The sequence below is a fragment of the Monodon monoceros genome, unplaced genomic scaffold (genome assembly GCF_005190385.1).
Source record: "Monodon monoceros isolate NGI ecotype Baffin Bay Population unplaced genomic scaffold, NGI_Narwhal_1 Super_Scaffold_1, whole genome shotgun sequence".
In the NCBI taxonomy this organism is placed as follows: domain Eukaryota; kingdom Metazoa; phylum Chordata; class Mammalia; order Artiodactyla; family Monodontidae; genus Monodon; species Monodon monoceros.
The window spans coordinates 86,982,034-87,053,487 of NW_021703765.1; the positions used below are offsets into that span (position 1 = coordinate 86,982,034).

At 40.9% G+C, this 71,454-nt stretch overlaps 3 protein-coding genes across 10 annotated transcripts in view; 2 read left to right on the forward strand and 1 right to left on the reverse strand.

Moving 5' to 3' along the window:
* The first annotated feature begins 3,021 nt into the window (after positions 1-3,021).
* On the forward strand, positions 3,022-24,727 carry ZNF84 (zinc finger protein 84). Of its 4 annotated transcripts, none has more exons than XM_029225761.1 (7): positions 3,123-3,147; positions 3,561-3,796; positions 4,567-4,624; positions 7,742-7,928; positions 18,845-18,971; positions 19,785-19,880; positions 21,680-24,562. In XM_029225761.1, the coding sequence occupies exons 4-7, from the start codon at positions 7,914-7,916 to the stop codon at positions 23,662-23,664; spliced, it is 2,223 nt and encodes a 740-aa protein (XP_029081594.1). In that variant the 5' UTR covers positions 3,123-3,147; positions 3,561-3,796; positions 4,567-4,624; positions 7,742-7,913; the 3' UTR covers positions 23,665-24,562. The 4 variants fall into 4 exon arrangements, 3 of the variants coding, with proteins under 3 accessions (XP_029081602.1, XP_029081594.1, XP_029081586.1); XR_003794001.1 differs by lacking the exon at positions 3,123-3,147 and adding an exon at positions 24,714-24,727 and having other exon boundaries at positions 3,423-3,796; positions 21,680-23,744; XM_029225769.1 differs by lacking the exon at positions 3,561-3,796 and having other exon boundaries at positions 3,022-3,147.
* A 14,820-nt stretch (positions 24,728-39,547) lies between these two features.
* On the forward strand, positions 39,548-53,285 carry ZNF140 (zinc finger protein 140). Of its 5 annotated transcripts, none has more exons than XM_029225926.1 (5): positions 39,548-39,699; positions 39,998-40,050; positions 41,635-41,761; positions 42,148-42,243; positions 51,382-53,285. In XM_029225926.1, exons 2-5 carry the CDS (start codon positions 40,042-40,044, stop codon positions 52,566-52,568), a joined length of 1,419 nt encoding a protein of 472 aa, XP_029081759.1. In that variant the 5' UTR covers positions 39,548-39,699; positions 39,998-40,041; the 3' UTR covers positions 52,569-53,285. The 5 variants fall into 5 exon arrangements, with proteins under 5 accessions (XP_029081759.1, XP_029081767.1, XP_029081742.1 ...); XM_029225934.1 differs by having other exon boundaries at positions 42,151-42,243; XM_029225909.1 differs by lacking the exons at positions 39,548-39,699; positions 39,998-40,050 and having other exon boundaries at positions 40,063-41,761.
* An 8,596-nt stretch (positions 53,286-61,881) lies between these two features.
* The window catches only part of ZNF891 (zinc finger protein 891), a 17,638-nt gene continuing 8,065 nt past the window's right edge, over positions 61,882-71,454 (reverse strand). Inside the window, 2 exon segments of the mRNA XM_029225892.1 lie at positions 61,882-64,445; positions 64,447-65,565. Coding sequence (XP_029081725.1) covers positions 63,818-64,445; positions 64,447-65,450 — 1,632 coding nt within the window. The 5' untranslated portion in view covers positions 65,451-65,565 and the 3' untranslated portion in view covers positions 61,882-63,817.

Here is a 71,454-nt window from a genome sequence, read left to right on the forward strand (position 1 = left end):
TTCGTTAAATTTGTATCTATATGAGATGATGGATATTCACTGAATTTATTGTGGTCATCATTCCATGGGTTAAGTAAGTCAAATCATTATGCTGTACACCTTAAATTTATACTGTGCTGTATGTCCATTATACCTCAATAAAACTGGAGGAGAAAAAGAAGAGGAGATTAAGACGCAGACACGCACAGAGGGAGGACCATGTGAAGACACAGGGAGAAGACGGCCACCTGCAAGCCAAGGAGAGAGACCTTCGAAGAAATCAAACCTGCCAACACCATGAAATCAGACTTCTAGTCTCCAGAATTGTGACAAAATACGTTTCTGGTGTTTACCCCACCCAGTCTGTGATATTTTGTTATGGCAGCTCTAGAAATTGAATGCACTTGGGATGAGGAAATTGGCTTCCCATGTGGAAAGAAAATGAAATTACAGGGACTTCCCTGGTGGTCCAGTGGCTAAGACTCTGAGCTCCCAATGCAGCGGGCCCGGGTTCAATCCCTGGTCAGGGAACTAGATCCCAGATGCTGCAACTAAGGGTTTGTATGCTGCAACTAAAGATCCTGCATGCTGCAATGAAGATCCCACACGCGGCAGTGAAGATCCCATGAGCCACAACTAAGACCTGGTGCAACCAAATAAATAAATATATAAATATTTTTTAAAAAATGAAATTATATCAATATCTGCACTACATGCACACAGAAAACTTCAGACAGATTCCAACTTAAATATGAAAGCAAAATGCTGAAACTATTAGAAGAAAATACGTGGAAATCTTTTGTGATACCAGGATGTAGAAAGATTTCTTAACAAGACACATAAGTAAACCACAAATGAAACCATAAAGGAAAAGCTAGATAAAATTTATGTCAAAAATAAAGCCCATGGGATAAACAATTTTATAAACAAAGTTCAAAGACCAGGAATAGACAGAAAAAAATTAAAATATATATTGCATACTGAGGATTAGTAAACAATATACATTCATCTCCATGAATAGATAACACAATAGAAAAATGGCAAAGATAATTGACAATTTATGGAATAAAACCCCCAAATGGTGTAAAAATGTGTTTACTTCAGCAGTGATCATTGACACACATCCTTGTATCATAGGGAAGAACAAATCTGACTCCATATTTGATCTGTTTCTTTTACTTTAAGCTTTGTATTCTATTGCTTTTGCCATAATACAAGTTAAGAATGCAGCCTATAGCCTGAAATTTACAGGATAACCTATTCTCAAGGTTCTGAGAATTAAGAGTATAACATTGCTATACTTTTTAAGAGTGTAACACTGTTCCATTCATATAGAGATAAGAAGTTGCAGAACAGAGAATAACATTTGTCTTGTTGGGCGTTTAAAGGAACATTGTGACTGGACCTAGGTGGACAGCTGCAAGAACAAAGGATTCGGGCACCAAGAAGTTCGCAGCAACCAACCACACTCCTCCCCTTTTAGTATAAAAGAAGCCTGAATTCTAACTCGGGGAAGATGTTTCTTTGGGACACTAGTCCACCATCTTCTCCATGTGCTGACCTTCCAAATAAAGTTGCTATTCATTGCCCCAGCAAATCACCTCTGGATTTACTGGCCTGTCGTGTGGTGACTGGCATGAGCTTGGACTCGGTAACACTTGTGTTCTGCATTTTAAGTATTAGTCCATTTTATTTGTGTGTTTTTGTTTTTATTTTGGCTGTGCTGCATGGCCCTGGGATCTTAGTACCCCGACCAGAATCGAACATGTGCCCCTGCAGTGGGAGTGTGGAGTCCTAACCGCTGGACCGCCAGGGAAGTCCCAGCGTTAGTCCAGTTTTAAAAATCTTAATCCTTGGTATTAGTACCTTGTTCCTAACTCCTCCTTATATTCCACACTTAAGCAGCATACTGCCTTCATGGCTGAAGTCTGTATCTTTCATAAGGCTAAATTAGGAAACAACCTTTTCTGATTTATTTTTTAAAGTCTAGAATGTATTTTTTCAGTTAAAATTTTTTTTCATTTTATTGAGGTAATTCTATTTCCCCTTATTTATTTATATTAACGTATATCCTGATCACCCTCATATTTCTAGAATAGAATCCACTTGGTTTCTATTCTACAAAAATATTTCTATTTCTACAAAATATTGCCAAATAGTCGACAAAAATTATCTGTTGATAATTTCTCAGTATTTTTGCATGACCAGCAATAATCAAGTTTTTTCTGCGCTTCCTTTTCAAATTATACATCTGTCCATTTTGGTGCCTTTATGCTATTACATAAATAGAAAATTTCCCTTCTAATTCTTCTGTAAGTATTTAAATACGAGTTCTCTGATCACTGGATGTTTGAAAGAATTCACTGGAAACTCAGCGAACGATGATTTTCGGCGGAGAATCTCTGACATTGTCTTCATTTCCATTCACGTTTGGGTTTTTGTTTCTTGGGTCGAATTTGACACATCTACACTTTAAGAATCATTTGTGTCACAGAGAATTTCGAATTTATTAACACAAAGCGGATTCTCATTCAATCTCCTATGTATTTGTGATTGTTCCTCTTTTTTCATCCTACCCTTCACTCTCTTTTTAAAAAAATTAGAGTGACTTATAATAACGCCCCCCACAGCCCTTGAATTATAAATTAACGTCCCTTTTTTTCTGCTTTACTATCTGCTTTTTTTTGTTTTCTTCAATTGAATTCTTAAGCCAATTCTCTATCACATCTGTCTACATACCTACCTATCTCTTATCAATCTACCTGATTTGGATTCCCGGTCTTTTAGAAATCCTAATTCTTTACGTTTCCCCCGAACGCACGTTCCCACAGCTCGCTCTGGCGGCGGCCGCCCGGGTCTCTAGGCGACCAGCGCTCCTACGACGCCGCACGCCGCGTGCCGCGGAGCCTCCTGGGAAGTGTAGTTCGGAGGCTCTTCTCCGTCGCGCACGCGCAGCGCACGCAGCAGGTTTGGCCCTTCTCTTTGTCCACCGCCACGTGAGAGGCCAGTGGGCGCGTGTCCGCGTGCTCGTGCGCGCGCGCGGTCCCCCAGTCCAGCTCCGAGCCGTTGGGATCCCGCGGGTCCGCCCGGGTCGCGCAAAAGCTGGGGGCGGGGCGGTCACGTGGGTCCCGGTCCCGCGCGTCCGTGGTTCCGAGGCCTTTTTTGCAGGTTCCGGGGCTGGATTCCTGTGGGGCGGGCGGCTGGGGCTGAGGGAGCCCGCGGGGGAGGGGCTGGGGGTCGTGCCAGGGTCGCCAGTGGGCGTCAGCGCTTGGGCCGGGGTCTCCGCGGCTGGGTTGCGGTGGGCACCGGTGGCCCCCGGGGTCGGGGGGAGGCCCTTCGTCCGCCGCGGCTGGTGCTCGTCGCGCCGGGGCCTCTCCTGCCAGGCCGGCTTGGAAAGGCGGTGCCTCCCCACGCGCGTCCCTGCGCGTCCCCGGCCGCGAGCCCTGGGCGGGCGCGGTCGGAGCATCGGGACCCACGGCGGGTCGGGGAGCGTCCGGAGAGTGTCCGCGGCGTGACCCGGTTGCAGGGCCTGTGTCGCCCCTGCACCCTGGCTCGATCCAGCTCGCCTCTGCCTTTATCAGGAGGGTTTTTCCGAGGCTCCTCCACTAACAAGAACCCCCAAACAACTTCGACAGTAGCTGGCGGGGTGGGCACCGCGTTGGCTCAAGGCCTTGTCTCTGACCTGGACCCACGTCTGCCCCTTGGAACAACAGCCCACTCACGATTTCTGGGTCTCAGGCTTTTCATCTGAAAATGAGGGAATGGAAAGAAGTGACCTTTTCTGCCCTAGTCCGGTGGATTTTGCTGTCATCAAAACGTACATTAGTTTATTTTATTTATTATTTACTGTTTACTTTGTTTCAACCACGTGGTGCTGGACTGAAACTGCTCTGTTTGCCTGTTTTCTTGGGTTAAGGACTTTAAAATATATTCACTGTAGTTAATTTAGAGTATCTTGATAAACAGATTCAAATGAAAGTCATTCATGATCCCATCAACAGGAAACAGTCACTGCTAACATTTTGTGCATTTATTTTAGTCAAGAAACGTGTGTATGTTTTGAATACACCTTACGTGTTCCCTTTAAAAAAAAAAACCAAAATTGGGAATATACTGCAAATCCTGCTTAAAGCCCTTAGAGTATATCACAGATATGTTAAGTTGAAATATTTTGTCCCAAGTGGGGAGTTTAAACTTACCAGGGGAGTTTTTTTCACCTTGCCCCTGAGAACTTATATTTCTCTTGTTATTCTCCTTAGTCTGCCCTGGTGCCGTCATACAGGGGACTGTGTCATGCATGTACTGGGACTATAAACAGGGACTCCCAAGGCCTTTGCCCACCCCTCCCAATACAGTTGTTGAGGGCCTGTGATCACAGGCTCTGGAGTGGGCTGCATGGGACCACTTCCTGTGTATGTCATCTGTTTTTGGCATGTTATTGAACTTCTGTGCCTTATTGCTTCTTCTGTGATGAGAACTGAATGCATCAAAAAAGACAGTACGGTGTGTAGAACATCTGGCACATAGTAGGTGTAAGTTAACGTTATTTTTTTCATTATTCTTTCCCTTTCCTTTGCAATTCCACAGAATTTGATGCTGAGTGGGAGCTACAGGATGATGATGAAGGTGCCCCTTCCTCCTGCAGGTAAATGTGAGTGCGTGGCAGGAAACTGCCGAGGTAAAGTCACACCCGTGAAGTTAAAAGGGGCCAAACTGTACAACGAAGGGCGGGCATAGGCTTCCATTTGCTGAAGGGACACATAAGAGTCAAGTGTAAGAGCATTCAGGGAGAACTTCTCCCTCCAGGGCCAACTTGCAAAAACATTTGTTTAAATTAAAGGAAAATAAGGTCCAATCTGTACTGTGCTGAGCAAGTAACATATCAGAAATATTTTAAAACTACCACACTGATGGCGTGTCACACTCCGGCCACCTCACATTCTCCTCAACTCTGTTCTCCGCAAAATCTGCCTCATTTTGACATAAGTGTCTCTACTCTTGATAAGTTTTTGCTGAAATCCAGCTAAACTTTACCAAATAGTTTTTGACAAAGCTATAAAGGAAATTTAAAAATCACACTTTGAATTTGGCTGTCTGCTTAAGGAAATAGTTTGAATGTAAATGTAGTTTTATTTGTCAGAATGCCGGAGTTTTTATTACGTGAGATGACGTGAAAGCATAATGCAAAAGAAATGACATATTCACTGTAGGTATATTTTCCTTGTCTGGGGTGTGTGTGTGTGTTTGTGTGTGTGTGTGTGTTTATGTTATGATTGATTTTTCTTGAACCACTCAGAGTTTATTATGTTTTTTAATGGTTAAATTTATTGACTTTTTAAATAAAATTGTATGGCTTTTGCCTTTGTATCATGTGTTGGGGAGACATTTCCCCCAAAATTATACAAATATTCACTTGTGTTTTCTTTAGGTACTATCATGGTTTCCATTATTTTAAATTCTGATCCATCTGGAAGTACAGTTGACCCTTGAACAATACGGGTTTGAACTGCATGGGTCCACTTATATGCAGATTTTTTTCAATAAATACTACAGTACTATACGATCAGAGGTTGGTTGAATCTGCAGATATGGAACCTCTGATACAGAGGGCCAGCTATAAAATTAATTATATGAGGATTTTCGAATGAGCTGGTGGGTCGGTGCCCCTAACCCCCAAGTTGTTAAGGGTCAACTGTAGTTTGTTGTAATGTATGAGATAGATAACTAGCTTTATTTTCTCTCATGTGTTAATCACTTCTGTTCATTAAGTAATCCAGTTTTACTTTGCGCGTGAAATGCCACATTTATTGCATGTAAATCCTGACATATTTGGACCATTATGCTTTATTTATCTATATATCTTTTCTGGAGGCAGTGTGAAATACTTTTTTGATAATATAATTTTATAGTATACGTTAATATTACATGGGCCTGTTTACACTCATTATTTTGTATTTCCAAAAGTGTCCAAAGCTGCTCCTGAACCTTTTTTTTTCCAGGTGAACTTTAGAATTGCTTGTTAAAGAAAAGCTTTTTGAAATTGTGATTGGAGTTGACTAAAGATATAAATCATTCGGGGCTGACTTCTTTTTACTGTATGAAATCTTTCTGTCCCAGGACAGGACCAAATTGTGCGTGTACGAAGTCTCTTCTTACAGTCCTCATTGGTGTTCTTAGTTTGTTTCCTATGAACCTTACATATTTCTTGTCAAGTATATTTCTGCATGTTTTATGTATTTTTTTCTGTTATGCGTAGATTTGACTTTCTACCTTTTTATTTGTTTAAATAAGAAAGTTGTTGATATTAACAGAACTATGTCTGTTGATCTAGAAAGATGCTTTGCATAGCGGGAAGAAAACAAAAACAGTTTTTAAATGTGACCATATACCTCTTAAGAGTGGTTATGTGTGGTCATAGGTTATAGTTGTTTCTTATTTAGCTTACATACATTTCTAAGTTTTGCCATCATGTTTTACTTTTGTAATAATAATTATGGCTTATATTTGTTTAGTGCTGATGTGCACCAGCTCCAGTTCTAAGATGAGTATATTTTCACAATTTAAGATATATAAAGGAATCATTTCTTATGTAACCGGGAGGAACTTCAATATATGTTTCTGAGTTGGCACCGAAGGTTGAATCACAGGAAGACATGAAAGGGAAGAGCTTGGTGTTTTAAGTGCTGCTTTTTAGTCGTAGGGATGAGCAGGCTGTTCTTCATTTGTATTTCTGTGGAACTAAGGGGACCGAATGTCTGCATGGAAATAAGAGCTAATTCCAGGATATATGGGGTGTGTGTGTGTGTGTGTATACATATGTGTACATGAATACACACAAATGACATTATGATTTTGGTACTAAATACCTTGAAAAAGAGGTAGCAAGAAAGAGAAATAACATTCCATTTCTGATATTTAATAATTGTGCAATTATGGGCACATTCTAAGTCTCAGTTTTCTTTCTATAAGATGGAGATTTTGTTAAATGCCTTTTGGGTTGTCTGTGAGGGTTAAATTGTAAAGTGCTTAGTATTTTGTCTTATATATAGAAAGCACTCAGATGTTAGCTATTATTATTACAAGGAACTAGTCACTTTGCTTTTAATATCTTATTTATTCCTCAGAATCCCTGTGGCATTACATAATGATTAAAGAATAATCCTCCAGAAGTATGTAACCTCTGTGCATCAAACAACATAGCTTTATCATACAATCAACAGAATTGCACGGAAAAACTGACCAATCTGTAATCATATTAGGAGAGTTTAACACACTTCCTTCAGAAAATGATAGGATTGGCAGACATAAATTAGGAAAGTTATAGAAAATTTTAATAGGAAGCTAAGGCTCAGAAAAATGAGCCTTAGTTTCCTATTCGTTTTTCCCCAAAGTCACAAAGCCAGCAAAGGGAAAGGGTTGATTGAAACTCAGATCTGTTATAATACAAATCACATAAGCTTTCCAAAATTCCATCTGCCTAACACAGAGCTGTCATGTCCTTCACAGCACCTGTTCCGCACTGTCCTCAGTGCACACTGACTGGATCTCAGAATTACTTACTGCTGGTCCTTCTTTATTTGTGTGCAGAGACTTCTGCTGTTCTTTTACGTTACATTCTGTTTCTGTCCCTGGTAGTCCTGTTTCAGTTATATAGGAAACACACTCTGGCCTTAGATGATCATGAATTCCTAGTTCCTAGCAAGAGAGGAAAGGATTTTTGGTGCAGCGTGAATATACCAGTTGAAGTTCTTTTGTCCCCAAGTCCACAGATCCTGGTTCCACACAAATAAGCCTGCTCGTGTGAGATAAGAAACGCGTTCCCAGAAGCAGAAAGTCATTCCTAGTGTAAAAGACCTCACACCAGAGCTTCGGGGCAGAAGCAGAGGCTGCAGGACAGAACAAATCTCAGACTTGCTACTCATCTTGCAGCAGAAATGACCATGTTACAGGTGAGTTCATGTTTATTCCTCATTATTTTTCCAGGGAATTAGAAGAGGTGTGTAAGACTACTAGTGAAAAAGGAAAGAATAAATGGTTGAGAAATCAGGGGAAAATACCCTCAGAATGGAAGATCCAAGTTGGGACAAAATTGAAGCAGCGATATGTTAACTATAGGGCCTCGAGAAATTCTTTTTTTTTTTTTTTTTGCGGTACGCGGGCCTCTCACTGTTGTGGCCTCTCCTGTTGCGGAGCACAGGCTCCGGATGCGCAGGCTCAGCGGCCATGGCTCACGGGCCCAGCCGCTCCACAGCATATGGGATCTTCCCGGACCGGGGCACGAACCCGTGTCCCCTGCATCGGCAGGCAGACTCTCAACCACTGTGCCACCAGGAAAGCCCGAGAAATTCTTAAAGTTTCAATTTTTATAAGCCTTACTGTCCTACATAATTATTGAATTTGAGCTGTAAACTTGGTTCTCAAATTTTTGACAGGTGTAATGAGTACGTTTATATGAATTGCATTATCCAAAGGAAAAAGCAAACTGATTTTTCATAGAAAGTAAATGTTTCTTGGTCATTCCTTGGTGAAGCCTTTGAATAAATGATATAGTGGGTAATGTCCTTAGGAGAAAGATTGTAATAAATACATGGTATTATAGCCATTTTTCATAGTTTTCCACAGAGTGTGACCCACAGGGAAAATGCCAAAGCAGAATTTAGTCCCTGTAATTATTTAAATTATTTACTTCTTTAGTTGTGAAGCAGAATTCACATGGAGAAAAGTTCATAAAATATAAAAGTACAGCTTAATGTATTATCAAATGAATACCGATGAAGTCACCATTTCACTTCAAGAAATAGAGCATTCCCAGCCTAAATGAGGCCCTTCCTGTGCCCCCTTCCCAATCACAACTTCTCCCTCCTGACAGACGGAGCCAGGACTCCATCCTTTGTAACGATTTCCTTGCTTTTCTGTATAATTTTACTCCTAAGTGTTTATCCTTAAACACTGCCATTTGATTTTGTCTGCTGTTGTGTATACTCGTTTGTGTTTTGCTTCTGTCACTTAGCAATTGCAGCCTTCTCTCCAATTAAGGTAGCTTCTCAATATCACCAAATCCAGCCATTATCAAATATCCAGTTGTCTCATAAATTGTCCTCTGTTTGAATCAGAATCTAAGTAAAGTTCATACAGTGCAGTTGATTGATCTGCCTCTGAATCTTGGCTCTGCCTATTTTTTTCTGTCCAAACTATCTGTTGAGGAAGCCAGGCCGTTTATCTGTAGTTTCCCACGGTCTGAAGGCTTTGACTAAGTGGCGTGGTGGATAATGTCCTCGTTTGACTGATTAAACCCCCCAGTGTTGTTGGTGTGTTCTGCCATCTGTGTTTCCTGTGAACTGGTAGAGTCAGAGCTGCGCTTTCCAGTCCCGAAGCCACCGGCCACATATGACTGTTTGAACTTAAGTTAATTCAATTAAATCCCTTTGTCACAGTTGCCACGTTTCAAGTGCTCCGCAGCCACAGACTGGACAGCCACGAATTAGGTGGCACAGGTAAAGAAAATTTCCATCACCACAGGAAGTTCCACTTTGAGGCTTGATCAGATTTAAGTGTGACTTTTTGGCAAGAGTGCTTCAGAGGTTGTGGTGGTACTTCTTTCAGGAGGTGCATAAAGCCCACTTGTCTCTCTTTGTCTTGCTGATGGCTTTATTCTCCTTATTTTTTTTGGTTGTGTTGGGTCTTAGTTGTGGCACACGGGCTCTTTGTTGAGGCATGTGGGATCTTTTTGTTAGGGCGCTCGGTCTGATCGGGTTTCTGTCTGGTTGTGCTGGGAAGGCTCCAGGGTGCGTGGGCTCTGTAGTCTGCAACATGAGGGCTCTCTCATTGAGGCGCATGAGCTCAGTAGTTGTGGCGCACGGGCTTAGTTGCTCCGTGGCACGTGGGATCTTGGTTCCTCGACCAGGGATCGAACCCGCGTCCACTGCATTGGAAGGCAGTTCTTTACCACTGGACCACCAGGGAAGTCCCTTGTTGATGGCTTTAAATGATCGTTGCCCAGATGGATTATTTCATTAGGGGCTGCAAAATGGTAACACCCTCCTTGTAACATTTCTTTGTTAACTAGAATGCAGCTTTCTAGCATGACAAGATATATCAAGGGTCAGTTTGTACATTTTCTGCCCCAGAATTGCAATTAGTATCTTAAAATGTAGTCATTAGTTTTAAAAGTGTTTGTTGCCAAAACATGGAAATATACTAGATTTTTGCATATTGACTTGGTATTCAGGAACTTTGTAAGCCCATTTACTAATTCTAATAATTTTTCTTTAGATTTGGTTAGATTTTCCATGTTTATAAAAATATCAGCAATACTTTCTTTTAGTAAAAAGAAATTCCACTGACTTCCTAGTTTGATGAGACTTTCTATAACAAATAATTGTTGATTATTTTTCAATTTTTGGTGTGTTCATTTGTTCTTTGTTTCATCTGTTTGTTCTTTTTCAAACTTTTATATTCTTATGAAATCTAGTCCTTCTTTTTGAAAACTGTAAACGTGCTTTTTAATCTAACTGTTGGATTTTTCTGTTATCTGTAGGTCTTGTTATATACATTCTTCCATTTACAGATATGCTTTCTCTGCATCTATCGAGGTGATATTATGTTTTTTCTTAATCTGTTAAAGTAGTAAATATCCGTGACTTTAAAAAAAAATGTTAAATCAACCTTGAATTTTTGGGATAAACTCCAGCTTGGTCTTGATATATTTTCTTCTTTATGTTTTGCTTAATATAGCAGTTTGGTAACATTGTTTAGGATTTTCACATCAGTGTTCATGTGTAAGTAGGCCTTTGCTTTTCCCTTCTTGCAATACCCTTATTGGATTTTGTTATCAAGGTCATGTTAGTATCAAAAGGTTTATCAAAAGTTGCTTCCATATTCTATAAGAGTTTAGTAAAATTGGAATTATTTCTGCATTAAATGTTTTCAGAATTAACTGGTAAAGCCATTTTTTTATGAGAAGATGTAAACTCAGGGAACCAGCGTTTTCCACATGACCAATGCATGAATTATAAAATCATTAGTGGGTAAATGATCCATTTAAGGAGGAAGATAAAACAATATATTTTAATGTAACAGTGTGAGAAGTTCATTGATATAGTTGAAGATTCTACATTGTAGCTTATCTCTGTGAGACCAGTTGATTAGTTTTGATGTTTATGAAAGAAGAATATCCACAATTAACTAATTCTAATTGTTGTAAGGTCTTTTGGATTTTCTTTATGCAGTCATACCATCTATGACAGTTTTACATCTTCCTTTCAATATTTATACTCTTTCCTTGCATTATATTGTACTGACCTCCTGGCCAGTACTGTACCTGCAGTACCTTGTGGACTAGAGGTGGCATTGGGAACACCCTTGCCTCGCCCTAGGCCTGCACTGTCCACTACATAGCACATCACAGCCGCTCACCTCTGACACCAGTCACCTGGAGTTAGTGCAGACTCTGCAGGGTGAGGGCACCATCCCCAACAAGAGTGCTTTCACTTCAGTTGCCAGCTGTAAGTTTTGGGGTCCCCAGGTCACCTGCACTTCTGACCAATAGGCTGCAAATTTGGGGGGTTCCTGTGACCCCCTCAGGTTCACTGGAATTGTTCACAGAACTTAGGAAAGTGCTATACTTAAAACTGCATTTTTTTTTTTTTTGCTGTACACGGGCCTCTCACTGTTGTGGCCTCTCCCGTTGCAGAGCACAGGCTCTGGACGCGCAGTCTCAGTGGCCATGGCTCACGGGCCCAGCCCCTCCGCGGCATGTGGGATCTTCCCGGACCGGGGCACGAGCCCGTGTCCCCTGCATCGGCAGGCGGACTCTCAACCACTGCACCACCAGGGAAGCCCCTGCAGTTTTATTATAAAGGGGATCAGCCAAATGAAGAGACACACAGGGTGAGGTCTGGCAGGGTCCCAAACATGGAGCTTCTGCGCCCTCTCCCCGTGGAATCAGGGCACATCGCCCTCTTGGCCCATGTCTGTTTACCACCTAAGAAGCTAACATGAGGCAGCAGTATCCGGAGTTTTTACTGGGTATTCATTGTGTAGGTGTGATTGATAAAATCACAGCCATGTGACTGAACTCAGCCTCCAGCCTGAGTTCCAATTTGTTTATTTTTGCTTTTATTTGCATTACTTTAGGAGGCAGATCCAAAAAAATATTGCTGCGATTTATGTCAAAGAGTGTTCTGAAAAAAAAAAAGAGTGTTCTGCCTGTGTTTTCCTGTAGGAATGTTATAGTATCTGGTCTCACATTTAGGTCTTTAATAGATTTTGAGTTTATTTTTGTATATGGTTAGAGAACCTAATTTCATTCCTTTACATGTAATTGTCCAGTTTTCTTAGCACCACTTATTGAAGAGACTGTCTTTTCTCCATTGTATATTCTTGCCTCCTTTGTTGTAGATTAATTGACCATAAGTGTGTGGGTATATTTCTGGACTTTCTATCTTGTTCCATTGATCTATATGTCTGTTTCTGTGCCAGTACCATACTTTTTTGATTACTGTGGCTTTGTAGTATAGTCTGAAGTCAGGGAGCATGATTTGTCCAGCTCTGTTAAAGATTCTTTACTGGCTATTTGGGGTCTTTTGTGTTTCCATACAAATTTTAATACTAATTTGTTTTAGTTCTGTGAAAAATGCCACTGTTAATTTGATAGGGGTTGCATTGAAGCTGTAGATTGTCTTGAGTAGTATGGTCATTTTAACAATATTGACTTCTCCAATGCAAGAACACGGTATATATTTCCATCTGTTAATGTCACCTTCAGTTTCTTTCATCAGCATCTTATAGTTTTCAGATTACAGGTCTTTGACCTCCTTAGGTAGGTTTATTTCTAGGTATTTTATTATTTGTGATGCGATGGTAAATGGGATTGTTTCCTTAATTTCTCTTTCTGATATTTTGTTGTTAGCATATAGAAATGCAAGAGATTTCTTTGTACTAATTTTGTATCCTGCAACTTTACTGCATTCACTGATGAGTTCTAGTAGTTTTCTGGAGGCATCTTTAGGACTTTCTATGTATAGTATCATGTCTTCTACAAACAGTGACAGATTTACTTCTTTTCCAGTTTGGATTTCTTTTATTTCTTTTCCTTCTCTGATTGCCGTGGCGAAGACTTCCAAAACTATGTTGACTAAAAGTGGTGAGAGTGGGCATCCTTGTCTTTTTCCTGATCTTAGAGGGGATACTTTCATCTTTTCACCATGGAGTATGATGTTAGCTGTGATTTTGTCATATATGGCCTTTATTATGTTGAGGTATGTTCCCCCTATGCCCACTTTTTGGAGAGTTTTTATCAAAGTGAATGTTGAACTTTATCAAACGTTTTTTCTATGTCTGTTGAGATGATCATGTCGTTTTTATTCTTCCATTTGTCAACGTGGTGCATCACATTGATTTGTGGATATTGAAAAATTCTTGTATCCCTGGGATAAATCCCCCTTGATCATGTTGTATGATCCTTTTACTGTTTTGTTGGATTTGGTTTGCTAGTATTTTGTTGAGGATTTTTGTGTCTATGTTCATCAGTGATATCGGCCTGTAATTCTCTTTTTCTGGTGACATCTTTGTCTGGTTTGGGTATCTGGGTGATCATGGTCTCATAGAATGAGTTTGGAAGTGTTCCTTCCTCTGAAGTTTTTTGGAATAGTTTCAGAAGAATGGGTATTAACTCTTCTCTAATGTTTGATAGAATTCACCTGTGAAGCCGTCTGGTCCTGGACTTCTATTTATTGAGAGTTTTTAAATTACTGATTCAATTTCATTACTGGTAGTTGGTTCATATTTTCTATTTCTTCCTCGTTCAGTCTTGAGAGATTGTACCTTTCTAAGAATTTGTCCATTTCTTCTATGTTGTCCATTTTATTGGTATATAGTGGCATGTAGTATATACCTACATGCCTATGATCCTTTGTATTTCTATGGTGTTGGTTGTAACTTCTTTTTCATTTCTCATTTTATTGATTTGGGCGCTCTCCCGTTTTTTCCTGATGAGTAATTTTATCTTTTCAAAGAACCAATTTTTAGTTTCGTTGATCTTTTCTATTTTTTTTTAGTCTCTGCTTTATTTCTGCTCTAATCTGTATGATTTCTTCCCTTCTACTAACTTTGGGTTTTGTTTTTCTTCCTCTAGTTACTTCAGGTGTAAGATTGGGTTGTTTATTTGAGATTTTTCTTGTTGCCTGAAGTAAGCTTGTATCATTATAAACTTCCCTCTTAGAACTGCTTTTGCTGCATCCCACAGGTTTTGGGTTGTCGTGTTTTTATTTTCATTTGTCTTTACGTATTTTTTCATTTCCTCTTTGAATTGTTCAGTAATCCGTTGATTGTTTAGTGACATGTTGTTTAGCCTCTACGTGCTTGGTTTTTTTGCCGTTTTTTTCTTGTAGTTGATTTCTAGCCTCAACAACATTGTGGTTGGAAAAGATGCTTGATATGACTTCAGTTTTCTTAAATTTACCCAGCTTGTTTTGTGGTCTAGCATGTAGTCTGGAGAATGTTCCATGTGCTTTTGAAAAGATTGTATATTCTGCTGCTTTTGAACGGAATGCTCTGTATATATCAATTAAATCCATTTGGTCTAATGTGTTCTTTAGGGCCAGTGTTTCCTTATTGATTTTTTTAGTCTAGATGATCTGTCCATTGATGTAAGTGGGCTGTTAAAGTCCCCTACTATTGTTGTGCTACTGTCGATTTCTTCTTTTATGTCTGTTAATATTTGCATTATATATTGAGGTGTTCCTACGTTAGGTGCATATGTATTTACAATTGTTATATCTTCTTTTTGGATTGGTCCCTTGATCATGATGTAGTGTCCTTTTTTGTCTCTTGTAACAGTCTTTATTTTAAAGTCTATTTTGTCTGATATAAGTATTACTACTCTGGCTTTCTTTTGATTTCCATTTGTGTGGAATACCTTTTTTCATCCCCTCACTTTAAGTCTGGGTGTGTCCCTAGATCTGAAGTGGGTCTCTTGTAGACAGTATGTATATGGGTCTTGTTTTTTTTTTATCCATGCAGCCACTCTGTGCCTTTTGATTGGAGCATTTAGTCCATTTACACTTAAGGTAGTTATCAATATGTTTGCTCTTATTGCCATTTTGTTAATTGTTTTGGATTTGTTTTTGTAGGTCTTTTTTTCCCCTTCTTTTGTTCTCGTCTCCTGTGATTTGATGACTGTCTTTAGTGTTATGCTTGGATTCCTTTTTCTTTTTTGTGTGTGTATCTATTATAGATTTTTTGGTTTGCAGTTACCATGAGGTTTTTGTATATAAGACTGTATATATGATTGTTTTAAGTTGCTGATCTTTTAATTTCAAATGCATTTAAAAACCCCTGCATTTGGGGGCTTCCCTGGTGGTGCAGTGGTTGAGAGTCTGCCTGCCGATGCAGGGGACACGGGTTCGTGCCCCGGTCTGGGAGGATCCCACATGCCACGGAGCGGCTGGGCCCGTGAGCGATAGCCGCTGAGACTTCGCGTCCGGAGCCTGTGCTCCACAACGGGATAGGCCACAACAGTGAGAGGCCCATGTACCGCAAAAAAAAACCCACCCTGCATTTGTTTTCTCCTCCCCTCATGATTACTGTTGTTGATATCATATTTTACATCTAATTGTTTTATGTATCCCTTAACTGCTTGTTGTGGATATAAATGATTTTACTACTTTTGTATTTTAACCTTCCTACTAGCTTTGTGTGTAGATGATTTCCTCCCTTTACTGTGTGTTTGCCTTTACTGGTGAGCTTTTTTGTTTGACAATTTTCTTGCTTCTAGTTGTAATCACTTCTTTTTCACCTAAAAATGTTCCTTTTACATTTGTTGTAAAGCTGGTTTGGTGGGGCTGAATTCTTTTAGCTTTTGTTTGTGAAGCTTTTGATTTGTCCGTCAAATCTGAACAAGAGTGTTGCTGGGTAGAGTATTCTTGTTTGTAGGTTTTTCCCTTTCATCACTTTAAATATATCATGCCATATATGGCCTGCTGAAAAATCTGGCCTGCTGAAAAATCAGCTCATAGTCTTATGGGAGTTCCCTTGTATGTTATTTTTTGCTTTTCCCTTAATGCTTTTAATATTCTCTCTTCATCTTTATTTTTTGTCAGTTTGATTACAGTGTGTCTTGGTGTGTCCCTTTTTGGGTTTATCCTTTATGGGACTCTCTGCACTTCTTGGCTTAGGTGACTGTTTCTTTTCCCAGGTTAGGGACATTTTCAGCTGTTATCTTTTCAAATATTTTCTCAGGTCCTCTCTCTCTTCTCCTCTGGGATCATGTACAAGTTTTTGTATGAGCATGTATCTATTTGTCTTGGGTACATACCTAAGAGTGTAATTGCTGGGTTGTATGGTAAAATTATATTTAACTTCTAAAGAAGTTGCCACAGTTCCAGTGTCTGAACGTTTTATATTTCTCCCAGTATGAAGTTCCAGTTTCTCCACAACTTTTTGAACACTTGTTATTGTGTCTTTTTGATTATAGTCATTCTAGTGAACATGAAGTCGTGTCTCATTGTGGTTTTAATATGCATTTCCTTAATAAGTAATGATGTTGGTCATCATTTCATGTGCATATTAGCCATTTCTGTATCTTCTGTATTAAAATGTATTCAAATATTCTGCCTGTTTTTTAATTGGGTTACTTATTTTTTATTATTGAGTTTTTAAAATAAGCTCTTGGGTCAAGTTCTTTATCAGAAATAGGATCTACAAATAATTTTTTTCAGTCTGTGGCTTGTCATTTCATTTTTCAATTACATTGGTTGAAGTGCAAAATTTTAAATTTTATTTTGCCACTTCAATAGGAATGTAGAAACCTCACCACTGTCTAGGCCCCTCACCCTCTTTCCTTTATATCGTAACTGTGTTACACAGTTACACCTGTATACACTGAAAACTCCATCAGAAAACATTACGATTTTTGCTGTCAACCATGAAACATTTAAAGAACTGAAAAGGAGAATAGTGTATTTTATTTGCCCATATATTTTCCATTTCTGTTCTTTCTTCTCGATTTTTTTAAGTTGCCTTCTGCTATCATGTCCATCTGAAGATTTTCCATTAGTAAATCTTTTAGAGCAAGTCTGCTACCCTTGAATTCTCTTAGTTTTTCTTCATAAGAAAGTATTATCACACTATTCCTTTTTCTTAATATAAATTTATTTATTTTACTTTATTTATTTTTGGCTGCATTGGGTCTTCGTTGCTGCACACAGGCTTTCTCTAGTTGTGGTAAGTGGGGGCTTCTCTTCATTGCGGAGCGCAGGCTTCTCATTGCGGTGGCTTCTCTTGTGGAACACGGGCTCTAGGTGCTCGGGCTTCAGTAGTTGAGGCACACGGGCTCAGTAGTTGTGGCACACGGGCTCAGTAGTTGTGGCTTGCAGGCTCTAGAGCTCAGGCTCAGTAGTTGTGGCGCATGGGCTTAGTTGCTACGCGGCATGTGGGATCTTCCTGGACCAGGGACTGAACCCACATCCCTTGCATTGGCAGGTGGATTCTTAACCCCTGCACCACCAGGGAAGTCCCTGTCATACTATTCCTGATGAATATTTAAGCTGGCTACAGAATTGTGGCTTAGCAGGTCTTTCCTTTCAGCACTTCCTTCTGGCCTCTTTGCTATTTAATAAGACATTTGCAGTCATTTGAATCACTGTTCCCTATAAGTGATGTGATTTTGTCTTCATCTTGTAGCACTTTGGTTGTGATGTGATTGGTCATGGATTTCTTTTTTTATCCAGTTGGGGGGTTCACTGAGCTTGTTGAATTTGCAGGCTTATATCTTTTGCCAAATTTGGGGGAGGATTTAGCCTCATTTAGCCCATTTCTTGAAACTTTTTTTCCACCATGCTCTTTCTTTTCTCTTTCTGGGACTCCCATGACATGCATTTGCTTTGTCTTGCAGTGACCTGAGCTCTGTCCATTCTCAAGTTTTTCTCTCTTGGTTGCTCAAAATGGATACTTTCTATGGACTATCTTTCAGATTCCCTTGCTACTCTCAAAGTCTGTGGTGTGCTGTTTCTTATTTTCTGATGGTATTCTGGATTTTTAAAAGAGTGTTTGTGCTTTCTTGTCGTCTTAGGAGACTTTGGGACAGAAATCCATCTTGATCTAAAATCCAGATACCTTTCTAAAAGTTAAATTTGGTTGTATCACTTCCATCCTGTAAAAGCTCTAGTGGCTAACAGTCAACAGCAAGAAGGTGGTGTGGTCACCACGTCTGCCCTGCCTCCACTGGGGCCTGCAGTCCAGTTACTACCCCACGCCCTGTGACCTTGTCTGACTGAACTGTTTGTATCACCTCAGCCCCAGCAGTGCGGGGCCCCATATTGGAGTTGCTGTCTCTCAGAATGCTTTTGCATCCCCTCTTCTGTAGAAAGCACTACTAATTTCCTAAAACTCCTTTCAAGCTTCACCTCTTCAATAGAGGCTGATGTGACCACAAGTGGAGTGCCATGCTCCCTGCTCCTGACCCATGTCATGCCCTCCCTGTCTTTCTGTCTCAGCTCTTAAAGCAGTTTCTTTTATTTATAGGTGTACATGTTTGCAGCTGTCTACAAACTGAGCAGTTTCTTAGGATACTATTTTATTATCTGTCTTTCACTGCCATCTCTTCTGGTGTCAGATTTGAGGTTCAGTAAATATTTTGTTGGTGGTTTGGAAGATTTAAAGTCGTGTATTTCAGTTCTCATGTAAGTGGAAGGATGAAAGAATGCATAATGACATTTTATCTCACAAAATAAGAGTGCAAAAGTAGGGACCCAGGAGACATTCTGTAACTTGCCTTGGTGAGAATGATGTGCTCAAGCTCTGGTACTTCTTTCCCACATCACCTAGTGAAAGCTGCTTCTGATTCACTGGGATTGTGCTCTTACAGGGGTCGTTCTCATTTGAAGATTTATCTGTGGACTTCACCCAGAAGGAATGGCAACTACTGGCCCCCTGTCAGAAGGACTTATACAAGGATGTCATGTTGGAGAACTATAGCAGCCTTGTGTCACTAGGTAAGAGAAGCTGCCTAGGAATTCCCTGGCGGTCCAGCAGTTAGGACTCTGTGCTTCGACTGCAGGGGGCAAAAGTTTGATCCCTGTTTGGGGAACTAAGATCCTGCAAGCCATGAGTGTGGCCAAAAAAAGGAAAAAAAAAAAGGAAACTTGCCCAGAGGACCTCATTATTGTGTCTAGTACCTGCTTCTTCTTTTTTAGCTGCTGAGAGCTCTGGGACCTCCAAATTTTTTAATGATTTTGGACCTAAATTTAGGAGATCAAAGTTCTTGGACTGTGACTCCAGGGAAAGTATTTGGATCTCACATTCCAATAATGAAGTCTTAATTTCATTGTGCAGCCTCTGAAGTTAATAGTAACAGTGGTAGTTGTAACTCCTGAAGCGTGTAATTAACTGTATTTCACATATCGTGCATATATTGGCTCACTTAATCATAAGAGCAATCCTATGTGGCAGGTGTGTTACTTTCCTTGTTTTCTTTCTTTAATGAGGAAATTGAGGCAAAGGAGGTTAAGTAACTTTCGCAAGGACTGACAGCTAGTAAATGAAAGAGCCCGGATTTGAACCCAGGCAAACCAGCTACAGAGTTTCTGAATGGTGTATGGTTTTGGACTTGAATTATAGAAGTCAAAGATTCTTAGACCTTATTAGCCACTGGGAAGACCATTACCTTTCCTCTGAGAATTACTTACTCTGTTGGTATTCAGATGGGTGGCTTCACTGGGTCAGCTAATGCCAACCCTTGCTCATTCTTCAGAGGCCCCAGAGGTCAAGCAGTGGGGGCCAAGGCCTTTGTCATTTCCCCTGAACAGGGTATGAAGTTATGAAACCTGGTGTCATCCTCAAGTTGGAGCACGGAGAAGAGCCGTGGACAGGAGATGGAGAAATTCCAGGTTCAGACTCTTCAGGTGAGTGTTTGAGGACCAGACCGAGGGGAGAAGGTGGAAGTTCAGTCTCAGCTGGGTACGGGTCGGTATCTTTGAAACGTGCCTTAGAGAGCTCTTCTCAAAATCTCCAACCTTTGATGGCGATTCAGAACAGTTGATGTGAGCTACTCAGGTAAAGCACATTTACATGTGGCTTCTTTGCTCATAGCTTGAAGTGAAATATTTCCAGCTGGTCTGGGCCATGATGTTATTCCCTGTCTGTCACATCTGGGACTTTGACTTCTCGTTAGGTGTTCTGTCCCCTGATGTGGTTAAGCCTCTTTTGTCCTCCCTCCTTCTGTGATCAGAGACACCTGTGCTTGTCCATCAGGGCTTCATTTTCCCTCACTTTGGGCATCTCTGGCATGAAGCGCTCTCTGTTCAGTCTCATTGTCAGAAAATGGATTTTCGTTCCTCCCAAACCATTGGTCCATTTCTTCCCTTTTTTTTTTTAAAGGAATGTAGCACGATCATTTTTTTTTTAAATTTTTTAACAAATTTATTTATTTGTTTATTTTTGGCTGCGTTGGGTCTTCATTGCTGCACGTGGGCTTTCTCTAGTTGCGGAGAGCGAGGGCTTCTCTTCGTTGCAGTGCACAGGCTTCTCATTGTGGTGGCTTCTCTTGTTACGGAGCATGGGCTCTAGGTGCGCAGGCTTCAGTAGTTGTGACATGTGGGCTCAGTAGTTGTGGCTCGAAGGCTCAGGAGTTCTGGTGCACAGACTTAGTTGCTTAGTTGATCCCATGGCATGTGGGATCTTCCCAGACCAGGGCTCAAACCCGTGTCCCGTGCACTGGCAGACAGATTCTTAACCACTGTGCCACCAGGGAAGTCCCATCTTCCCTTTTTAAATTAGGTTCCGGTGTGCTTTTTCTGGGGCTTAGACACCATGGAGTACCTGGAATTATCTCTTCCTAACATGTTTTCTTATTATTTAAGTTTTTTGCCCTTTGGAAAACATCTTTTTAAAGACTTCTCTATTCCCACTTAAAACTGGGCCTAATCTTGAACTTCCCAAATTGCTAGATAGATCCAGGTTCTCATCTCCTTTTGCAAGTTGTCTTATGTGGCACCACCAAGCATCCAGCAGTGCTCTGATCAGCTGGACCTCCCTCCTCTTTCCCTGCTGTGATATTGACTTACTTCAAGGTCCCTCAAAAACAGACCCTGAGATACTTATCTGAGTGCAAGAACTTAGTGGGGCTGTGACCCCACAGTGTTAGTGGGAGAAGAGGAAGTGAGATGGGGCAGGGGAGGAATGCACAAAGGGTGTGCTGCTGGGAACCCTCTGAAGGACCAGGAAGCTGGTATCACTGTAACCCTCCTGTCTCTCAGTGACTGAGCACTGCTGCAGGGAACATTAGGGCTCCAGAGTGTTTAGCATGCCTGCACACGGCCCAGACATGCACTTGCAGCCCACGGAAGGTCTTGGTGGAGAGATGTGGGCACCTGGGGCGGGCCCCACAGTCAGCCCGAGCTGCATTGTCCTCTGAGTGTAGCTGAGGGAGTAGGTGAGGCTGAGGACCCACGGAGCAAGCCCATGTGGCCTGTTCAGCTGTTTCCTCCTTCCCCCCAAGTTGGTGGTTGACTCTATTCAATCTACTGTCTGCTTTCTGTTCTTGTTTACAGGATTTAAATTTTTTTCAGTACCTAGAGGATAGACATTGTATTCAGACTGGGAAACTAAGCTTTAAAAGGCATTCATTCCCTCAGATAGCATTTCTAGGTTTTATTCAGTAAGCACAACTATAGAAGGGTTCACAGGGTTTTTTTTTTCCTAGAACAAGTCTTGCAAGTAAATGGTCACATCACTTGGCACAAGGATAACGAAGAGAAGCTTAAAAATATGAAACAAGATCAAGAATGTGATGCACTTGGAAAAAATTTCAATCTGAGCATGAACTTTGTTCCTTTAAGGAAATCAAACAGTGAAGGTGATATAGGTGGATTAATTTTAAAACATCATATAGATTTACTTATTCCAAAAGCAGATTATGGAAAAACAGAACCAGCTGACTTAAATGTATTTGATAAATTGTTTCTCCATACCAAGACTGAGGAAACTGATACTTGGTTAAAATATTATGAATGTGATAAGTATGATAAAGCTAGCTGTAAGAAGTCACAGATTATCATATATCACAGAACCCGTTTAGGGGAGAAGCTCTATGAATGCAGTGAATGTAGGAAACGCTTCAGTAAGAAATCAAGTCTCATTAAACATCAGAGCAGACACGTGAGAGAAATAGCCTATGGCTGTGGTAAATGTGGCAGAACCTTTCCCCAGAAGTCACAGTTCATTACACATCACAGAACGCACACAGGAGAGAAACCTTACAGTTGTAGCCAGTGTGGGAAAGCCTTCTCCCAGAAGTCACAGCTGACATCCCATCAGAGGACACATACAGGAGAGAAACCGTATGAATGTGGTGAGTGTGGGAAAGCCTTCTCCCGGAAGTCACACCTCATATCACACTGGAGGACACACACAGGAGAGAAGCCCTATGGATGCACTGAATGTGGGAGAGCCTTTAGTGAAAAGTCAAATCTCATCAATCATCAGAGGACTCACACAGGAGAGAAACCTTTTGAATGCAGAGAATGTGGGAAAGCCTTCAGCAGGAAATCACAGCTCATCACACATCACAGGACCCACACAGGAACAAAACCCTATGGATGTAGCGATTGTAGAAAAGCCTTCTTTGAGAAATCAGAGCTCATTAGACATCAGACAATTCATACTGGAGAGAAACCCTATGAATGCAGTGAGTGTCAGAAAGCCTTCAGAGAGAGGTCCAGTCTCATTAACCATCAGAGAACACATACAGGAGAGAAGCCTCATGGGTGTGTCCAGTGTGGGAAAGCCTTCTCCCAGAAGTCACACCTCTTATCACATCAGATGACACACACCGGAGAGAAACCCTTTGTATGCACTAAATGTGGGAAGGCCTTCAGTAGGAAATCCCAGCTTGTCAGACATCAGAGAACTCACACAGGTGAAAAACCCTATGAATGCAGTGAATGTGGGAAGGCTTTCAGTGAAAAATTAAGCCTCACTAATCATCAGAGAATTCATACAGGAGAGAAACCCTATGTGTGCAGTGAGTGTGGGAAAGCCTTTTGTCAGAAGTCACATCTCATTTCACATCAGAGGACTCACACAGGAGAGAAACCCTATGAATGCAGTGAGTGTGGGAGAGCCTTTGGCGAGAAGTCAAGTCTGGCAACTCATCAGAGAACACACACAGGAGAAAAACCTTATGAATGCAGGGATTGTGAAAAAGCCTTCTCCCAGAAGTCACAGCTCAACACTCACCAGAGAATTCACACGGGAGAGAAACCTTATGGATGCAGTCTTTGTCAGAAAGCTTTCTTTGAGAAATCAGAACTAATTAGACATCAGAGAACTCATACAGGAGAAAAACCTTATGAGTGCAGTGAATGTAGGAAAGCCTTCAGGGAGAAGTCAAGTCTCATCAATCATCAAAGGACACATACAGGAGAGAAGCCCTTTGAGTGCAGCGACTGTGGCAAAGCCTTCTCTCGGAAGTCGCACCTCATACCACATCAGAGAACCCACACAGGAGAGAAGCCCTATGGTTGCAGTGAATGTAGGAAGGCCTTCTCTCAGAAGTCACAGCTTGTTAATCATCAGAGAATTCATACCGGAGAGAAACCTTATCAATGTAGTGAATGTGGGAAAGCCTTCTCCCAAAAGTCACAGCTCATTAATCATCGGAGAACTCATACAGTAAAGAAGTCCTAGGAATGGCATTAACACTAGTCTTTGACAGAGATCTTAACTGCATTGTACTTCAGAGGATGCAGTTATGGTAAATCTTCCAGGTAATAGTCGCATCATGTTACATGTCTGAGTCCCCGTTTAGGGTAAGGACTCTAAGTGAGGTTCAGCAGATTAACGTGTTTATTATTACATGTTAAAATGCATAGAGGAGAATGACCCTATGAAATGCAGTGGATTTTAAAAACCTTTCAAACCATACTCAAACCTTACACAGCAGAGAACTAACAGCAAAGAAGAATGCTGTGAATATCAGGAAGGCTTCCAGAGATCAGATCTCATTAGCTGTCAGAAACATTCCCACTGGGAATGAATCCTAGTCCAGTGAGTTAAGGAAAACTTCATGAACACAGCAAGTGAGGTAATATTTTCATCAAGAAATGAAGCTCATTGTACACAAAAAGATGCCCTCAGGAATGAAAATCGATGAAAATACTAAATATGGGACAATCTTCAGCAAGTAACCCCACCATATTGTATTCTGTGGGTAAACCTAACAATTTAAAAACATTAGGAATATGTGCCCCTAGAAATAATGCTATAATGGAAAGCCATGCATTCTTTATAGACATGGGTACCAAAAATACCCAATTCTAAATGATATTTAGGCAGAAGTATGTTTTTAAAAATATGTGACTAAATTGAGTCACTGGAATATCTAAATGAGAAATTTCTCAGTGGTATGTAATTGTGGCTTATTTTCCTGTGTCACATAACGTGTTTTGTATTTAGGAATTGTGTATGGTAATGTAATTGGGAGCATGAGATGCACATGCCTTGTAGTGCTTCTGATGTCTTTTAAGACACACCACATACCACTGGTTTTTCTATTTTAATGTTACTATAAAAATGGTAACTCATACATGTCTTGTTGTTCAGTAAGTAGCATGGGTAGTATCACCACATTTCCTTTTCCTTATGATTTGTTGGTTTATACAAGGGTCTATTGTTGTTACTGACCTTTCTCTTTAGTAACAAAAGCCAACATTATATAAAGTCTTTTGCATCCCCAGAGCCTGAGAAGCAGTTTATACAAAAACCTGGTTAACAAGTATTCAAGGGCAGAACTGCAGAACAGCACAAGTGACTCGTGAGCAGAGGAGAGGAGGTGTGTGGACTCTGCGCTCACCCTAAACGGTGGGACCCTCTCCTCACAGAGTGCGGTGCCCCCTGGTATTGTAAGTGCCATGTCACCCAAGTACAACTTGTATTTTAACTTACTGTGATGAAATAGCATGGATACTGTGTGCTGCTATTATGTTTTTTGTGTTCTGTAAAATATCTTGTAAAAAAATTAGATGCAGAAACCAGTTATTTGAGAATTTTGTGGTGAGAAGTATATCTTTGACATATTCAAGGAAGCCTATTTTGCCTTCCTGCAGATTTCTGTGATTAGTGGACAAGTATTAGGAAACAGGTTTTTTATTATTTCATCATTTGAAATATTTGTGTTTCACCGGCCTTTCACCTGTTACATCATGCACACGGGAAAGTTACCATTGCTATAAGTGTGGTTCCTTTTGAAAATGCATGAAATATTCCTGAGCTTACTTAGAATTTTGTAGTAATCTCTCTGTAATGTTGCTTGACAAAGTCAACTGTATTTTTTGTGTGATGGTGAAATTCAGAAAAGTCCAGGATTGGCCTTGTTTCCAAACTTGTAAAAATCAGGCCGTCTCTCATGCATAAGTTGTTTTATCAGTGTGGTGTATGGTACCTTTGATTCTAGCGTATTTTTCCCTCTAATTACCAATTTTACATCATGGTTGGAAAATCGGGACTTTTAATAAATGATAATAATTTTGTGAACCATTGTTCCAGAATTTCAACAGCCAGATTATCCTTTTTTTCCACATGGTAATTTTTAAAAGTCCCATTTCCCAAATTTTTATTCATACTCAAATTTATGGACTTCCTACTTTTCTCCCTAATACCTGAAGGTCATTTTACCAGGTGGGGGAACAAGTAGTTACACTGTGGTGTCTTACTTTGTGTTTTTTTCCATTTTTTCCTTTCCATCTATCCTGGGTCTCTTTCCTCAGCCTAGAGGTTGATTCGTTAGGTCTTGGATTGAGCTCAGGAGTCTGTTGTCTAAAAACTTTCTAATTTTGCTCACTCCTATTCTAGATTATTCTGTTAACTACTAAATACTTAAGCTTAGAACTTCCTTTACGAGTTGATGGAACTTCAGCACTAGCCTCTTGATTGAATCCCAAGAGCAAATGTGTTTTCTAAGGGTCTGTTGTTAGTCATCAGGAGGGCTGATGCTGGCAACAGAGGTTTTGTTTATCAAAGTACCTGAGGTGGAGACTCAGGTGTGTTGTGTAGAATTCACTGGGAAGCTCTCTCTTCTGAAGTCACAAGAGGGCTCTGATTCTGAAATTGGAGATTCTTAGTGTCGTGTTTTAAAATTACCTTGGTAAACCACAAAAAAATGTGTCTCCACATTTCCTGTCATTGAGTCCTACCACAAACTCCACATCAAGAGGAAAGCCACTTTTAAAGTTAGACTGGATTTACTTGCAGTTTCATGAAGCACAATAAATTACAGTGAGATTGAATACGTGAGGGGGAGCATCTCCTTTCCTTTCCTCTTTCACCACCCAGTTCCCTCCACTGGCCTGGGGATGATCCTGCAGAGGACAATTTCTGTTGTATCCCTTTTACTAAGTAGTGGATCTTCTGGAGGTCCCGTCTGTGAATTTTGAGACCTGTCTCAGGACTGCCTTGTGTTCAGCCTTTCTTTGTGGGCTTTGATATCTTCTGACAGTTATCTGTATGGGTCCATGTGTTCCTGATATTTTGGTTTCAAGAACAGCATTTGTAGAGCCCCGAAATAAAATGAACCTAAAGAATACCAGATTTATCTACCAATACCTGTATTACATAGCAGAATATACATTCATAGACATTTGGATTCTACACTTGAGACCTCAGTCATTTGGTCATTTATTCCAGCAATGTGTGCCCAGGATGTCAATTTCAATGAGTTTGTTAGTCTACAAACATGGTACCAACAAGCTTTCAGATGTTGAGCACCTAGTCCTGGCCTACATGCTGATAAACTAACTCAACCATGACCCTTGCAGCTGTATGCATATTTTTTGCCCTTTTACTTTCATCCTTTTTTAGTCCGTTTTTCGCAATTATACATAGTAGTTATTTTAAGATGCAATTCTGATTTTATACTCCTGTGCTGAAGTGTCGTGTGGCTAATTGTGGACTGAAGGTGTAATATCCTGTGGTACATGAGGACTTTTACCCATCATTTCTGAATACTTTATCTTTCCTCTTACACAGTAGTTTTTTGGCTTTCTTGAACTACTCGCAGTTCCTTGAGATTTCTACAATCTCATCGTATGCTTTTTGCAAATCTACTGCCAGTGAAATGCCCTTGTTACTTGTTAACGCCTATTCAGCATATGTGAACCTGTACATGTATTTGTCACTGGTCATATTATCATTGCATGTTTTATCTTTTCCATTAGAAAGCTTCTGGAGAGCTGGGACTATCTTGTTTGTCTGTATAATTTTAGCAACTGAAGCTTTAGTACATAAATGTGGGTGGTGTCAGTGGCTGTGTTTTCTACCACATGGGGAAGTGTAGTCTGCAATGAGAGAGAAGAGTGAAGTCACCATGGAAGCAAAGTCATGAGCACCCTGGCTGCGCCCCAGGATCTGGTTCTTGTCTTGATGTCCGGGTTCATCTCTGCCCTTTTTCCTGCCTTGGTTGTTGGATTGTTCTGTGAGATATCCCAAACATCCTTCTAATAAATCCCCATGTTTTCTTCAGCTGGTTCAAGTTGTGTTTGTTACAACCCAACTAACAGCGAGGTCAGGCCGTGTTGTAAGTTGGGGCTTCTGGAAGCAGATACTGAGATGAAGTTTGGGGTGCAAGATGTTTATTGAGGATCAACATGAAGTGATGGGAGAATAAAAAGGAAAGGATTGGTCAGAGAAAGAAGTGACACTGCACTGCAGGTTGTGGAGACCTTGGCCAGGCCAGCGGGGGCGCTGAAGCAAGCATCACTTGTAAGAGCATCTCACATTTGGCCGGGATGCTCAGGCCCTTACAGCCCTGAGTGGTCAGTCAGCAGAGGCAGGCTGCCCTGGGAAGGGAGTGACCTCAGGTGAAGCGGCTCTTTTCCCCCTGGGGCCAACTCTGGATGCACTGGCGAGGGGGGAGGCGTCCCTGCCGCTGGGCAGAAGGTCGTTCCCTGAAGAGGGACCTGGGTGGTGTATCTCCATGACTGCACAGAGCATCCCTTCCCAGTGCTGGGCGTGTCTAAAGAGAGACGAACAAAAGGGAGATCAGGACAAACTACAGCTCTCCTGTTGCAGTTGTTTCCTCTCATCTGTTACCCATTCCAGATTCTCACACAGCTACAACCCATGCTGGCGTCAGCATGAGCCAGGTCCTCGAGAATTTGAGGGGCATCTGAGGCCTGGTCACCGTGCCCTTCTCAGATCCCAGCTGCTGAGTTTCTCCAGGCACCGTCACAAGTGGGCAAGGAAGCCCCAAGAAGCCCTTCGGTGGGTCACCCGAGTCCACTCAGACTCCTCTTGGCACAGCTGTAGCAGCAGCCTGTTCTCCCCATGGTGTGTCAGACACCCCTGCAGAGACCACGGCTTCACTCACCTGATGGTCCCTGGGTACAGGCACACAGTCCCCAGGTTGGTCATGGGCTTCTTATAATTAAGTGGAAGATGCTCTGTCCCTGTGAAAAGTGTGTCCCTTTTGGGGTTCAAGACCTCTAACTCTGCAGAGCCCGGAGTGGACAGTACTGGAAGCACAAAGGCCCCTGGAGGGTCGTTGGTAGCGGTGGTAGGTGAGGCCTACCCTCACTTCAGCACCCAGACCCATGGGTTCTTCTACTTTGAGGACACAGCACCATATAAAGGGCTTTTGTCCAGTTCATAGGCTGCACTTTGAATGGTGGCACCCTGTCCTGACAGAATATTGCTTCTGAGCTGGGGCTTCAGCTGTGCTTTCACTAGGCTGTTCCAAAGCTCTCTTGCACAAGCAGCTACAGGTGCACCCAGTGGGTCCTTTTGTGCTGGGCATAGTCTTGCACACCCTTTGGCTGCAAAGTGGGTCCTCTGGTCTGATGCAGCGTATGTGGGATCCCATACTGGCTGATCAGACATTTCATAAGCCTCTGGATAGTGGTGCTGGCTGAGGCCCTGTGGGCAGGAAAGAAAACACATACCTGGAATATGTGTCTGTCCTATGAGAAACACACCAGCCTTTTGAGGGTCAACATAGTCAAGTGCCAGTTGGTCTCCCCAAGGAATGGTGCTGTACTGGGGCTCAGTCTTGGTCTCTTATTTTAGACACTCTGTAGTGGCCAAATCAGCCATGGTGAGAGAGGCTCTGTGCTGTTGGACGGGGTGGACATTCTTGGCAATTAGAGTAACCCTTGCATTGGATCCCTGGCCTTTGGTTAAGGGCCACCATGGTGGGGAAGGCCAGATGGATGGCTCTGAAACTTACTCCCCAGATAAGATAGTAAATAAAAACAATACTGGGACTTCCCTGGTGGTGCAGTGGTTAAGAATCCTCCTGCCGACACAGGGGATACGGGTTTGAACCCTGGTCCAGGAAGATCCCACATGCCGTAGAGCAACTAAGCCTGTGCTCCACAACTACTGAGCCTGCGCTGTAAAGCCCACAAGCCACAACTACTGAGCCTGTGCTCTAGAGCCCGCAAGCCACAAGTACTGAGCACGCGTGCCACAACTACTGAAGCCCACGTGCCTAGAGCCCGTGCTCCACAACAAGATAAGCCACCACAATGAGAAGCCCGCGTACCGCAACGAAGAGTAGCCCCCACTCACAGCAACTAGAGAAAGCCCACATGCAGCAACGAAGACCTAACTCAGCCAAAATAAATAAATTTATTTAAAAAAACAACAACACTACTGCCTTCCAGGTAGGGGCTGAGAGAGAGGGTGGCAGAGATTAGTGCTGTTCTTAAAGACCTGAAGGGTGCCTGGGGGGTGTCCCTATCATGTCCCTGTTTGGTTCGGTAGCATAGCCCGGGTAGAAGCCCGATGTATCCTAGAGAATGGCTATAGGCTAAACACTAGGCTAGACCATAGCCAAGTCGTGGTCCAACGTGCACACATGGCCTTGTTTCTATAGCAGATTTACGTGCCCTTGGGTACATGGCATGCAGCCTTTGATTTGACAAGAGCACTCTTTTTATCCTGCTCAGGAAAAAGGATCAGAAAATGTTTGCATTACCATGGAGCAGACAGCATTACACATTCACAGTTTTATCCCAGGGCTGTCATAATATAGTCTGAAGAGATCCAGACTATCTGGACATGCATAGAACATCAGCGTGCTCCACTGAGGCAGTGAAATCACTCCAGTCAAGCAGGATGCACATGAGGTGGCCAGCAGCCTGGGGACCTGGTGCACCACACGCATCCCAGAGGCTGGGCGACACCCTGTGAACGGTTAGCAACTCACCACAAAGGTAGCATAGGACTCACTTTGCTGCACACTACTTTGTAGATTATTCAGGAAGTTTGGGGAGGCTGGTTTTCTAGTCATTTACACATTTATTGACATCAAGTTATAGGTATTTTCTTACTAATTTTGGAATCTCTGTATCTAGTTATGTTGATTTTTCTTTTTGAAAAATTCCTCTCTTTTTTTTTTTTTTTTGGCTGCTTTGGGTCTTTGTTGCTGCACACAGATTTTCTCTAGCTGCGGTGAGCAGGGGCTACTGTTCATTACGGTGCGTGAAGTTCTCACTGCGGTGGCTTCTTTTGTTGCGGAGCACGGGCTCTAGGCGTGTGGGCTTCAGTAGTTGCGGCACGTGGGCTCAGTAGTTGTGGCTCATGGGCTCTAGAGCACAGGCTCAGTAGTTGTGGCGCACGGGCTTAGTTGCTCTGCGGCATGTGGAATCTTCCTGGACCAGAGATTGAACCTGTGTCCCCTACACTGGCAGGTGGATTCTCAACCACTGCGCCACCAGGGAAGTTCTGAATTTTTCATTAATAATATTTGTGAATTCCCTTTTATTCTTGTTCCATCTTGGCAGAAGTTTATTTATTAGCTTTTACAGTGAACAAGATTTTGATTTCGTTGATCTGTCAGTACCTTTGTTTCTGTTCAGTTAATTAGCTGAAAGCTGGACATGGCAGAGGCCAATCCTAAGGCAGCAGAAATTCCTTGGCATAAGTATTTAAAGAAATATGATTGTTGATCTAGATTTATCATGAGTAATTCACTCACCAATTCCTCCAATTTTGACCCCCAAGTGGGACCAGAAGACACTTCTTTTACCCGGACACTGAGACACTACGGGGAGATGGGAGTTCCAGCATCCTATAACAATGTGCTTGTTTTCCAAACTGCCCCCCATACCAGACCTAACCACGGATCTGCTTGCTTTAACGTTATGCCAGGTCTAGAATTTTTGATAAATTGAATCTTATAAAAGAAAATGTGCTTATCGGCTAAGGGTGAAGAGGGAAGATGCTGCCGCTGAAGTGAGACCACTGCTATCAGAGGGGAGTGTAGGATTCTGCGAGGGAGCAGTCCTGGTAGCAGAATTTAGTTTTGAGAAGCCAGGTGGGTATGGTTACTGTGTCACCAAACATAAGTCCATGTACCCGACAGCACAGTGAGGCCAAACAATAACAAAACGTCAGAATTTGGAGCAGAGGAAGGTTTATTGCAGGGCCAAGCAAGGCGACGGGTGGCTCATGCCTTAAAAACCCTGAACTCCTGGAAAGCTTTCCCCAAAGCCCTTTTACAGGAAAGGTGAGGGAGGGGCCTGGGTAGCTGTTGCAGACTTCTTGGTGTCAGATCCTTTGTTCTTGAGGTCAGGTCACCGTCAGGTCATGATGTTCCTGTAAACTTCTAACAAAACAGAAGCTAGCTAGTCTCTGTTCTGTTTCTAAGCCTCCTGGCGGCTTTTAACACTTAACAAATCCCATGAGCAAAGCAACATCATTACCCCTCGTTTATTTGTTCAAAGTCCCAAGGCTTGACTTTCGCCCCCAAGGTCCAGATCCTGCCTGTGAGCAGAGGGTCCCTGCACGGGCTGGTCACCCTGCCCTGGCGTGCTCGTCCAGCATCCGGTCTGGGTCCTCCCGCCGGTACCCAGGCCCGGCTGAAGAGGCAGATCTCAGCTGGTGGCGCCCTCAGGGCCAGGTCCCCAGACCCTGCCCAGCCATCATCACCGAGGGAGCCAGGCTCCCAGGACCAAGCTGGCCCTCAGCTCACCCACCAGCCCCAAGGCTGGAGGACCGGAGAGCCCTGGGGAGAAGGCTGCGATCCACCTCTCACCGCACTCTCTGACCCAGGACCCCTGCGCGTCTGACTGTTGGCCCAGTGGGACCTCGAACCGCCAGGCTGACGGTCCCGAACTAAGGGTCTCTCCGTTACGGTCATTCGCTAATGGCTGCTCCCCCGCCTCGCCCCTCTTATAACTGCAGTGGGTTCAGGCTATGATGGTAGTCAGAATTGCTGGACCTATAGAGACCTTTGGAAGTGGTTAACTGATCATGGGATCTTAAGGTCCAAAATAAAGGGACAGCTTATGAAGGTCTTATCTTTGTAATAAAAAGTATAGAAGCTGGATATCCTTGAGGATAGACCCTGTCATTGGGTCACAAGTACATACGGTAAAACTTAGGAACCGTCCACAGGCCGTTTTACTGACTGTTCCTGTGGAAGCAGATAGATGTTAACACTGGCGGACTTACCCGTGATCACCACCCCATTATTACACTATCTTTGCTTAAAATGGGTCGTTGGATCTGCACAAGATGAGTCACCCTGTCCCGTTTTCTTTCTCTGCGTCTTCTCGGCATCAGTGTGAAACACAAAAGCCCACATGCTTGATGTCCACGAGCAAAGTGCCAAGCTCAACCACATGGCCTTTCCCTCATATTTCCTTGTCCCTGCTGTCCCAGTTTTGTTCCTGTCAGGATTGTAACAACCAGCCAAGTCAGTTACTTCTGCCAAGCAATTGGTCCATATCCATGTTCCCAGCCACCCCTCCTCCTCCATGAAGCAGGGTTCCAAGAGTCCTGCTCACAGCTTTGACCACTGGGAAGTTTTCCCTTAAAACTGTCCTTTAGGGTCTTCACAGAATGGGGGCTGCACATCAGTGGTCCCTTCAGATGGTGCTGATGCATCTGTGAGCCAGGCCTGAGTTGTCTCCTCCTCGGCCAGTGGCCATAAGGAGCCCCCCACGAGTGACATAGGGGTCTGGACTCCCCATTTAAACATTTTACTTTTGGACTTTCCAGGGCCCGGTCCCAAATAAATCATTTTCACAATACGATGAATTGCAGCAGCAGTCAACGAACCCGATAATCCACCTGAGGATGGCCGTCACTGGTCAATGACTGCACAGCGGTGAGGCTTGGTCTCTATTAGAGCGTGTGGCATGCCGGAATCTGTTTCTCCAATGCAAAGTCGTTCTCTGCCACAGAAGTCATGGCCTTGCTACTGAATCCGAGGGCTTTGTAGCTCTATTGGAGACTGAAGAAGACTCCTCACAGCATCCCATCTGCCTCGGGTCCTAACACAGCAAGAGCTGCGGCATCATGTGGCTTCATCTGGAGGATGAAGCCCTGGGCCTTGCTGCCGAGCTCTTGCTCTGGGCTCTGCTCAAAACTGGAAGCATTCCAAGATACCCACAAATTATTCACATAGAATTTCCAAGTGTGTCCCCAACTGCCTTCCACATTCAAAGTGTTGTACATTTTTGTGGTGTGGGGTGTGAGTTTTAGTACCTCATCCCTTACTTTAGAGGGCTGTCCCAGCATTGCTGGTTCACTAAACTTCTCAAAACGTCACTGATATCAGGCTCCTAAGTCTTTGGGGGGTTTACCTCCCACCTTTTGGGGCATGTGTGCATTATCAGGGCATCTTGGGTACTTGCTACCTCTTATGAAACACAATAGACCTGTCCTCCACAGGGCCCAGGCTCTGATCAATTGCTGCTTTCTATGGGGTTAGACCTGCTATTTTAAAGATTGTCCCTTTAACAAATTTTAGTGTATCCATCTTCATTCTTTCTTCAGAACCACATTTTTAAAATAAATTTTATTGATAAAGTGTACCTATTTTAATGTAGAGTTCAAGTTCCATGCTTTTTTGTTCTTTTTTGGCTGCACCATGCGGCATGCAGGATCTTAGTTCCCCGACCAGGGATCAAACCCGGGCCCCTTGCAGTGGGAGTGCAGAGTTCTAACCACATGACCGCCAGGGAAGTCCCAAGTTCCATGCATTTTGATAAATATCTGTGCCTGTATAACCACCACTCCCACCAAGATGTAGAACATTTCCATCACTCAAAACGTTCCCTCATGCCTCTTCCCAGTCAGATCTCACTCCCACCGCTGACCCCAACCATTGATCTCTCACCCAACGCTGTAGATTACTTCTGTCTTTTCTAGAATTTCATATGAATGGAACTATACAATAAGTAAGCCTTTGTGTCAGCCTGATGTTTTTGAAATTCGTGCATGGTGCTGTGTGGATTGGTAGTCTGTTTTTTAATTGCTGAGTAGTCCTCTGTATGGTGATGCCAGTTTGTCCATCCATTCACCTATTGATGGACATTTGGATTGTCTCATGTTTTTAGAAGAAACAATTAAGCTGAGAATGGCCAGACATAAAAGACTCCAGTACAAAGTGTTGGCAATGATGTGAGGAACCAGAACGCTCATACATCGCTGGTGGGAACGTAAAACAATGTACAACCGCTGTGGAAAACAGTTGAGCAGTTTCTTAAAAAGTTTAATGTGTACTGATCACAGGATTCAGCAGTATATGCCCAAGGAAAATGAAAACATGCGTCCATAAAAACTTGTACACCGTGCTCATAAGGTTTGGTTTGTCTCTTGCTTCTGATCCCTGCTGCTGAAACTATGGCCATAGAACAGGAAAAAGTTAGTCAATAAAAGGAGAAACCTGAGGGGGATATATTTATATTCTTATTCTTAAAAAATATGTTCAAAAGTTAGCTTCATGTGACAGAGTCTGGGAACCCGTCTGAACAGAAGACTTCTGGTTTGTCCCTATGTGATCTCTGGGCCACTGAAGAAATTTGATTTAAAAATTAAGAGCAGTATGTTTTATTCAATACATGTTTTGGGGACCTACAACCAAACATTTTGGACAAAACAATAACACTGCATCCCTACATCACACTAAAAAATAGAAATTCCAAAAGGGATAATTTTATAATTGCAATATAAGAAACAATAAAAGCATCATATACAATTATATGAATACTTTTAATATCATGGATGAAAAAGATTCTTCATATATTGAGATCAGCTATAAAGCATAGATTTCACCTCATAAATTTAATGTTATAGACTATAAAATTGTCTTGTTACTTGTCTATAGTTTTATTTTTAACATTTAAGTCTTTTATCTATTTGACTAACCTATGATAAATTGATACAATGCAAGAATGCACATTTACAAAGATACTTACTGAATATATTCAGTTATGCAAAAAATATTTTATAAGCCTATACATACCATGTGCTACCTATCATGTACCACAGTTCTAGGCAATGAGGTAAAGGTCCAAATAGGTTTCTGCTCTCAGGAGCTTATATTCTAATGAGGGGAGATAGACAATAATCATTAAAAATTTTTTAAAAGAAGAAGATATCTAGTAAAGATAAATACTATGATAAAAACAAAACAGGGCAATATGATGTAGAATAAGTTGAGTGTGAGAGAAGCTGCAGTTGGATGGAGTAGTTCTGAAAGGACTTTGTGAGAAGATAATTTGAGTGGAGACCCTACAGAGTGCTGTAGGCAGAGGAAAGAGTAATCAGTGAGAATTTTTAGTACGTTTGTGAAAGAGAAGGACAAACAGCAAAAAAATATATAGTATAATCACATCTAAATAGGTGTGTGTACTGTTTTTGTACATGAACATACGTTGGGACTTTTTACAATTTTTGTTCCCTGTTTCTCATACCTCTTCCATTTTCTTGCTTTTCTGTGGGTTACTTGAACATTTTTTAGAATTCTATTTTTAATCATTCAAAGTATTTTTGAGTGTGTTTCTATGTATTTGTGTGTGTGTGGTTTCACTAGGTATTACAATATACACACCCTACTTAACACAGTCTACGGGTATTGACATTTTACCATTTTGACTGACGTGCAGAAACCTTACCTCCATTTAAGTCCCTTTACCCTCCCCATGCATTAATATAACTGTCTTAAGTTCCACATCAGATGGTATTATAATTTTTTGTTTCAACCATCAAATGTGATTTTGAAAACTCATGAGAAGGACAGTCCATTATGTTTACCCTTATTTCCACTGTTGTTTTTTCTTTTGTTACCAGTTCCTTTATAATTGTAGAACCTCTTTAGCCAATCTTTTACAGTTAGGCCTTCTGGTGACAAATTCCTAGCTTTCCTTCATCTGAAAGTCTTCATCATCTGGAAGTCTTTATTTTCCCTTCATTTCTGAAGAGCATTTTTGCTAGATAGAGAATTAGGGGTTTACAGTTTTGTTTTTTTCTTCAGCATTTGAAAAATGTTGTGCCATCTCTTTCTGGCCACCATGGTTTCAGATGAGAAATCCACCATCATTCAGTTGTCCCCTTATATGGAATGCATTGTTTCTGTCTTCAGATTGAATAGTCACAACTGAATTTCTAGTGAATTTGCATAGGGAATTAGGCAAGATGATTCTAAAATTTACCCAGAGAGGCAGACTGGTAACAGTAACCTAGAAAAATTAGAAAAAAGAAAAAGAGGGTACATGCCTTCCCAGAAAGCTATAGTAATTGAAACCATATGATATGTACAGGAATAGAAGAACAGATCAGTGGAACAAAACAGAGGAAAGAGACCCAGATATAAGGGGATTTAGTATTAGAAGAGTATAGGGTGTATTTTAAAATTTGGTATGTGGATACCCTTTCTAAATGAGAGAAATTCAAAAGTCAGGAGGGGAAAGACTGATAGATTTGACTGCATAAAAATTTCAAATTACTGCATGTACACACACACACACACACAACCCCAAAGGGAATATACAAGTAATGACTTTTGAGAATATGCTGTATCTGAAACATACATATGAAAGTTATAAAATCCCACCACACTAAGAACTCCTACAAATCAATAATAAAAACACAGGGATCCTAATGGAAAAATAGGCAAAGGACATGAACAGGTATTTCACACAAGATAAATAAGACCTAGTCAATAAACAGAGTTGTTTCGTATCGCAAAAAGTACATTAAAGCAAGATATTTTCACTCACCATGCAACAATATTAAATTTTGATGCTGTCCATTTGTCGTTCATTGAGCCCTCTGTGGCAAGCAATGTGCTAGCTATGGGTGTATCTCACAGTGCTTATAAGCTAGTGAGGAAGATAATTACTAACAAATAATCATAAATACACATAAATAATTACAAATACAATTGCAAATTATTGTAAATGATAAAGAGAATAAGTATAGGATTCAAGGAGAGTTTACAGTCAAAGGAACTGTATTCAGAGATCACACTGGGATCAGAGAACACTTCTCTGAGTAAGAGTTGCTTGAGCTGAAATATGAAGGATAAACTGAAATGTACTAATTATGTTATTGTATGAAGGGATAGATAACCTTTTCAGGGTTAGAGAAAATTAACATGCTCAAAGGTCCTGCGATGTATGGTATATAGGGAAAGAAGGTTAGCACAGTCAGAGAGGAGGGAAATACCATAAGAAGAGCTTGAAAAGACAGGGGTAAGATCATGCTGAGTACTGAGGATCATGTTAGGGACTTTTGCCTTTACTTCAGAGCAATCAAAAGCCATCGAATTATATTAAGCAGAGGAATATATTTGGAATTGCTTTTATAAACATGAGGCTGACTTCTGTATAAAGATAAGATTTGGAGGAAATTGATGTGAAGTTATAGCCAGATTGCAGGTGAGAAATAATAGTTTGGACAAGATTAGTAGTTAAGATTAAACACGGACACGCCGATCTCAACATGTCCCAAATGAATCCATTTCTTCTATCCTAAACTTGTCTTATCCTGTGTTTTATCGTCATAGTGAAATACGATGATTAACCAAAATATCTGGGCAAGTTGTATAAGTGGAAGTTGAAGTCATGAGAGTGGATAACAGTGGTAGAAGCGGTTTTAAAGAATGTACTTCTGGAAGCATTTCACCCAAGCAAGAAACCTAGTTCCTCCATGTATCCAATTCATTACCAGGTCCTTTACATTCTTCTTTTAAATTGTTTCCTGAATCAGTCTTCCGTAGCCCCAGCTCCCGGGCCCCAGGATACAGAAGCACTGCCTTCAGTGGCCTTCCTGGCTCAAGTCCTTCTTCCTGTTGTTTCACCCTTACCACTCTGCACCACACTGCACATGAGACGTCACAGCCTCTTTAAAACTCTTCATTCTCTTGTCACTTCACAGCATGAACATTCCTTCACAAGGATGCTTACTTTTTCAGTCTCTTCTCTTTTCAAGCCACCTCTCCTTTGACCTCTTTTCACCAGGCCAGTGAATTTCTTTCTTCCTTTTTCCTCTTCCAGCTTTTATACTGGACTGTAACCAAGCAGGACCCCATGGGGCCTTCCCAGGACAGACTCTCCCCGCCCCGCCTCATTCTCCACCTGCCTCTTATTTGTAGAAAAACTTTAGCCTCCTAGGCCTTCCCCAAGTTCCAAAGAACAAATTTAATCAGAGAAGTGAGAAAATGCAGAAAGAAAGGAAAATAGTAAAGCAAGACAAAATAATAATAGTTTAGCCATTAAACAAAGTCAAGGAACTTTAGTTCCTCCTCAAGCGCTGTAGATACTATTCTGAGCCGTGTCCTTTGAGCTGTTTTGCAGCTCTGAAACCCCTACCAGCTGGGAGAAGTAAACTGTAGGCTGCCCACCGTAGACCGCAGAACAGCTGGAACCAGGTTAATGATGTTGACTCCTGATGACCTCCCCACCAACCAATCAGAAGAAGGTCCAAGAGCCGATCACACACCCCACAACCCCCCTCCCTCATTCCGTCTTTAAAAACCTTTCCCTGAAAGCCTTCTGGGAGTTCAGGCCTTTTAAGCACTAGTTCCCTGGACTCCTTCTTGGCGCCTGCAGTAAACGCTGCACTTTCCTTCATCACAACCCAGTGTCAGTAGATCGGCTTTATTGCGGGCAGGTGAGTGGACCCAAGGTTTGTTTGATAACATACCATTTTCCTTTGTTGTCTCTAATCTTTTTTTCATAAACTCATAAACTGTTGGCTCCACTTAGAACAATGTTCCATGATTCAGCGGGCCCAGTCTCTCTCCTAACCCTCCCATTTCAATACAAAGCTTGCACCCGGCCTCCCATCCCCTGGGCTTGGAGCTCTGTAGGTGCTTAGTCCCTAGACCTCCCCCGTGCTCGGGACCGAGCCACCAGCGCAGGGAGAAGGAAGCCCCCAGGAATCGCGGGCTCCCACGGCAGGGCTGCAAGGGGAGCCCGGCTGCCTCCTCTGCTCACGCGGACAGGTTGCCAGTCCGGCCTCAGCGTGCGGGCGGTCGCCGTCCAGGCCGCCATGGCTGGGCAGCCCCGCGGGGCTCCAGGCTCTGAGAGTAGTGAACCCTCGGGGTTGCGGGTGCTGCTACTGCCGTGGCCAGGGCTGGAGGTCCTGGATGGAACGGCTGGGGCCACAGTCGGTTCTGGGAGTTGTAGTCCGAGCGTGGAGGGCTAGGCCTCAGGCTGAGGTCGCAGTGGACCCTGGGAAGTGTAGTTGTCTGAGACCCCCCCCCCCCCCGTTCTCCCTGTCACGGGCGCGGGGTGTCCTGGGAGTTGTAGGGGGTGGGGCGGGCACTCTGCCCGCGACGCGCCGAGGCCGCGGTGGGTCCTGGGAAGGAGAGCTGTCTGAGGCCCGCGGCCTCGTCGCGGTCGGTCTCTGAGGCTCCGGAAGGCGCAGTTTGCGGGACGCTGGTGCGGGGTACCCGTCGCAGAGCCGAGAGCCTTGCTTGCGCGGGCCGAGGTAGGGGAGGGGCCCGCCCTGCCCGAGCCTGTCCCCGCCGGGGCCCGGGGGGCCGGGGGCGGTGGCCCTGCCCCGAGCTCGGGAAGCCTTGGTTGCCCGGCCAGCAGCGCGGAGGAGACGCCCCAGCTGCGGCTCCGTTAAAGGCAGCGGCGCTGGGGGCGCGGGTCGGGCCCAGGCTCGGAGCCCCCGCCGCGGCGGGGAGGGAGCTGTCGCGGGCGTCCCTGACCCTCGTGACGAGGGCGGTGGATGCGGAGCCCGGGCGCCGGCCCGTGCGTCAGCTCGTCGCTCTCCCCGCCAGCTCCGCCTTCCACGCTCGGTTCTCCGCGGGCCCTGCCGTGAGCCATGTCTCAGGTGAGCTGGTGTTTCCTTTCTTCCTCAGCGCGGATGTGTTTTCCGGACTGGGCACACAGGATTTCCTCCCCCTGCCGCCCTTCTGGCGCCTAAGAGGACGTGGGAGGGCAGGCGGGGCCGGGCGCGGGGCGGGCGCTGACCGGGCGGCCGGGTCTTAGAGCGGGCTGTCCTGCGCCTCCTTTCCCCGGAATTGGAACGTGGAGGGCTTCACTCTCTGCCCCTCGCCCCCGCTGCCGTTCATTCGCTGACTCCTGCTTCCGTTGGCCGTCTCCTTTCACGCCTGCATCAGTGGTCTCAGTGCGTGATCCTGGATCAGCTCTTTCGGCATCACCTGGTAACTTGCTGGACTTGGGTATTCGCGAGCCCCACCCCAGCCTTGTGAACCCGAACCTGTGCGTGTGCGGGTTGGCAGTCTGCACGTTAACAGTCCCTCCACGTGATTCTCCTGCACGGCGCTTCCTAGGTCCTGGGGATCAGCGGGGAGCAAAACAAAATCTCCGAACTCACCGAGTTCATTTTTTAGGCAAGACGTGAAGTTTCTCTAGCAAGGAACACTGATTATTGTTGTTTTGGTGGAGGCTAAATGCGTGGCTGGCAATTGTGCTTCACAGAGGTCGGGGATAAGAAGGCCAGCTCTTCCAGATTAGTCCATCTGGTTTTAGTGTCACTTCTCTGTCCTACTTTCTGTCATAATTGTCTCCAAAGCCAGAGACTCTTCAACTTTTGCTGGGAGTCCAGTTTCCTTCCGTTCTGGAGAGCCTACTGTTTACATTAGGAAACAGCTTCCTTTATTAGTCAATAATCTATAACAGATTATAGGCACTTAAAAATTTTTTTAAACTGTAAAATATAACTCTGTCATACCTCTGGGGCTGTTACTAGTTTGGGACTTTTAAAAATCCCTGTTCATGCCTAACAGCTATGTGGGTCACTCAAGTGCTGCAAAACCAGGCTGCAAACAGGGACTTATTACTCATCCTGACCCCAAGGGAAGAAGCTGCAGCTTCCACCCTGGGAGGCCCTTGTACTGTAGCCTTCAGCGTCTTGTTCGGCGACATTGCTAAGTATCACAGCTATTTCTTCAGAAACGGGGTTAGGTGTGGTAAACTTGAATGTGTACCCCTTAATCGGGAGCTGCTGCTCTCTGCTACAGCCAGTTGTGCCTGCGAAGAAATTCTTGCCAGATCATATTAAAATAGGCTGGTATTAAGGAAAATATACTCTCCCTATTACACATAAAGGGATTGTCTTCATTATTCATAAAGCGTGGTGAGATCTTAAGAATTTTTGCAACCAAAGCCAGAAATTCATGTTGTTCACATGTATAGTCCTTTATCTTCCACAAAATTGTAAATTATCTCAGGACAAAGCATGTATATTTTTTCGTCTTTTCTCCAATTATACAGTAAAACAAAAGAGCTAATCTCTTCCTTATACTCTTAATAATTACTCAGAATCCTGAAAACTGTCATTGCTCTACTTGTATACATTGTCCACCATCCACAGTGGGACCCATTTCACTCCTTGATCAGGGCCTTTGGGAGCATGGGTGCTGGTTGTGCAGATGTCTGTGTGTCATTTCAGGGGTCAGTGACATTCAGAGATGTGGCTGTAGACTTCTCCCGGGAGGAGTGGGAATGGCTCCAGCCTGCTCAAAGAGATTTGTACAGACATGTAATGTTGGAAAACTATGGCCACCTGGTCTCACTGGGTAGGTATTTCTTCTCATCTCCCCTCAGTCAGAATTTGACCTTTAGGATGGCTGTTGCGAATCTTGATTACCTGGCTGAACATTCCCAAGGGAGGTAAGTTTTTTTTTTTTTTTTTTTTTTTTTTTAGCTTTTCTTTTTATTTTGGCTGCACTGCATGGCATGGGAACTTCCCCGACAAGGGGATCAAACCTGAGCCCCCTGCAGTGGAAGTGCAGAGTCTTAACCACTGGACAGCTAGGGAAGTCCTTTATTAGCTTTTAAGAGGGGGATTAGAACTTCACCTAATCTTTAGAAATCTTTCATACTTACATCTGGCATTTCTAATAACGCCCCCTCTTTCGTAAGGACTCAGGGACTAATTGTGAATTTATTTCATTTCCGCAAGCAGGTCTTAACATTTCTAAGCCACATGTGGTTTCCTTACTGGAGCAAGGGAAAGAGCCGTGGCTGGGGAAAGATGCAAGCAGAGGTCTGTTTTCAGGTGAGTGAGTTAGAGGCTGGTGGGGAAGTTTTTAAAATAACAACCCACCCAGTCAATGAAAAAGCAGTACTTTGTTATATGCTGGATGGAAAGTTTTCCTTTAAAGGTACTAGAGATACAGGGACTGTAAAGTCTTGCCCACAGCAAGGGGACCACTCACACCCACTTACCTGTCTGCCTTCAGTTCTCATCCTTTCTTCACTTTCTCACAGATAGATGTGTCCCTTCTTTTCATTATTAGCTCTGTCTGGGCTCTGAATTTTATTTCTCTTTGGTTTCTCTTCCCTTTCTTTTTAAAAATTGACTTATATGTTTCCATTGTCTAAGTTAAAAGGTATATATATTTTTCTTTATACTGCTGTTCTAACCCTCTTGAAAAAGTGATTCATTACACTTTGGTTAATTGATGGGCTTATTCCTTCAGTCATGTGTTATTTTAACAATTTTTTAAAAAGATTTATTTATTTATTTTTGGCTGTGTTGGGTCTTAGTTTCGGCATGCGGGATCTTCGCTGAGGCATGTGGGATCTTTCGTTGCAGCACCTGGGCTCTTCATTGTGGTGCGTGGGTTCCAGAGTGTGTGGGCTCTGTAGTTTGCGGCAGGTGGGCTCTAGTTGAGGCGCGTGAGCTCAGTAGCTGTGGCGCGCAGACTTAGTTGCCCCACGGCATGTGGGATCTTAGTTCCCTGACCAGGGATCGAACCTCCCATCCCCTGCATTGTAAGGCGGATTCTTTACCACTGGATCACCAGGGAAGTCCCTATTTTAATGATATTTATTGAAGTTTTAATATTGTTAAGACTTTCTCTTAGGTGGTATGCCTCAGAGAGTAGAAGGCATGGCATAGTGAGATAAATTGGGTCTGTAAATAACTTTGTTAGAGGTCCTCAAGTTCACAGTTCAACGATGAGAAGAAAGGAATTTCCAGTTGGTGTTATAGACCTGGGTAATTTGGATAGGGATAGTAGTAATAGAAATATAAAAGACAGGAAAAGGGTCAGTTTAAAACAAAACGTGGTGGTGGGCTTCCCTGGTGGCGCAGTGGTTGAGAGTCCGCCTGCTGATGCAGGGGATACGGGTTCGTGCCCCGGTCCGGGAAGATCCCACATGCCGCGGAGCGGCTGGGCCCGTGAGCCATGGCCGCTGAGCCTGCGCGTCCGGAGCCTGTGCTCCGCAATGGGAGAGGCCACAACAGTGAGAGGCCCGCGTACCGCAAAAAAAAAAACAAAACAAAACGTGGTGAATTAGTTTGAGATATGCATAGTGTGAGTAGAGAATGGTATTTCCAAGTGAAGAGGTGCAACAAACCATTGGAATATATCTTAGAAAAAAATTCCAGATAGGGATGTAGATGTGGGAATCTTATATTAAGAAAGAAAAACAGAAGCAATGAGGTTGATTGAGAAGGGCTCTGAAAGCTTTCTTCACCTTAGGTTGAAATAAAATTGCTGGTGAAGCTCTTTAAAAATAAATACGGCCATGCACCGCGCTTGAAGATTCTGACATAGAAGATCTTTGGAGCCTCAATTATATGTGTTTATGACAATTTCCATAAGTTCTATAGTTGATTCTGAAGCAAACCTCTAATGGAAGTATACTGGCCTTTAGGGAGTGGTCCTCTCGAGATATCAGGGAAATACTTATGTTTATGGAGAAGCAGCTAATGGTAGGACTAGTGAGGGAACAGAGGATGCCTTGAAAACCAAGCTCTGGATGTGAGAGCGAGACCTTCAGGAGGAAGGACGGGAAAGAGCCCTGTGTGAGCTGAAGTCACGAGGTGGGACAAGTGCCCAGAGACTTCCTCGTGAAAGGATGAGTTGAAGAAAAATGTTCTTTTCTAAATGTTTTGAAAGTAATAAAACCCATAAAACTATGTACAAGGGAAGTGAGGTAAAGGGGAAACATGGAAAAATTGCCTCTAATTCTACTACTTTAATACAGCTCTTAGAATTTTTGTGTGTTTCTTCCAGTACCTTTTTGGAAAAAGGAAATAGCTCACAGACAATGCATAAAACATAAATGTGCAGCTTAAATTATTATAAGGCACCCATGTAACCACCACTCAGGTCAGTCGACACAGCACTGCCAGGTCCATAAGAGCTCTTCGGGTGCTTGTCCCAGTCACCCACCCCCCCACCTCGCCCCCTGCAAAGGTAATCTTTAATGGTAGTAACTTCCTTGGTTTTCTTTATAGCTTTATCAACTGTTGGTGTCTCTAGTCACTAGTTTAGGTTTGTATGTTTATGAACTTTATATAGAGGGGATCATAATATATATATTATATTGTAATTTGCTTCTCTCAAAATTATTTTTAATATTCATGCATTTTGCATACTCATCTAGTAGTTTGTATCCATTCTGTTATTGATGGCTTCTTGGGTTGTTTGCAGTTTAGGGCTATTGCAAGCAATGTTGCTCTTGTCCTTGGGTCCTGGTACCTCCTGGCACGGGGTTCCTGTGGTTTATGTCTAGGACTGGAATTGCTGAGTCAGAGGATAATGTATCTCTTTCACACATTAGATGATGCCAGAATGTTTTCCAAAGTGCTTTTACTGACTTACACTTCCACAGACACAGTAAGCAGGTTCCTCTTGCTGCTCCCCATGTTTACCAAATGCCCTGTACTGCCAGGCATCATGCTCTTCACCCATCAGGAGAGTGTGCAGTGGTAGCTTATTCTGGTTTAAACGTGCATTTCTCCAGTTACTAATGAGGTTGAGCACCTTTTCATATGTTTATTGAGTATTTAGATACCCTCATTTATGAAGTGCTTCTTGAAGGTTTTTGCTCATTTATCTATTGGATTCTCCATCTTTTTCTTGTTTTGTAGGAGTTGTATATTTTGGATACAAATCATTGTAATTATATTCACTACAAATACCTCCTCTTACCTGTGGCCGGCTTTTCTCCTTAAAACCTCTTTTAATGAACAGACTCTTAATTCTAGTATAGTCAGATTTGTCAGTCTTTTCCTTTATGATTAGTATTCTTTTTTTTCGGCCGTGCTGTGCCGTGCAGCATGCGGTATCTTGGTTCCCTGATCAGGGATCAGACCCTTGCCCACTGCAGTGGAAGTGTGGAGTCTTAACCACTGGACCACCAGGGAAGTCCCAATATATATATATATTTTTGATCTGTTTAAGAAATCTTTCCCTACCATGAGGTCATGATGACATTTTCCTAGATTTTCTCTTTAAAAAGTCACTTTGCATTCACATTTAGATCCATGGTCCACTTTGGATTTATTTTTGTGTGTCATGTGACTTAGTGGTCAGTTTTGGTCTCTTCTGCATGGACATCCAGATCTCGAGGCACCATTTATTGACATGTCTGTCCTTTCCTTCACTGGTTTGTCATAAGTTAAGTGTCAGTTTTTGCGTATGTTTCTGGGTTCTCTAGTTTTTGTTTTTCTATTTTTCTATCTTTGCATAAATCTATACAGTCTTAGTTATGGGTTTAATAATGGATAACATTTTACTGTATTTGCCTCACCTCATCCCTTTTTTTGCTGAATAATGTAATTTACAGATACCTTGATATTTCACTACACAGTACTTCACTATCATGTATAAAGTATAGGGATATTTTCTACATCACTGAAATATTTTCACATCAAAATGTTTTGCTTAATTTCATTTTAATGCACTGTCCATATATAAATACTCCATAAATGTGTTTTATAATTGGATTGTCTTTCCCCTGTGGGGTGATGAAATTCTTGTTTCTCTGTATGTCCTATAACTTTGACTTGTAACTTTTTTTTTTAAATATGAAGACTTTGGGTCTTATTTAAATCCTGTTGAGATGTTAACTTTAAGCAGGCTGTCGATATGCGTAAGTTGAAGCCACAGTTCTAACCTGTCTTCCGTGCATGTGGTTCCAATGACAGTCCAGTTTTCAAAGACTTCTCAGGTCTCTCTTATTTGTCCCCATATGCACCTCCTAGTGGTGTTGGGCACTGGGTTCCCCTTAGGCAGCGGGTTCCCCTTTGTTTCAGTTCTCACAGCTTTAGGTGTGCTGTTTAGGGTCAGATCCATGCATGCACAGCTCAGGGAGGAGCCCAGAATTTCATACACAACTTTATGGGATCATCTTCTTGTGCTCCCTTTTTCACCATGTCCCCTTTCCTTTTTGGCTCCCAGGGCCCCCTCTTTCAGGTCTTTTGGATAGAAAGGCAGGCCTGTAGGTTCCCCTCTGCACTTCCTGCAAGTTTGTCTGCCTCTGCAGCCATGCAGCGAGGGGATGGAGAGAAAAAGAAAAAGAAGGGGGAGTATTACCTCTCTGCTCTTGGGACCATTGATCTTTCTGCTGAGGGAGGAGGGTTACCCTGCCTTAGAGGTTTAATTGCCTGTATGGCCACAGCTGCTGCAACATGCTTTGGGTTTGGGCAGAAGAGAATCGGAAATGAACAAACAATAAGATTTCTCTAACCAGTATGGACTCCCCTTTCCCATTCCTAAGAACAGAAATAGAGGCTTCTCATGGAGCTCTTTCTCCTCACACCTGCTGCCCAATTCCTGCTTTCAGGCTGCATTTGAGTTTAGGCCTGGAGAGACTGGAGGGGGGAAAAAAACCCAAGAAACTCATCACCAGTTCAGTGTTACTTTGTGTTCTGGCTTCCTTCTGCAAGCAGCTTGCTACCGTTTACTTTTTTTTAAATAGATTTTTAAAATTTTTAAATTTTATTTATTTATTGTTGGCTGCATTGAGTCTTCACTGCTGTGCACGGGCTTTCTCTAGTTGTGGCGAGAGGGGACTACTCTTCAATGCGGTGCACGGGCTTCTCATTGCAGTGGCTTCTCTTGTTGCGGAGCACGGGCTCTAGGCACGCAGGCTCAGTAGTTTGGGCACCCGGGCTCAGTAGTTGTGGCACATGGGCCCTAGAGTGCGCTGGCTTCAGTAGTTGCAGTGCGTGGGCTCAGTAGTTGTGGTGCATGGGCTTAGTTGCTCCGCGGCATGTGGGATCTTCCTGGACCAGGGCTCAAACTTGTGTCCCTGCATTGGCAGGCAGATTCTTAACCACTGCGCCACCAGGGAAGTTCCCCGTTTACTTTTTAGAGTTCTCAGCTAGCTGCTTTATGCATTCTGTTCATGGTTTTCACTTGTATTCAGTGGGAGAGCCAGGTTGGAGTGTACTTACTCCATCTTTACAGGACTGGAGCCATTCATATTTTATAACTGAAACAAAACCCCGAAGTTACAGCATGTATAAAGATCATACTAATAAAATGAGAGTATGAGGTTCAGTCTAGATTGAGCAAAAGTATAAAGTGTAAGGAGGAAAATGGTGGGAATTAAGGATGGTTAGGGAAAGCACTGGTCAGATCATGCAGGTGTTTTATAGGTCCTATTAATAAACTTAGAGTTCATCCGTAGGCTAATAAGGAGTCATCAAAAGATTTTAGGCAGGCAGGCGAGCATTTTAGTAAGGTAATTCTAGCTGCAGTTTGGAAAACAGATTTATTGGAAGCGAGACTAGAAAACAGCACAGCCATTTAAGAGTTGTTGCCATAACCTAGGCTAGATGTAATCATCACCTGAACCTTGGAGGTGTCCAGGGAATGGAAGAAGGTATACAGACGGTAACAATGTAAGGAAGTGGACTCAGAAAGACCTGGTGATTGACTAGATAAAAGACATTAAGAAGATTGAGGAATTGTGGTTGACAGCACTCTTTTTGCTGGTATTATTAGCTCCTTAAAAAAAAAAGAAGGATGAACAAGTTTGAAGGGGAGGGAAAGATTATATCAATTTGTGACTTACTGAGTTTTGGGTCTCTGGGATAGTCGAGTATATAAATTCAATAAGCAATTGAGTATCATATTCTGGTGCTTAAGAGAGATATCACAGTGCTTCTCAAAGTTTAGTCCTTTGGATCATTTTAAAATACATAACCCCAGGCCCCACTCCAGAAATTCTAAGTTATTAGGTTTGGGGTGGAACTCAAGAATTTACATTTTAACAAGCTCCCAGGTGATGCTGAGCTAAAGTAGGATTTAGGAGTTATCCGCACAGCTTCTTAAGATTTTGAATTTTTTTTGTAAAATCCCTGCACACCTGTTGTTGAATTTATTCTTAAGCAACTTTCTTCAGTTTCTTTTCTAAGAAGTTATATTGTTTTTCTATAGGGATGCTAGTGAATTTGTATATTTATATCTCTGTCTTTACTGTAGCAATTAAAATACTCTAAACCTTCCCTGCAAATACTGTAGTGATTTTTTTAAATTAATAAACTTTATTTTCTTTCAAGCAGTTTTGGGTTCACAGCAAAATTGAATGGAAAGTACAGAGGGTTCCTATATATCCCCCTGCCCAGTCTTCCCCACTGTCAACATCCCACACCACAGTGGTACATTTTTCACAACTGATGAACCTACCTTGACACATCATTATCACCCAAAGTCCATAGTTGACCTTAAGTTTCATTCTTAGTGTCATACATTCTATGGGTTTTGACAAATGTGCAATGACATGTATCCATATCTTAGTATGATACAGGATAGTTTTACTGCCCTAAAAATTCTCTGTGCTCTGCCTATTCATCCCCCTCTCCCCACTAACCCCTGGTAACTACTGATCTTTTTACTGTTTCCATAGTTTTTCCTTTTCCAGAATGTCATATAGTTGAATTCATAGGATATTTACCTTTTTCAGATCGGCTTCTTTCACTTCATATTATGCATTTGAGGCTCATTCCTTTATATCTTTTCATGGCTTGATAACTTTTTTCTTTTTTTTAGTGCTGAGTAATAGCCCATGGTCTGGATGTACCACAATTTAGTTTTCCATTCTCCTACTGAAGGACATCTTGTTGCTTCTAAGTTTTGGCAGTTATAAATAAAGCTGCTATAAACTTCCACGTTCAGGTTTTTGTGTGGATGTAAGTTTTAATTCACTTGGGTAAATATCAAGGAATGTGATTGCTGAATTGTATGGTAAGAGGATGTTCAGTTTTATAAGAAACTGACACACTGTCTTCCAGAGTGGCTGCACCATTCTGCATCCCCACCAGCAGTGATGAGAGTTCCTGTTGCTCCACATCCTCACCAGCGTGTGTTGTTGTCGGTGAATTGGAGTTTGGCCATTTTGATAGGTGTGAAGTGGTGTCTTATTTTAATTTACAGTTTCCTAATGACATGATGTTGAATGTCTTTTCATATTCTTACTTGGATCTGTAAATCTTCTTTGGTGAGGTTTCTGTTCATGTCTTTTGCCTGTTTTTAAATTGAATTGTTCATTTTCTTATTGTTGAGTTTTAACAGTTCTTTGTATATTTTGGGTAATAACTTGTCAGATGTGTATTTTGCAACTATTTTCTCTCAGTCTTCTCATCCTGTCTTCTCATTCTCTTGACATTGGCTTTTTTTAAAAAAATTAATTAATGAATTATATTTATTTTTGGTTGTGTTGGGTCTTTGTTGCTGCGCGTGGGCTTTCTCTAGTTGTGGCGAGCAGGGGCTACTCTTCATTGCGGTATGTGGGCCTCTCACTGCGGCAGCGTCTCTTGTTGCGGAGCATGGGCTCCAGGCACTCAGGCTTCAGTAGTTGTGGCGCACAGGCTTAGTTGCTCCACGGCATGTGGGATCTTCCCTGACCAGGGCTTGAACCCGTGTGCCCTGCATTGGCAGGCGGATTCTCAACTACTGCGCCACCAGGGAAGCCCTTGACATTGGCTTTTGCAGAGCAGAGGTTTTTAATTTTAATGAAGTCCAGCTTATCAATTATTTCTTTCATGGATTGTGCCTTTGATGTTATACCCAAAAAGTCATCGCTCCCTAACATCATCTAGCTTCTCTCCTTTGTTATCTTCTAGGAGTTTTATAGTTTTGTGTTTTACATTTTTGTCTGTGATCCATTTTGAGTTAATTTTTGTTAAGAGTGTAAATCTGTATCTAGATTCATTTTTACACACGTGGATATCTAGTTGTTCCAGTACCATTTGTTGAGAAGACTGTATTTGCTCCCTTGTGATGTCCTTGCTCCTTTGTCAAAGATGAGTTGACTGTAATTATGCAGGTCTGTTCTGAGCTCTGTACTCTGTTCCACTGATCTACTTGTCCAGTCTTTCACCAGTGCTGCACTGTCTTGATTACTGTAGTGCTACAGAAGTCTTGAAGTCAAGTCCTCTGACTGTTCTTCTCCTTCAGTGCTGTGTTAGGTATTCTAGGTCATTTGCTGTTTTGTATAAACTTTAGAATCAGTTTGTTGGAGATCTGTGAAATAACTTGCCGGGATTTTGATTGGGATTTTGTTGAATCTATATACCAAGTTGAAAATAATTTTAAACTTCCAGAAAAGTTGTAAGAATAGTGCAAAAATACCCATATGCCCTTTACTCACATTCACCCATGGCTAATATTTTGCCCTGTTTGTTTTGTCATTTGGTATATGATTTTTTTTTCCTGAAACATTTGGGAATAAATTGTATACATCATAGTCTTTAACTCCACATATTTCCTAAGAATAAAGATATGTATTTTAAACTTTTGTATTATTATAAAACTCTGTTCTCCCAAAATGATAAAATCCTTTACTAAAATTTAGCCTGGAGAAAATCCTGTGTTTATCTGTCAAAAGCATCTGATGGAAAGACACTGTTATCCCTAAATTGAGCTTCACATGTCTGTTTAGAAGGTAGAGGTAGAGTGAGGATGCTAGAAGATATTCAGAGAAACCTTTTTATTCATTCATTCAGAATAAGTTACTGTAAGATGTTCCAAAGGCACTAAGTGAACACAATCTCATTTCTTTGTGGGACCTGAGGAACGCTTGTAGTCTATTAGTATCATTATGAAATTGTCATTTTCAAGTCATTCTGGCAGCAAATAAAGTTTACCTGGAGGTGAGGAAGATTAACCACCTATCCTTTACAATCACTTATTTTTCTGATAGTTCTGTTTTTCCCTCACCTTCAGTTTCTTATTTTTAATCTTCTCCTTATTCACCTACAGCTCTCCTCTGTTTGATGTCTTCTGAATTTCTGGATCTACTGCTCAGATTTCAGAGTCATATATGATAACTGTAAAAGCAATGCAATGCTAAGATTTTTTTTTTCAATGTAATTCTCATTAAAAAATGGAGGAGTGTCTTTTATTTTACTCAACACAGAAAATAAGAAACATTTGCTTTGTTTTTTCAGCTTCAGAGTCAAATGGTGAGATCAAAGAGTTTTCTCCAAAAAATGTCATATACGAAGATGATTCATCCCAGTATTTGATAAGATCTTCAGATCTTTCATTTGAAAGATTTCTAAGCCAAGGCCTTGAGTATTCCAATTTTAAAGAAGGCTGGAAGTGTGAGGGTGATACTGAGATGCTGCAGGGAAATCAGGGATATATCGGGCAAGTGACAGTTTCCCATCAAGAAGCCCTGTCTCAACATATGAATGTTAGTACTGTGGAGAGACCCTATGGATGCCATGAATGTGGAAAAACTTTCAGTCGGCGCTTTTCCCTTGTGTTACATCAGAGAACTCATACTGGAGAGAAACCATATGTATGTAAGGAATGTGGGAAAACCTTTAGCCAGATCTCAAACCTCGTAAAACATCAGATGATACATACAGGAAAGAAACCCCATGAGTGTAAAGACTGTAATAAAACATTCAGTTACCTTTCATTCCTCATTGAACATCAGAGAACACATACTGGGGAGAAACCCTATGAATGTACCGAATGTGGAAAGGCCTTTAGCCGTGCCTCAAACCTCACTCGACATCAGAGAATTCACATAGGAAAGAAACAGTATGTATGTAGGAGATGTGGGAAGGCCTTTAGCAGTGGCTCTGAACTCATTCGCCATCAGATTACACACACTGGAGAGAAACCTTATGAATGCATTGAGTGTGGGAAGGCATTTCGCCGTTCTTCACACCTTACCCGGCACCAGAGTGTCCATACCTCCAAAACCCCCTATGAATGTAACGAATGCAGTAAAGCCTTCCGTTGCCACTCATTCCTTATTAAACATCAGAGAATTCATGCTGGAGAAAAGCTCTATGAATGTGATGAATGTGGTAAAGTTTTCACGTGGCATGCATCCCTTGCACAACATACGAAAATTCATACTGGAGAAAAGCCCTATGCATGTACTGAATGTGAAAAAACCTTTAGTCGGAGCTTTTCCCTCATTCTACATCAGATAACTCATACTGGGGAGAAGCCCTATGTATGTAAGGTATGCAATAAATCCTTCAGCTGGAGCTCAAACCTTACTAAACATCAGAGAACACACACACTAGAGAACCCCTATGAATATGAAAATTCATTTAACTACCACTCATTCCTTGCTGAACACCAGGGAATTCACACTGTAGAGAAAACCTAAGAATGTATGGATTAAAAAAAAAAAAGCAGCTAATGCCTTACTTTGACTTCAGAGAACTCTTGGAAAGAAGCCTTATGTGAATGTGCTTATTGTGATGAAATGTGGTCTCTGCTTTATTCAGTATTCTGGAGAAAAACCCAAGGAATGTATGGGAAAGCCATTAATAGCTGTTCATTCTTTTTGTAATACCAGAAGATGAAATCAAACAATACTAAGAAGACTCTTCATCTGGTAGGATTCCCTTAATCTACATTTGTAAATTCCTACCAGGAAAGGATACATGTCCAATAAATGTGAGAAAACTTTTAGAGATTAGGTCTCTTTCTGCATCTGTCAGCTCAGGACAGGACAGAACACATGGGTAAGGGTGTACTTTTTCCTGGACATCAGAAAATTCATAATGAAGGAAAGTCATACAAACAATGATTTGGGAATGCCTTCATGTACCATGCAATATTTATTAAATTCTTAAATACTCTTCTAAGGAGAAAAAGCAACCCTATAAATGAACTTAACATAGGGTGACTTTCTGCAGTATTTCAAACCTACAGAATTATCCTGGGGAAGAACTACCATTGTAATGAGCGTGGCAAAGTCATAAGAGTTCTGAGAAGTTATACTGGAGAGAATCGGTGTGGTAGGATTTTTTACAGGGGGATGTTTGTTTGGGTTTTGTTTTTTTGTTTCAAAGCAAATTCAGAAAAGCTACGAATAAATCTTGATTCATAGTAAATTAATGTAGTATTGGCTGAATTTTTTTCCTGCAGCATGTGTGATTCTGAATATGCAACTATCACAATATTGACATCAACAATGAGGAGTAGCATGCTTTTTTAAAAACATACAGACATTATAGAAACATCTTTAGATATATTATGGTTTTAATTTTGAGACAGAGTTTGGACTTAAGGTTATGCTAACTCATGTTTACCCTTGAATCTGACTAGATGTCTTAGTCTGAAATAAATATAAATAAGGTACATCACAGGAAAATGTCAAGGTTGTTTACCTCTTTTGTTCCATTTTCAGTAAGAACATTTCTTCTGTAAGCACATATTTGTCCAAATAAATCAGATTGTTTTCATCTCCACATACACCTGCCCAAACTTTATTTTCCCATTGTAAAGGTTATCTTACCTTTAAAGCATCTGATTGCCTCCTTTCAAGAACTTCTCTTGTGTTTAGTACATGAAATATGTAATTTAGAACTTGAATGAGTGCCTCATTTAAGCATATTTTTTCACGCATATATAATTGTTCTTTTACAAGGTGAGAGGCTGGCATATTTCTTTTCCATTCAATGTAACAACAAAACACAGCTGTTGCCTAATATTTACTTTTCTAGAGCAATTCAAAGCCTCAAACTATCAGAACAACTCAACTCCACTGTATAAGTCCCCTCTTTCCTATAGTGGTGGCCAGTATTAATAATTTCCCTCACACCCTGTGGCAGTCTTTGGTGAACAAGAATGTATTTGTCATCTCAGAGGTGTGTAACATTCAGAGGTGTGGCCATAGACTTCTCCCAGGAGGAATGGGACTGATTAGACCCTGCCCCCAGTTTTTTATATAGGAATGTAATGATGGAGAACTATGGGACTCTGGCCTAAGGAGTTTACCAATCCTCCAAATTCAGAATCTGAATTTAGGTATCTGCCTTCTCCAAAGGAAGTATCAGGGGGTGGGCTGTAAGTTGCCTGGCTGAATTTGTACTCCGTGTTCTTGAGGGAATGTTTTAAAATTGGCCCAAGTAGGAAATGGCACGCATTCTTCTGTTTTTGTTCTTCTTGTAATAGCGTCTCTTCCCTAGGGTCTAGGAAAACCATAATATTTTGAATTATCTATTTTCTCCTAGTAAGCAGGATTTTAATTTCAAAAGCAAATGTGACCTCCTTAATGGAGCAAGGGAGAGTGAAGAATGATGGAGAAAAAAGTGGGAAGAGGCCTATGATCAGGTGAGTGAGGGGCACTCAGGAAAGGGAGTGCCTTTGCAGGTAGCTCACCAAATATATTGCTTGAATCATTTTTATCAAAAATAAGAAATTTCCCCTAAAATTTACTTCATGCAACATCATTCTGAACTATGTAACTCACCCAAATATTCCTCTTGTTCATTTGTGGTAAAATATTTCACAAAATAACTATGCTATTTTTAATTTAATTAAAATACAGATAATGTATTAAATACACTAAATCAAAATACAGTTAATTCCTAGGCTATACAGTAAAAGATATGTCAAAACACTGTTGCCACTGAAAAAACAAAGTGAATAGTTTGTGGATATTTTCATTTATACAGTATGCTTTCTTTGTCATAGCAAGTCAGTGCTGGCAAGGTTCATAGTTGCTTTCAGTCAAATTCAGCACACAAGTCTGTGTTATATCTTTCCGTATTTAACATTTATAAGCTGTGGCACTTTTCAGAGGTAGCAGAAGACCAAAAGAAAAGCTTCCTGTTTTTCAATATGAAATTCAGTAGCAATAGCCAGCCAGACACATTAAGGTATAAAAGCAAACAGTGGGAATAAAGCATATGATGTACTTTAAATTACTTGTATAATACATTATTTCAGTTCCAATTGGTTTGACAAAGAGATAATGGTGATACATAGTGTGACCATCTCAATACATGTGAAGGGCTAAACATCCAATTTGAACATTTTGATCTAGGAGTTTATAATATAATAAACTTATAATAAACTTATAAGGAGTTTGTATTACAGACACACAATTGTCTTAGGTTTGCCTATTCAAGTTGTGAAAACTTTGTGTGAAACATAGGAAGGAAACCATGATAGCTCTGAAACAGTTATAATATTTTTATTACTCTGTTGTCATGATTATCTAATTATCCATACTAAAACAGAGAAGGGAGAAGGGAAAAGACATAGACATTTAGGACAAACTCAAAAGTTCTAATGTGTGTAGTTAGTCTTTTAAGAAGAGGATGACAGAAGAAATATTTGAGGAGTTAGTGAAGAACCTTGCAAAGAGATGCAAGATATCAGCCCTCAGGTTCAGGAAGCTCAGCAAGTTCCAAGCAGGGTAAAGTGGGACATCACCACAACTATGCACATTGTAACAAAAGATAAAGCCTGGTTATCAGAAGCTGGTACAGAGTAGGGGAGAGACTACTTTCACAGCAGCAACAAGAAGACTGCAAGTTTCCATCTCAAATGAAACGATGGAAGAAGATAATGAAACAACACTTTTAAAGTGCTGACAAGGAAAAAAACAAAATATTCGACCAATCTAGATTTCTATACCAAGCTAAAAGTCCTTTAGAGATAAAGCAGAAATAAAGATGTTTCAGATAAACAAAAATGGAGGGAACTTGTGTAGCATGACTGTGCTAAAAGAAACATTAAAAATGAGTTCTTCAGGCAGTATGAACTGGTCCTAGATGGAAACCTTGCAGTGCAGAAGGCAGTAAAGAACACAAGGGGTAAATATAAGTCAAGTATTGGGAAACTAAGGCCCATGGGCTATATCAGGGCCTGTAAGCTAAGAAAGGTTTTCACATTTTAAATGGCTGTTAAAAAGATGACTCTGCAAGAAATATAAATGAATATTGTCAACACAATTATAATATCAGCTGGAGTTTAAAATATACATGAAACTAAAGAAGCATGACAGTAACACTTGATTGGAGGGGATGAATGGAGTTCAGTGTAAGATCCTAGTAGCATCAGTGAAAGTACTCATTTCGTTCTCTCGATCTAGGGGCCGACTAAATAGGTGTATTCTATTTGGGGAAATTCATTAAGCTGTACACATTTCTCTATGTATTATGCTTCAGTAAAGTTTTTACAAGTTTCCCAAAAGATTATTACACTTCAACATTAAAACAAGAAGTTACTATAAATGCAGAAGGATAAGGAGATGGAGCAACAGGTACATTCAGTACTAGTGATGTAAATATTAGTTGTTGCAAGAACAATCAGAATTCTATATTTTCTTAGAAAGCAACAACCGGTGCTTCAGGGGACTTAAAATAAGATACCCACATAGAGTTCAGGCTGGGTCAAGTTTTGTTACTGAGAAATGACGCCAAAGAATTTTCTATTGAATATTATACAATGCGTCTCAGGATAGGAAACTGTTAAATCCTTCTGAAGAGATGGAAGAAATTTCAAAGCAGAGAGGCAGCAAACCTTGCAGATTGGGTGTGAATGACTTGGAAGAAAGAGGTAACACTTTCAAAAAGTCTGCCTTTAAAGACTGGGAGAGAGAAAAGGTAGTAAAGAAAATGGTAAACAAATTAGTTATCTGATATTCTAAAAATTTTTTTAAGAAATGAATTTTAAGAAAAGTATTTTTTTTAAGTTTTAAGAAATTCAGCATCACCAATACTCTCAATATCACAGAGAACAATATTATGTAGAAAAATGGAAATTGATCAGAAAATAGAAATTTCAGATTCAATGTGAAACTTTGCTGATGGGTGAAAAATATAATTTTATCTGTTTGCTATGCCTTAAATTACAGGTGAGTTTATGTCGTGACATTTATTAATCTGTGAATTTCCTGTTCATGTTAAGTAAATATCTCATTTTATTTGTTGTCTTAAAAGAACTCTGCTAAGGAAATGACAGTTTTCTGTAATCCAAATTTCATACACGAACTGCTACAGTAGCCTCCTAAACTGGTCTCCCAAGATTTTTCTATACAATAGTCAGTGTAATTTTCAAAAAATAATCTCTTATGAAAGATTCTTAAAGAGCTTCTGATGGCTCTTCAAATAAAATATAAACTCATGCCGGAGCTGGTAAGGTGTTTTCTAAATCCGACCTACTCTCCAGCCTGGTTTCATATATGCTTCTCTTTACCACCTTGCCTGCCCATGTTCCAGCCACTGGTCTAGGACTTTTTTTTTAAACAAACATGTCAAGATCTCAATGAGGACTTTTGTTCTTGCTGTTGTACTTACAAAGCTCTGTGTCCCTCCACTTCTCCAATCCTCTGTGGATGACTCCTTTCCTTCAGATTTCAGCTTGAATGTCACCTTCTCATGGAGGCCCTCCCTGACTGCCTTATCGAACATATGTTCCTCTAATCATAGCACCTTATTTGTTTCCCTCATATTTTGAATTTTGCCTAGAGGTCAATTTAGATGAAGTCTAAAAAGAGCCCAGGCCCTTTAGCAACATTTTCAAAAAGTGCCTTTAAAAAGCTGTAGATAGAAAAGTTGGCTTAAAAAGTGTAAAAAAAAATTATCTGATTTTTAAAAATGGCTAGAATCTACATATCCAACAATAGCCTGAGCAAATCTATATACAATTTTGAAGATATTAAAATCATGCTTTTGAAAATTATTTAAGTAGTTCATGATGGAATTGTTTACTATTTTAAAAAATAGACAACTTAGCTCTATTTACTATGTAAACTAGAAAATTTAGCAACAAGTAAAAAAATTACAACTCAGAAATGACCACTGATAACGTTTTGGTATATAATCTTCCAGGATATTTCAATGCACACACATACATATTTACAATATATATTTTAATAAAAACATGGTTATACTCTGATATTTTATAATTGTATTTAAAAATCACAGTACAGTAAGTCCCCTACATACAAATGAGTTCCATTCTGAGAGCGCGTTCGTAAGTCCAATTTGTTCGTTAAGTCCAACAAAGTTAGCCTAGGTACCCAACTAACAAAATTGTCTATATAGTACTGTACTGTAATACTTTTCACACAAATACGTAAAAAACAAACACAAAAAGTAGAAGTTTTTAATATTATAGTACAGTACCTTGAAAAATACAGTAGTACAAGCTACATCACCGCTGCTTTTATGCTTGCTTCCGGACATCCTGGGCTTGAAGTAAAGACACTGTTACTGTATTCTATACAGTACTGTAAAGTACACAAAAGCACAACCACTTGTAGAGGATGCATGCACGTGACAATGTACACTAGACACATGAACGTGATTGGACATGCGAACGTAGGTTTGCATCTTTGAAGGTTCGTATGTAGGGGACTTACTGTATATTAGATACATCCCCATTTGTCAATAAATACATAATAACATTTTAATGACCACATTACATTCCATTTTATGGTCATACATAATTTTTAAAAACCAATTAGCTGTTATTGGGAATTTAGGAATTTTAGTTTTTCACTAGAGTATGAAACTCAGATGACTATTGTTACTTATACATGTTTGAATGAAGGGTTCTTTTATAAAAGCTAAGAAAAAATTGCTAGGTTAAAGGTTTAGAATATTCTCGCTTTGGACACATACTGCTTACCTGTCCCCCAGAAAGGTTGTGTGAATTTATGTTTCCATCAGTAGCCTAAAGAACATGGCACCCTCACCAGCAGTGGGTCATTTCACTCCTTTTAATGTAATACACACTGTAGCAGCATATGAACAGTGGCCAAACAAGGTATATGAACTTGAGGGTGGTAGAGGCAGGGCAGGGTTAATGAATAATTAAACCTCACTTCTCTTAATAGTCTTAGTATCTGCGTGCCTGTCAATTGTTAGAATATCTTGCTATGCTGAGTGTGACTCCAGCGCTTGGAAAAAAATTTTGATTTTATGCAATTTTTGCCTTATACAATCACTTGAAACCCAATTCTTATTTTAAGTTCAGCCTCCACTGAAATACTAAGTAAACAAATAAAAGGCACAAAAGTTTGGGGAAAACCATACATGTTTAAATAAGTACCTATTATGGGACAAGTACTAGGAATAAAACAATGAACAATTTAGAGTTCCTACCTTACCAAAGCTTAAAGTTTAGAGGGCAAGACACATAATTAACCAGGCAATACTGTGAAGGTGTGAAAAGCATGTTAAAGCAGATGTAGGATACAATACCTAAAGGATGAACAGGCCAGGTTAAGGTCCAGAGAGAGTGAAGAGATGGAGCAGCAAGGGCTGTGGCCTGAAAAGACAGGTAAGAGTTTAGCATGAAGGGTCTTGTAGAACATTTAAGGTAAAAGGAGGGAAGTCCGCTTGAGGATTTAAAAGTGAGATGTAATATAACCAGATTAGTACTTGAGACGAATCACCCTGGGAGCAGTATGGAGAACAGATGAAAGGAAAGCAAAATATATTAACAATATTGCTCATGCAGTGCTCGTTGTTATTATGAAACATCTGGAGGGGAAAATGGATTAAATGTACATTATAGTCCATCCGCATAATCAAATACTAAACTATTTCAATGAAAGAATGAAACAGAACGACATATACTGACATAGAAAGATATGATTAAAAAAGATGGAGGGCTTCCCTGGTGGCGCAGTGGTGGGGAGTCCGCCTGCCGATGCAGGGGACACGGGTTCGTGCCCCAGTCCGGGAAGATCCCACGTGCCGTGGAGCGGCTGGGTCCGTGGGCCATGGCCGCTGAGCCTGCGCGTCTGGAGCCTGTGCTCCGCAACGGGAGAGGCCACAACAGTAAGAGGCCCACGTACCGCAAAAAAAAAAAAAAAAAAAGATGGAATGAAAGTTATGACTCAATTTCTGTACAAAGAAATCTATATTTGTATGTACATGGAATGTACAGAAAGTGCACTCATCCACAATATTAAATTTCTAAGGCAGGAGGATCTGTGAAGGAGGAGGACTTTCTCTTGTGTAGGGCTGATGTTGTTTACATTTTTTCTCATATGCATGTATTACTTTTATAATAAAAAAACACCAAGAGTAATAAATAATAAAAAATAATAGAAGGATACTGGGCTAGCTGCACAGCAAACATACTGGAACAAAGTAAGGTCTGAGTCAGAGAAACCCATCACAAGGCTGCTGCAGTAAAATCCAGGTGAGACACCGGGTGAGACTGCTTGAGCCCACAGCTGCTGGTGTGCCAAGTCACTGGTGAGCCAAAACTAGTGCATAAATGCCAGCGCCCAACCAAGCAGAGCACGCCCCCTTCCTGAATGCCACTCAAGATGATCTCCTCGCGCAAACGCCACACGCATTTGGGATTCTTCTCTAACTGCTGCCTGCTACTGCTGTACCCTGGAGGGCCATAAACACCTAATGAACAATGGGAATATTTGGTGCCATAGCATGACTGCATGTGCTCCTCTCCAAGCTACGTGTGAATCTTACTAGACTAGGAATCTATCATCTTAGAACCTGCTGGGATTTAATCTAGGCTCCCTCTAAATTTTGTTTTCACTGGTCACAGCCTAGTGTCAGCCCACCCTCAGCTCTGATCTTATGTTCTCTGTCAGTACTGCCATCATAACAATGTTCTGTATTCCTCATGTCCCAGCCACAAACCCCAAATTCCTACCCTTGTGGAAACTGTTTCCATGGTGCCCTCTGAGATTTCCCTGAGTGACAAACTCCTTTATGTCCTCAACAACTTCCCTAAAAATTCCCATCATTTCTTTGCACTAACTTAAACTTGGCTACCCCTGGAAAAAAACCTACTCGACAACAGTCACATCAAAGAAGGGCTGTCTATTCGCATGCACTCCATATCTATAGGTTGACATGTAGGATCAATGTCCCCCTTGCTCACCAATATTACTTCTAACCAATTGCAGCCTCTTGTAAAAAGAAACAAAGACTTTCTTTGAGGGTCATACCAGCTAGTTTCGACTTTCCAACTCTCTTCTTCGTTGCTATCTTCTATTCAACTAGACTCTCCTTCTTATTCACTTAGACTTTGCTATTTGCTTTGCTGTCTTCACAGGAGGCCCTACCGGTAACCTGGGGGGACTTTCACATGCATAGAATCTTCTCCAGTAAAACCTCTGACCAGTCTTTCATCCATCTTACTCTTGGCAGATAATCTTAGCATGAAACCTACAGTCTCATGTCTATATTCTGTTGGCCAAGAACAGGGGGGATGACTAATCTTGGCCATGGAGGCTGCCTGGGATAAAGAGTTTTGTAACTGGACACACTGCTACTCTAAGCAAAACTGAGGTACTATTAGTAAAGGAGAAGTAGGGAACATGTATTAGGTTAGCAACTAGCAGTATCTGCCACACTGGGCTAGAAAGTTGCTCTTAAGAAACCAAACAGGGACTTCCCTAGTGGCGCAGCGGTTAAGAATCCGCCTGCCAATGCAGGGGACATGGGTTCGAGCCCTGGTCCAGGAAGATCCCACATGCCGTGGAGCAACTAAGCCCGTGCACCACAATTACTGAGCCTGCACTCTAGAGCCTGTGAGCCACAACTACTGAAGCCTGCACACCTAGAGCCTGTGCTCCGCAACAAGAGAAGCCACTGCAATGAGAAGACCACACACTGCAACGAAGAGTGGCCCCTGCTTGCCGCAACTAGAGAAAGCCCGTGCGCAGCAACAAAAGACCCAACGCAGCCAAAAATAAATAAATAAATAATTTATATTTAAAAAAAAAGAGAAACCAAACAAGCAGTGTTGTATAGCTCAGATACTCTTAGCTCAAGTAACTTAGATATAAGTAAATAAAGAGGTAATTAAAACCAACCCACACAGTCCTCCTTTCCTTCTGAGAGAATGGTGGAAGTATCCCTTCTTGCAGCAAACATCAGTCCTTCTATTTGTGCTCCAGATACCTCCATCCCCTTCTCAGGAACTTTATGGTACTGACTGTCCCTCTTCTTATGCCTGCACATTTAATCTCTCCATACTGGATACATCACATTAGGATTTAAACATTTTCTAGTTTTTCATTATTTAAAACATATTTTCCCTTGACCAAATCTCTCTCCAGCTACTTCCCCATCTTTCTCCTACTATTCAAACTTGTCTATATTTACTCTTTACTTCCTCGTCCTTTATTATGAAACTCATCGTAACCTACCACCAATCCTCAACATACCATTATCTCCACCTAAGGTCAACAATAACCTTCACGTTGCCATACGTTTGCTTTTGCAGACTTCATCTAATTTGACCTCATAGTAGCATTTAAAACAACCGATTTTACCTTCCTTCTTCAAACACTAGTTTGTCTTGGTTTAGTAAAACTCCATTTTTACTTACTTTAAATATAGGAGGTCTCCATGGTCAGTGGTAGACATTTTCTTTTCACACCATCCATTTTCCCTATACAATCTGACTCACCTCCACACAACCCAGTACAGTCTATCTCCTGATGTTGCTAAAATTATATCTCTGTCCTAGACACCTCTACAGGTTCAGAACTACACATCAGCCCGTTCATCTAGATATCTCATAACTCTATAAACAGGACTAAAACTGTGACTATTGCCTTTTTCTTCCATCATAGTTTCTTCCTTCCATATTTTGTTTCTTAATAAATTAGAGCTAATCTCATCAGTATCTCTAAAACCAAGTAGCAAAATCTCAAGGGCTTCATTCAGCATTTAAAATTGGTAACTTCCCCTCTACTTGAAGACTCTTTGGTTTTCTCATGCTGAAATGTTGGGATTTTCCTCCTGCTTCTCTGACACCTGCTTTCAATGACCTCAGCTCCATCCTCTCTAGCCTAAGCACAAAAGTTCTATCAATATTCCTCTTCCATTCCTCTCTTTTCTATGTTCTTATCCAAATTTGTACACCCAACGTAAAATATTTAAGTCTACATATCTTGTGATCTTTTTCTTTTTTAAAACGAGGTTACTGTATTGACTGTATTTACATACTGTTTTTAAAAAATCAATAAGCTTATTTTTCTCACATAAAAAGATGCACAGATATAAGCAGTGCAGTGCTGGTACAGTTATTTGAAGATATCTTTGGGAAACCAGGATCTCTTTGACACCATCCTTGTCATCCTCATGGTCACAAGATGGCTCATTCAGCTCCATGAATGCAAAATCCAAAGGGAGAAGACTGGGGAAGGCAGAAAGACAAAGTGCAAAAGGCAAAGAGAAAACACTAGATAGGTCTGTCCCCAGTGATACTATCCACTCCCTACAGGGAGGGATGAACTGGATGTTCGATTGGCTACTAACAATACCTGTCACACCAGACCAGAAAGCAACTCTCAAGAAAATAACAATAAAGTAGTATCATATTGTCCACATACTTTGAAGATAATGCAATTAACTTAGAAATCCATAAGGTAACTGAAAACATATTTAAAATAACTCTAAACAGCTATGGATCTGAAAGTCATAAAGTCATAATAAATATTAGACAACAGAGTTAAAACAAAATAAATTATCATACACCAAATGTGTTATATAACTAAAGGGGCGTTTATAGGACTATTTATAGCCTTAAATGCTTATTTTAGAGAACAAAGACTGAAATAATGAGCTTGGAATCCACCTTAAGACACTGAAAAAGGCAACTCCATATTCTTAATAGTTACAAGGTTTCTCTCCCAGTATGAATTCTCTTGTGTATAGTAAGTGAAGAATTCTGACTGAAGGTTTTTCCACATTGAATACAGCCATAGGGTTTCTCTCCAGTGTGAGTTCTCACATGTCTCCTAAGGGAAGAGGAAACACTGAAGGTTTTCCTGCATTCCTTACATTCATAGGGTTTCTCCCCAGTATGAGTTCTCACATGCATTCTAAGAGATGAGAGACCACTAAAAACCTTCCTACAGTCAGTGCATTCATAAAGGTTCTCTCCAGTGTGTGTTTTCTTGTGAACTTTAAGGTGAGAGCTTGTGTTGAAGGCTTTTCCACAGTCATTGCATTCATAGAGTTTCTCCCCACTGTGTATTCTCTTGTGCACTATAAGGTAAGAACTTGTGCCAAAGGATTTTCCACAATGATTACACTCATAAGGTTTCTCTCCAGTGTGAGTTCTCACATGAACCTTAAGAAATGTTTTTTGACTGAAAGCTTTTCCACATTGATTACATTCATAGGGTTTCTCACCAGTGTGAGTTCTTATATGTCTCCTTAGGGTTGAGGAATCATTGAAGACTTTCCTACATTCTTTACATTCATATTGTTTCTCACCCATGTGACTTCTCTTGTGCAAAATTAGAAATCCTTTTGAAGGCTTTTCCATGCTGATTATGTTCATGATTCTCTTCAGTAGGAGTTTGCTCCTGTTGTTTAAGGGATGAATGATGACAAAAGGTTTTGTTTTTATTACACTCATAGGAATTCTCCCCCATATGACAATTGTTGCATATAGGAAGCATATTATTATGTTTAAAGTGTATGCCATGTTCGGAGCATGTGTACTCTTTTTGTGCTGTTTGAGTTCTTTCAAGATGCCACAGAGCTCTGTCATAGTCATGACTTTCACAGACTCTCTCACTTACAGAGTTTTTTTCATAACTGTTTAGGATTGAATTATGCTTCCAACACTCAATATCTAAGTAACACTTATGGCAATGTTTACTGATGGAAACTCTCTTTGAAAAAACAAGTTTTGATCTGAGTTTAGAGTCCTCCTCTAATTCATGATAGTCATACAACCCCTCCTGAGATGATGCCTTCTTTTGAGTAAATGTCACTTGCCTCAAAATCCCCTCTGGGATCTTGTGCTGTTTTCTGATTTTATGGCATTCCCAGTCTGCTCTTAATGCGGGAGACCGATCATCCGTTGTGAATCTTATCATTTTCTTGCCACTAGATGATTTTCCCCAAAAAATATTCTGGTTAGAAGTTGATTCTTTGGTTTTCAGTTGAATCTCCCAGTCTAGACAGGTGCCTTGGGGAATTCTCCTTTTCACAGTTCTTATGTCTTCTTGACCCGACAGGGAGATCACAGGCTTGCATAACTGATATTCCACCAAGGTGAGATTCATATAGTTTTCCAACATTACGTCTCTGTACATACTTCTCTGAGCAGAGTCCAGCATCACCCACTCCTCCTGGGTGAACTCCACAGTCACATCCTCAAAGGACACTGGTCCCTGTAACCAGGTTGCTGGGAATCCAGGCACTATCCTTGCCCCCTCAGTACTTCTCACATAGAAACAGGCAGAGTCCTGTGTAGGCAGAGCCCATATTGGGCATAGGTCAATGGCTGCCATCTTGAGAGCCTGAATGTGACATCTGCCTGCACAATAGGGCTGAGAGAGCTGGATACTTCTTTTCTTGTTTTTCTGATTCAATCAAGTCAGGGTTGCATTTCACTGGGTGTCCTTCCTGTAGCCAAAGAGGCAGGTTCAGGTAAAAGAAGAAAGGTGAAAATAGGGTCCCATTGGAGGCAAGGTTAAAAAAAAATTGTAGACCCTCTCTTGTACCTTCCAGCAAGGTCTCACCTGCTTAAAATATTTATTGGGATTTGTACTGACACGCAATATAGTCATCCTTGGCCCTCTACTGTTATCTTGGTTATTCATACTGGCTTCTCCTGTAGACTACTACTCAGCTCTGGGTAGAAAAAGCATGCATTATTTTAAAATACTAAAGTCAAAGAACCAGTTTAAAAAGGCATAGTTGTTTGAATTTCATGCATACTCTGCTACTTTTTAGTTTAGTTTTTAGAATAAAGAATTTTTTTCTGCTAATTACAACTGTTTTAGGTAAATTTATTTGTTGTATATGTAACTTGGTATTTACCCAAATAACCTCACATATAATTAACAGGACTGATGATTTGGCTGCTACCCTACTTAGAAATTTTATTGGAGTTGTTAAAAGTAAATATGTGACTTTGAAACAAACGTTCATTTGATTACCTGCAATTTAAACTCTATCCTCAAAGTCTGTATTCCTTATGATGATTCATTCTATCTAAAACTTGAATGGGATCAACAAAGAGGCATGAGCTATGTTCTAAGCTTTGAGACTGAGGCCTTTACAATTTTAGATGGTATAATACTTTCCTGAATAATTTTCATAATGGCCTTAATATAAATATCAAAACAATTGACACAGTGTGAAACAAAAGAGGTATGCTCGGAGACTTTAAGGACCACAACAAATCACGCAATAATGTATTACGCTAATATTTTTACAGATCTCAATTTTTTAAGATTAGTTGATACCTTCAAATATAAGACTTCTATCTCAGTATTATACTTCAGTAGAGTTCAGGTTTAATGGACAAAATTAGAGAAATGGCATTTTTATTTAGACAAAGATCTTCAACAGGTAGATTTTATGCCCCAATCCAGAAATGTATATAAGCCTGTCACTTTAGTGTAAATCAGATGGAAATATTTGTCTGATTTGTCCACTGCATGTATTCTGAATACCTAGAACACTCCCCAGCACATGGCAGACACCCAAAAAATGTTTGTTGAATAAACTGAATGAATCTATGGCAATTAAGGTTTTGTGGAAGAAGTATTTTTTTCACATCTATACTCTACTTATAGAAAACAAAACCCCACAAAATCAGAAAGTTAGGCTTCCTCTTCAAAAAAGAACATTAGTTTGCCTTCTGGTTAAAATTGTTAAGCTGAGAATTGTACTCTGGGTTCATTTCTTCATTCCCCATAGTTTTATTTCTTTCTTAGTTACAGAACTAATAAAAAAACTAAACAACTTTACCAAACAACAGGAAAAAATATCTGAATAAACGGAGAGATTCACCATTTTAATACCATTCAGTATTAAAAGATTTCAATTTTTCTCAAACTAGAATTGCATTGGGATTTTCATTAAATTCATTCCTTCATGTTCAATAGGAATTTCTTGAAACATGACAAGTTGTTTTATAAGTTTTATAGAAAAGTTAAGACATGAATAACAAGGCAGTTATTAAAGTAATGCTTTGCTCTACTATATTACTTCAAAATGCATTATAAATCTCTATTAACTTAAACAGAATGATAATAGGGCAAAAAGAGAAAATAAAACAGAATAACTTCAGGTACTTCCCTGGTGGCACAGTGGTTAAGACTCCACACTCCCAGTGCAGGGGGCCTTGATTCGATCCCTGGTCAGGGAGCCAGATCCCACATGCATGCCGCAACTAAGAGTTCACATGCCACAACTAAAGAGCCCGCATGCCACAACAAAGGAGTCAGCAAGCCACAGCTAAGACCCAGTGCAAACAAACAAAAAAACCAGAATAACTTCAGAAACAGATTCATGTGTAGCTAGACATTTAGTGCATGATAAAGGCAGAACTATTAATCAGCGGGGGAAAGGATAAACTAGTCATTAAATGGCATCAGGACAAATGACTGTTAGGGAAAAGCATAAATCCTACTTCACACACTCACATTCCCAGGTGGATGAAAGACATAAATATGTACCTGATAGGAATTCTAGAAGAGGAAGATAGAGAGAATACAAAAAAAAAAATTAGAGAAAATGGTTGTTTTTATCCAAAGCTGAAAGATAGAAGTCCTTGATCTGCAAGTGTATACACCACATGCCACACTGAATAAATGTTTTAAATCCACCAGATACACGAGCAAAAGCTGCAGAATACCAGGGATAATGAGTAAATATTTAAAGTTACTGGAAAGAAAAGGCAAATTACCGACAAAGGAATACCAATTATACTGACTACAGACTTCTAAGCTACAACGATACAGGCCAGAAGACCACACAGTAATATATTCAAAGTACTAAAGGAAAACAATAGAAACCCAGAATTCAATAGTGTGCTAAAGAGTGAGAGCAATAAAAAGACACTGACATATTTCAAAGTAACAATAGCATCCTCAAAAGATGGTCATAATAAGAGAAATGCAAACTGAAACACTGAGACATAATCTAAGGCACACCTTAAATTAAAAGAGGCCTAAACTTGCATAAGCCTTATTTGGACCATGATTTAAAGAAATTGTTTTAAAAAAATAGCTTTGTTGAAATAATAGAAAAATTTGAACACTAGCTATATATTTGATATTAAGGAATTAATCCTAATTTTGTAGGTGTGATAATGAGATCCTGGTTATGACTTTTAAAGGAGTACTTATCATTCAGAAATAAATTCTGAAATATTTACAAATAATGAATCATGTCCTAGATTTACTTCAACATACAGTGACAGGTACAAATGTGGTCATTATACTATTCTGATTTTCTATGTTTTGAAACTTTCATAATATAAATTTTAAAATCACCAGAGAGATATTTCATTTGTAAAACATGATGTTTTAGGATGTTACAGTTTTTTAAATCACAAAATGAGAGTTCTTAGGAAATTTTAGAAAATTTTAAAAATTATTTATTTTTTTGGCTGTGTTGGGTCTCCGTTGCTGCGTGCAGGCTTTCTCTAGTTGCGGTGAGCGGGGGCTACTCTTCGTTGCAGTGCGCGGGCTTCTATTACAGTGGCTTTTCTTGTTGTGGAGCATGGGCTCTAGGTGCGTGGGCTCCAGTCGTTGTGACACACGGGCTTAGTTGCTCCACGGTACGTGGGATTTTCCCGGACTAGGGATCGAACCCATGCCCCCTGCATTGGCAGGAGGATTCTTAACTACTGTGCCACCAGGGAAGTCCCAGAAATTTAAAATTTTAATAACAAAAACCAAAAAAGGTTGAAGGTTTAAGGATAAAGAACTTTTCCAGAAAGCTGACCCTCCCTCCCAAAAAAAAGATAAGCAATGAGACAAAAAGGATAAGAAAACTATATGAACAATTTCAAAGGTTCAACACCAGATTATTCAGAGCTCAAGAAAGAAAAGAGAAAATGGGAAGAAGACAGAATCAAACACAGAGAAAATTCTTACAAATAACACTATCCAGGGACTGATCCATCAAATGGGTAATTTCTTAAAAAGACTGGGAATAAACATAACATCATGAAAAATTTGAATACCAAAGATAAACTGATGAATGTAAAGGTTTCAATGATGATAAACAGGTTACATACAAAAGAACAATGGAATAGGATTTCTCAACAGTAACACCGCTCCATTTTCTACCTAGCTCTGCCAGCTTTCAAAGTTCTGAGGGAAAATAATTTCCTATCCAGGAAATTATACTAGTCCACAGTACCATGCAAATATGAGGACAAAGTAAAATAATTTCTAGTCATACACAACCTTAATATACACCCCTTTTCGGAAAGATAATAAGGTTATCATCCATTAAAAAGGGAAAATAGAAGTTTCCAGGAAACAGGAGGTCCAACACAGAGATGAGATGAGGGAATTGGTGAGGATAAAGGGAAGTCCCAGCATGCCAGTGTGCTGCAGCCTAGAGAATAACTGATCAGTCTACACTGCAGCATGATGGAGGGCTCCTGGGGATGTGTGTTCAGGAAAAGAGAAAAATGATTAGATTGTGTGACAGGTTTGATCTTGAGGAAAATGGAATTGAGAGACATTTTACATAGGTTTAGGGAAAACAAAGCAAATAAATAAAAAGGCAATTATTCAAAACAGGAAAAGTAAAATGTATACAAGAAAGGAACTTATTACAGCTCAGCAATAGAGAATACTTACATAGTCATCACAATGGAAACACTGAACATGAATTTAGCCAAAATTTTTGAGAGGAACTACATTACAATACTTGCAACATAATCACATTGATTTAAAGATGTAGGAAGGCAGGCAGGTATAATAGTCAAGATTCTTACTTAACACCTAAGAAACTAAAAAACGTCTCAAATTGATTAACTGCTTAAAAATTTTAAACTGGTTGCCACCATGAAATTAATAAACAGAAACATGAATTAAATAGAGTTGGAAGACCCGAATGGGGAGCTCTCACGTCCTGTGATCATAGAAGAGCCCAACAGGAAGAAGACAGACTCCTCTTCTTTCCTGGCGAGGACTCAGCCAATGAAAAGCCACAGACTGATTGTTTACTATCATCCTCCCAACTTCCTTTTTCCTCTCTATAAAAGCGCTCTTCTTCCCTTGCTGTGGGGGATTTCCATGGTAGCTGACCTTGAATTGCAATTCTCTGCTGATCCCCAAAAAGCCATTTTTGCTGGAGAAATACATGGCAGTCTATATTTCAGGTCAACACTACGGAGAAGAAACACTCCTGTTTTTATTATGAGGCTTTTAATATCTAAGACTTTTAAAAATGTATGTACACATTTTTCAAAAAGTAAATAAGTTACAGAGAAAGTAAATAAAGCAATCAAATCAAGTAGAAAAATAGCAAAAAGGAAAGGAAAATTTAAAAATAGAGAGCAGGGCTTCTCTGGTGGCGCAGTGGTTGAGAGTTCGCCTGCCGATGCAGGGGACACGGGTTCGTGCCCCGGACCGGTAAGATCCCACATGCGGCGGAGCGGCTGGGCCCGTGAGCCATGGCCGCTGAGCCTGCGCGTCCGGAGCCTGTGCTCCGCAACGGGATAGGCCACAACAGTGAGAGGCCCGCGTACCGCAAACAAACAAAAAAAAAAAAAAAAAAAAAAAGAGAGCAAATGTTACTCTAATTGAAAACCAAAAACAAGGTACATAAGACAAAACCAAAACACAGCACAGATTACCAAAACAACCCAAATCTGCTTCTTTGAAAAGATTAATGCAGATGTATATCTTGCAGAGCCAATCAAGAAAAAAGATGGCCCTAATAAATATTAAACTCAAAAAAGAAAAGAATAGCTACAATTAGAGCAGTGATTTTAAAATATCACTAACGAACAGCAATTTAAAGACCACCAGGAATTCCCTGGTGGTCCAGTGGTTAAGATTCTGCGCTTCCACTGCAGGGGGCATGGGTTCAATCCCTGGTCGGGGAACTAAGTTCCCACATGCTGCACAGCGAGGCCAAAAAAAGCAAAAACAAAAACAAAACACCAAAAAAAAAATCACTAAAAAAGAATAGTATGAACAACTTTATGTCAACAAACTTGAAAACTTGGATGAGATGAACAATTTTCTAGAAAAACATGTGCCCCAAATTGACTCAATTAAGAACTACAAACTGAAATTAATCACTACCATTTAAAATGGAATCAGAAGTCAAATATCCACCCCAAAAAATTATTTTACCAGGTAGAAGAAAAACAGTTATGCTTCCCGAAGCATAGACTTGTAAAATCTTGCAAGGATAGTACAAAGAAAGATTAAGGTGCAATCTTAAGTCTGAACACTGAAAAAGTCCTAAGTAAAATATTAGTAAATTGAGTATGGCAGCGTATTAAAGTAATAATACAATGTCATATTCAAG

Coding starts and splice junctions, on each gene's coding strand:
- ZNF84 (XM_029225769.1), top strand. Junction 18,972..19,784: donor TAGCAGCCTTGTGTCACTAG/GTAAGAGAAGCT, acceptor TCCCCTGAACAG/GGTATGAAGTTATGAAACCT. Junction 19,881..21,679: donor TCCAGGTTCAGACTCTTCAG/GTGAGTGTTTGA, acceptor TTTTTTTCCTAG/AACAAGTCTTGCAAGTAAAT.
- ZNF140 (XM_029225909.1), top strand. CDS start 41,596: ATGGGTGCTGGTTGTGCAGATGTCTGTGTGTCATTTCAGGGGTCAGTG. Junction 41,762..42,147: donor TGGCCACCTGGTCTCACTGG/GTAGGTATTTCT, acceptor CATTTCCGCAAG/CAGGTCTTAACATTTCTAAG. Junction 42,244..51,381: donor AAGCAGAGGTCTGTTTTCAG/GTGAGTGAGTTA, acceptor TTGTTTTTTCAG/CTTCAGAGTCAAATGGTGAG.